Raw genomic sequence first — 72089 nt, forward strand, 5'->3', positions numbered from 1 at the left:
TAAACTAGCATTTTCCCAGGCAACCACCATTCCCACAGCGCCTAGATTCGCTATGCGAATCACCAAACAGAGAGCAACCATCTCTAGCCATTCACACAGTGCACCAATTCGCTGTGCGAATGCCTTGACAGAGAGCATCTTGCCAGGGTGACTCGCTGTGCGAAACAATTCGCTCAGCGAGTCTGCATAATCTGTAGAACGCAAATTCTGCAGAATTATGCAACTCACACACTCTTTACCATTTCTAGTCATATTCCCCAACTTCTAACACCCCTAATTCGTGTTTTATACTTAATTAAACTTATCTAGATGATCCCAACCCTCCTTACTACAAATCTAGAGTGATTAAGACTCAAATTAAACTCTAAAACACCAATTTCCAAAACTTAGGGACCTAATTCCAATTCTACTACTTTGCACCTATTTTTGACCAGTTTGATGACTCTAACAAGTCACAAATAACCTCCCTATATTGTCCCAACAGACTACAAGAGCCCTAGACTCCTAACTCTCAAATTCACTATCTCACTTCCTCCAAAATAACTTAAAACACTACCAATTCACCATGCTTTCTATCTAAACAATGTTGTAACAGATTTCACACCCCAAATCACTCCCAACCTAATCAATTACAGTAAATTAAACTCATCCACTCAGTTCATAACATCACAGCACAGTTCACAGATTTCACATTTCAACACATACCACACAATATACTCAAAAACGTAAAATACAACTCCAAATAATACACCAATTTAGAATTCAGTATACATACACCTCATGCAACCAATTTAAAGAAATATTCTATCTCCCCTTACCTCAAAGGTCACACAGCACAGCTCACCGAAATGCCCCAACAGTACCTCATACAACAATGAACTCAACCAAATCCTAAAAACCACCAAATTGGTGATAGAAATAGCTCTTAGAGATAGAGTTTGACAGAAAGTATAGGAATAACGCTACTAGTTACATGCAACCAGTAGAAATCACATGATCCAGCTCAAGAACATGCAGAGAAAAGGGAAAACAGCTTACTCGACTATAACGAAGAAACTGATCGGTCAGTTATGGAGCTCTCTACGCAGTGGACGTCTAGGCACCTCCTGATCGGAAATCCAACAACTCAGTGAGGAAGAATGGAAGAGAGAAGGCAGAGAAGAGAGGACACGGAAGAGAGTGGCTTTGAAGAGCGATGCAAGTTTCTCAGATAATGAAGGAACTTTAAATCCAGCACACACACACATATATTAGCTTATTTTATTATTATACTTTCAGTCCCATTATCTGCTGCCACTTGTGCACTCTCAAGGCTAACTCTTCTCAGTCCTTACAATATTATATTTTATTTTCCTTTTTTTTTAAATTTTTACTTTATTCTAATAACTACATTTTTAAAATTATATGTAAAAACATAGAAAATTATTTTTTAGAATTAATAGTGTGTTTAAAATTGTGAGACTTAATTATTTTAATAATAAAAATTTAAAGTATAAATAATTTTTACTTTATTCTAATAACTACATTTTTAAAATTATATGTAAAAACATATGTGTTTTAGAATTGATAGTGTGTTTAAAATTGTGAGACTTAATTATTTTAATAATAAAAATTTAAAGTATAAATACAACTTTTATAAATGAGTTGCATTATTTAAAAAGACACATTCTCTTTAGAATCTTTTTTTTGAAATTCTACCTTTTTTTTCTCTAAGATTTCTTAATTTGTTCATTTTTTTATAAGATCAAAGACAATAGGATTTCTTCTTGTGATGATTTGATCAAGATCAACCAATTAGTTTCTTCAATATAATAAGTTGGTCTTTTGTCCCTTTATTAGTCTGTTTGTTCATCCTCTATATGTAACTCTTTTTAGCTTGCATTTAGATCTTGTGTTTTCTTTGCTAGTCTTTGCTGATCAACTATCTTAATGGGTGTATCTTGATAATATTTATGTTGTTCATAGGGGAAGATTGAACTTATTGTCAATATGAAGTTGTTGTATGGAGCTATTTGTCCTGTTTCAGGTAAGGGAAGTTAGTTGCTTTAGTGTGCGTGAGTTGATAAATCTAATGTTGTTGGTATGTTGATTGGATTTTGATTGGATTTTGATTGGTGTTAATGCCCGAATTGATTTGTGTGGTTTGAGGATAATAGCTAAACAATTGAGCAAATTGATATAAATTTTAAAGTATAAAAATTGTGTTGAACGAACTCTCTGAAAAAGAAAACCAATTTGAGCAATTGATTAAGTCCAAGTTCACTTGAATAAAAAACTTAAGTTTGTTGTCAATTGATATAATGTTGAGCCAAGCTTCACTTTGCAAGTCTGGAAGCAATTTTGCTTTAGATCGCTGAGCGCCCCTTTTCACTGTTTGAGGGTCAAGTTTTACAAATGCTTTGGCATTGAACAGTAACAGGGCATCACTGAGCGCTATCTTGCACTGTAGGTCCAGAGCAATTTTAGTTTTAGAATACTAAGCAACAGAAGTGTGTCACTGAGTGCGATGTTTTGCAAGACGAATGCCGCTGAGGGCCAAGACTATTATTGAGCCCCACCTTCTGCAAAAGGTTTGGCGATAGACGCCATGACTATTGTTGAGCGCTACCTCTAATCGTCAGTCTGTATGTTTACATTGTTTCTTCTTGTTAGCTGTTTGGTAATGATTTATAAAACCTTTGAGTATGCTTGTGAGTGTGATAACTGTATGTATGGAAATGAATATTTTTGTTTGGATATATGTGGTATGTTTGTTTAGAGAATTTCAAAGAGAAATTTTGTGGGTTAGTGATGTTTAGTATATGCTTTGATACATGGGAGTTCAAAAAGGAGGTATCATGATATACTACAAACCATTCAACTTGTATAGAGAGGAAGGGAGTGTGGTAGAGAATGGAAGGAGATCTTAGCCCGAAACTTTTGGTCCTAGACACGAAAGGGATTAACCTTGTGGGTAGTAGGGTGATAACTGATATCTCCTGTGTTTATGGCTCTACAAAACATAAATACTACTAAAAATACACACCTACAATGAAGCCCTATGTCAAAGGCATATATGCGGATAATTGAGTTTAGTGTAAACTATTTGTGTGTTTATATGAATTTTGATATTTTATGAATGTTTAATTGATAATTTATATGATTTAACTGTCTTATGATGTTTCTTTTGCAAACTAGCTTATCATGTTTTTTCTTTTTGTGTTTTGTTGATATTTTACTATGATCATCTCTTGGTGTGAGCAGATGATGAATTAGGTTCTGATATGTCTTTTATAAAAAGTGATGACTCAATAACATAATTGTATAGCTTTATATAGTTGTTTTGTATAAAAGTATCTTTTCTTTTTATTAATTATAGTAGCCTTGAATTGTTGTGTATATATATATATATATATATATATATATATATATATATTATGTTATTATAGTTATAAATGTGGATAACTGATATTAATATTTTATATACTTTCTAACTTTTTAGTGTGTATTATTCAACTTTATAATATTTTATTTAATAATTTTATATTATTAAACAAGATGTTACATCACAAACTTCTAAAAGTTGTATTTTTCATTTAAAAAACACACATAGTAATAGAGAGTGTTTTTTCTTGTTTTAATATTTGATAAACACAACACAATTCAATTTTTACTAAGCCACATTTCTAGGTGACGTTTTCAAAGAAAACTTTGATGTAGCATTATATAATGAGTAAAAAAGTCTCAGTCTCATCGCACCTAGAGTTGAATTTTAACTCTTTGCAAAGAGTGAATTCTGAAACAGTATTAAGGATTATAGACATTATGGCAAACACAAAAAATTCAACCACTAACGAAAAAAAGTGTATTATTTAATGGAACAAGAAATAGAACCAATTGGAAAACTATTTTATATTTATATGTACTACAGGTAATGTCTACAAAAGTGATCATTTTTGTCACAAAAGGTAGCTATAAAAACTGCCGTCAGATCATATGATTGTGTCGTATACACTATTAAAAATTTCCTAAATATGAACAATCTTATTTGTCGTCATCCCTCCAAAACACACGAACTCTCATAATTTCAAGAAAGACTAATATCCACACTGTTTTACTTTTTGCTATTTTGCACTACATGATTATGCAATAATTTAAAATGATATGTTAAAAAAACTTATAAATTATCGTCATCAATTGTTATTCCATCGTAGTTCAATTTTAAAATGATAGCCTCAGTTATTTTTGTCTTAGATAAATGAAATGAACAGCTTATTTTCTGTAAGAAGAAATCCAAATATATTATAAATAATACTATATAAAAAAAAATCTCTTTGACGTGGAATATTTAAAGAATTACTGTGTTTGATCTTAAAAAAATTTCCATATAAAATATTTTTCATTTGATTTATATTTTTTTAATGGTCATGTGATATTAAGTTTCAAAAATGGATAACTTAGAAGAAAAAAATTTATTGCTTAAACTAAAATGGTATAATTAAATGATATTAATTATAATTTTTAATTAGTGTGAGGTATTTTGTTTATTTACTTATTTGAGAGAAAAAGGCAAAATAGATTGTAAAAAAAATAATGTAGTTGTAATCTGACACATAAAAGTATTTACTCTTCTGAGGAATGAAGTAAATTAAATATAATCTATATTAAGTGCACTGAACTGAACTAGTTATGCACTCAAAACCCTCTTATTCAAATTTACATTTTTCAAGATTTTTCTTTATTTTAATAAAATAGTTGTGTACTTTATTTTATTTCAACTCTCCTGTTTCTTCATCACACTAATGTAAATTATTTAAAAATTTAAAAATAGATAAAGTAAAATAGGGAAAATATAATAAATGTTGAAGTTTTAAAAAGAAAGATAAAAAGACCATTTTTTTTCTGGAAACATATACAAAATAATGAATGGAGTATCAAAAAATAAAATTGTATATAATATTTATCAAAAAAAATAATAGAGTGTTGGAGAAGAAATTCTTCATTAAAAATTATGCTAAAGCATATTAAAAAAATATAATTTTGTTTCTATAAAACTTTCCTTTTTAATTTTGTGTCCCTAATATTTACTGTAAATATAATATATATAAATGCTTAAATTTTTCAAATTTCAAAATATACCCATATTTAAGAAAAAGTTAAATTGGAAAAATAAACGAATGGGGGTAGCTGTAACGTGACCAACTCTTGGAAAGAGCATAATCTCTCATCATCCGACGCTCCAAAATCTACTTGACCTACCATCCTTTCATCTTAACCGTTGGTGTCACCTTATATAATACGACACACTTGCTTTGTCCTTTACTTCATTCATTGTTTTGTTGACAAATCCTATGTTACCCTTTCAAAACCTCCCTCTTCCTCTTCTCTGTATCTTCCTCACTGTCTGCTAAAATAATCTCCAACCCTAAGTTATTTGCACATTATAACAATCATCCTCCACAATGGTATGATGTTCGAACATATACTCATGTTTTTTTTTGTCCACTACATATGACAGTGTTTGTGCTTGTCTTTCTCAGGAATTGATGTTGGTGCCTCCATCATGGCTGGAACAACTCTTATCCACCACATTCTTCACCGTATGCGAAACTCACATCAACACACCCAGAAACGAATGTAACATGTATTGCCTCGATTGCAAGCACCATTCATTTTGTTTTTATTGCAAACAATCTTGGCACAAAGATCATCAAGTAATTCAAGTGGGTATTGTATTTTACTTTCTGTTCTTCATTATATATACACATCTCAGTACAGTTTCACAAATGGTTGAGTCTAGCAGAAGGGATTAGTCCTCACAATATGATGAACCATGTTTTATCTGCAAAAGAGAATACCATGTGCAGCAAAAAAATGTTTATCAAGTATCAATCTTTACATATACATTCATGCATGAAGTTTGATTAGATATTAAGAGAGTTTTAATGGTGATGGAATTAACAGAATGAGAAAGATTGAATATTTTTATCGGTAAGTGTAATGCAGATAAGAAGATCTTCGTATCATGATGTTGTGAGGGTAGCAGAGATTCAGAAAGTTTTGGATATCAGTGGAGTTCAGACTTATGTGATCAACAGTGCTAAAGTTATTTTCCTGAATGAGAGGCCTCAGAATCAATCAAAAACCAGTAACATGGTTGGTGGTGGAAAAAGCAATTCTCATTTGTGTGAAATTTGCAGAAGGAATCTCTTGGATCCTTTTCGTTTCTGTTCTTTGGGATGCAAGGTTGGTTATCTCTCATTTGCTTCTTTCTTATTCTTTCCAATATCTTAATTTGTGTTCCTTTTTCAGTTGTTTAGTTTATTAAAACATATCGAACTGTGTCATTTTGTATGTTTGTGTTGATACCCAGAAGAAGAAGAAGAACAATATATATAAAGATTAGAAGTGGTTTTGATAGAATTATCTTAAGAAACTTATATGAAAAGAGTGATTTTATTTATTGTATGTATATAAATAATAATAGGTTGAAGGAACAAAGAAGAATGGGAATGTGAGCTTTGTCTTAAGCGCAAAGAAAGACGAAGAAATAGGGAGAATGCATGAAGGAATGCGAAGAAGGTTGCCATCAAAGGAAGAATTGCGTGAAGGAATCCACAAACAAGTGTACCAAAGCACGTCTTCTAATTCACATCTAAGGCCATCCCTACAACATGGTTGTTCAAATTCAAGGAGAAGAAAAGGGATACCTCATAGAGCACCTTTAGGTCCATAATTGAAGTTATAGTACAATTAAGAATAATTACAAGTTTTAGTTTTGACATTTTTATTCTTATGGTTTCATGATTAACTAATTTCAAGCTGGATTTGTGCTCTTTATCCAGCTCATTCCTCACAAACCCATGTGGGTTGGAGTGTCCTTAAACCAAAGCTGTCTTAATGGAGAGCATTAATTTTTTAAGTACCTAAAGAGAGAGCAATGTTGATGTTACTTTTCAAGATAGGCTGGCTTTGGCTGCAATAATGCTATGCTTTGCATTCATTTGAATATAATGAATGAAACATCCTAGTTGTAAATGTTCCTTTCTACACATGAATGGTTTCATTCAACAAAACCATTGCTTTGTTTTTTCTTCTCTTATCTTCTTCCAAATAATTAGTGTAAGACATGCAACAAAATGGACTTTTAAGGGAATTAAGAAAATCAACCAAAGGTTAGAACTCTTTTTGAACCTCTACACAAAACTATGTATAGAATTATAGATATTTTTTTCTTATTCTTTTTTTATGGAGTTAAGGGAATTATAGTGTTTTTTACTATCCCTACTTTATGTTTGTTCGTAGCCAAATTATTGGTTCTAATAAAGGCTACTTTAAAATGAATAGAAGGATTATTAAATCGGTTAAAGATTATTGAAATTAAAATAAGTTTGTGATGTTTTCCTTTTCTTTGTTTGGATTAGTGCTGTCAAAATGAATTGTAATATGCGAGTTTGAACCACGATTCAATCCGGCAAACTACAAATTTGAGTCGGGTTGAGTTTGAAAAAAATTGAAAAAAATGTAATTTTTTTATGCAAGTTAGTTTTCAACCTGACTCACTTAGAACCCGATTCACTTGGGTTGAACCCGTTGTGAGTCGGGTTGACTCACCAACCCACCCAATTTAATTTAATTTAATTATTTATAATTTTGTATTTCAATATTATTAGTTAGTATTTTTTTTATTATATTATAGACGAGGATAAAAAAAAAGATGTTTCAAAAGAGAAAAATATTATAGATTTATCTATTTAAGACTTTAATATTATAAATGGATAAGTGATACAAAAATTATCAATATTAAAAACTTATCTGTTCATTTTTTGTGTTTTTTTATTATGCAGTGAAATTTATTTAGATTTGAATTAAAAAAAATTATAATTTTTTTTATTTAAAAAAAAACTTATAATTAAATGAGCTAGTGAGCCAACCCATTTAACCAGTTCAAATTTTTTTCAGCTTGCTATTAAGTGAGCTGAGTTAGATTAACTCACTAAGTGACCAACCCATGGTGAACCGGGCATGATCGAGTCAGGTTACCTGTTTTAACAGTTCTAGTTTTGATTACTATTATTTAATTATTTACAAATATTATAAATATTATTTATAAAATAATTATCACAAAAATAAAGAACTTTATCTCAATGCTTGAATCGTAACATAAAAGAATACTTATATTTTTAAATTAATTTACTTATTTTTTTCTTAAAAATATTATGTTAGGTACTTAATTAATCAGTGTCAAGTGAGATATCAACAATATAAGTATTCAATAACTACACATTCCATTATTTAGGCCATTATTCATAAATTTGAATAATTTGGCAGGGGTTTATGGTTTCTCTGTTTAATATAACATAGGAAAAATATTGGTAACTTATTGGAGAATAAAACCTTATCATAACAATAAGATTTTAAAAGTTTAACCAAGACAAAGATGTTTGTTAAATTTTGTTTTTAAAATTTTATTCAATAGAATTATATAAACATGTGTCAGACTAACTCAGTCTAATTTATATAATGGATAATTGGAACTTAAATTTGATTTATTTTAATTTGTTAACGTTGACTAGAGTCATCGTTAGAATATAAAATATATGATATATTATTGTTGCACTGAAATTTGATTCAGTTTAAATTTGAAGTGTGGATGAGAGTCAACTATATCAAACATACAATTTTCAAGATGATATGTTAACAAAAAAAATTAGTGGTTGAAATAAAATTACCGTGTTCCAAAAATGTCATAGTACTACTATTAGTTTTAATTAAGTTATGTTGATATTTCAAAATTCATTAATTTAATTGTATAAAAAATTATTCATAAAAAAATAAAATAAAATATAAAACACACCAAATCCATAATAAAATTTATAATTCATAAAACCTAAAAAGTTATAATAATTAAGATTGTTTTTTTTTATTTGAAAAGATTTATGTTTACTAATTATTTAATATATTTAATTTATTTAAAAGATATGTAAAATAACTATTATTACATAAACAATATGAAGGTTAAATCCATAAACAAATTTATTAAAAATATATCATATTATTATATGTGATTTTTGTTATATATAAGAGATTTTTTAAGAAATATAAATAAAAAAGTATGAAAAGATATATATAATATTTTATGATTATTAGAATAGTTTTTAAATTTTTTTTAAAGACTATTTAAGGTTTTAAGTGATGAGAGCGAAGTCCATAAATATACATATTAAAGAATAAGTATTGTTACACTTGGATAAAAAAGAACACGACTAAGTACATTTAAAGGAAAAAAGTGAACAGAAAGAGGTAAAAGGAGCTTACATTTTTGTTTTCTTATCTTTTTTTTTCTTGTATTCTTGCTTGTATACGTGCATGATAAGTAGGGTTAAGCTATTGTTATTTTTGTTTATCTTTTGTGATTTAAAAGACTATTTAAAATATGTTGAGATTTGGAGAAATTGATAATTGATTTGGGTATAGGGTTTCAAAGGTTTTTTTTGTTAGAGATGATATTTTGATGCAAAAAATACTTTTCATGATTTTGAGTTTCATGGGATAGGGGTGTGTGAGTATCTTAGGTTGTGAGGAATGCTAACTTTGTTGCTTTGACTTTGTTTGTTGTCATCTTGATTGTGTATGTATAAATATGATTACTAGTGTTAAATTGTTGTTTGAGGGACATTTTTAAGGTGTCAAAAAGTGAGAAGGTTGATTGGGCAAAGAACTTTATAAACTATGCTTTGGTGTGCTTGTTTGTTGATGGTCCTTGGAGTGTTGATGTCTTTAGACAAAAAAACTCTATAAACTATGTTTGTGTGTTCTTGTTTGTGGATGGTTTTTGGAGTATCAAAGCCAAATGACTTATATCTCTAGGCACAGAACTCTATTAACTGGTGTTTAATATTTGGTTCTTGAGTGTAGAAGTCAGAAACCTGATGTCTCTAGACCAAGAACTTTATGACTCAAGGTTTTGTTGTATTTTAAAAATTATTGGTAGATTATTTTCAATTATCTAAATTTTTAAATGATTATTCATATGTTTTGGGATTTTAAACACTTTTGGAGTTTATTTTTAAAATTAAGGTTTTTATAATGTTTTGTTACCTTATTATTGCCTTTATGTTTGTGGTTTCCACTTACGATAACTGTTTTATAAGGAAACATATGATAGTATAGGTATTTGAGAAAGATGCACATAAATGTCAATATTAAGAGACTATTGGGATAATGTTTTAGTCTTAAGTTTTCCTCTTCAATAAAGTATGCTTTTAATTGAGATTTTCAATAAAATAGGAATGAAGTTTTATTTTAAATTATGTAATTTTGTGTTAATTATAGATTTTAATAAGCCAAAAATTGGAATTTGGGTGTTACATTTTGACCTAACTACTGTGATACCAAAATTTAGTTTGTAATATAAGCAAACACACACAAACATAGTTCACATACAAACAATCACAAACAAGCACATACAATCATAGTTAATAGAGTTACTTGCCCAAATACAACATCACTCTAGCTTCCAAACTCCAAGGATTATCCATATAAACAATTACACCCAAGCATAGTTCATAAAGTTCTTTGTCCAAAGACATTAACCTTTTGGCTTCAACACTTTAAGAACTTCAACAAACAATCATAATTAACACTAGTAATCATATCTACATACAGAATCAAGATAACAACAAAGTCAACAAGCAACAAAGTTAACTTTCCTTACAACCAAAGATGCTCACATACCCCTATGCTCGTGAAACTCATAAAATCATGAAAAATATTTTTTTCATCAAAATATCATCTTTCTAAAAAAAAATCCCTTGAAACCCTATACCTAAATCAATTATCAATATCTTCAAATCTCAACATATTTTAAATAAAAACTCTTTTTAACCTCATAAGATAACAAAAAATAATCATACTTTAACCCAACTTATCATGCACACATTGCAAGAAGACAAGAAAAGAAAACAAGAAAACAAAAATCTAATCTCCCATTTTTGTTTCCTTCTTTCCTAAAATATATTCACTTGTTTAGTATATTTATTATGTATATTTATGGACTTCACTCTCATTCTTAAGATCCTAAATATTCTTAAGATACTTTTAGGTGATTCTTTTAGTAACCTTAAAATATAATTTATATATATATATATATATATATATATATATATATATATATATATATATTTATATATTTATATATTTGCATTTTATAAAGAAGAAGAAAATAAAAATGATGCTTGTAAAAAGTAACATCTTCATAACATATCTAAAAGTATCAAAATTATCTTATAAATTATAAAAATTTAAAAATGTTAAATATATAAAATTTAATACTCAAGTACAAAATTACTTTATATATGAGAAAGAAAAAAAATTGCAAGATCCCCTCAAAATCTAATCTATATCTAGATTCCTCACTTTTAATTTTTCTCTCTTAAATTTAATTTGAATTAGGCCAAGTTTTGGGCTATATATTATCAACTTGTGTAATACATTTTTTTTATTAAATATAAACTGTTTGAATAACTTGTGAAAGTTTGGTCTCTTGAAAGAAAGATTCTTGTACCGCCCAGGTCCAGAAATTTTGCTGGACATTGGTATGCCGCTTCGGCCTCCCTCACTCAATCATCACAGACAACGGCCGACAGTATATCGACAAAAAACTCGCCGAATTCTTCAAAGGGTTGGGGATTAGGCACACCACCAGCTCAGTAGAGCACCCCCAGATGAACGGTCAAGCTGAAGCCATGAATAAGACCGTGGTCGCTGAGCTAAAGCGGCGGTTGGGAGAAAGGAAGGGGGCATGGGTTGACGAGCTACCCGAAGTCCTATGGGCGTATTGGTGCACGCCTCACGGGACCATCGGAGAAACCCCCTTTAACCTAACCTATGGTACTGATGCCATGCTGCCGGTCGAACTGGGAGAACCATCGTTGAGGCGACAGGTTGAAGACCTGCAGATAAACAACCAAGAGCTGAGAATCGAACTAGATTCCCTAAATGAACGGCGAGACCGAGCGGCTCTGCGGGCCGAAGCATGCAAGCGCATGGTGGAGAGGAAGTACAACTCCAAGGTCTGACCGAGGAGTTTCCAGGAAGGAGACCTGGTATGGAGAAAAGCTGGGGAAGCCCGCCGAAACCCGGCCCATGGGAAACTCGCTGCCAAATGGGAGGGGCCGTTCTGAATAGCCGAAGCGTTAGGAAATGGGGCCTACCGGTTGCAACGATCGGACGGACGTCCAATTCCTAATACTTGGAATGCCACACATCTAAAATTTTATTTCAGTTGACTGTTATGATGATCCATGTATTGTTGCTTTCAATAAATAAATGACAGGATGTCCATCTTCCATACACAACCTCACTCTCCATAAAGACCAAGTTGGCGAAAGAGTGTTCCACCGAGAGCAACTCTCAACTTGGTCGGGCTATGAACGAAGAGGCGTCCGCCCCATAAAGACCGAGTTGGCGAAAAAGAGTGTTCCACCGAGAGCAACTCTCAACTTGGTCGGGCTACGAACGAAGAGGCGTCCGCCCCATAAAGACCAAGTTGGCGAAAAAGAGTGTTCCACCGAGAGCAACTCTCAACTTGGTCGGGTTACGAACGAAGAGGCGTTCGTCCCATAAAGACCAAGTTGACGAGAAAGAGGGTTCCACCGAGAACCACTCTCAACTTGGTCGGGCAATAAACGAAGAGTTCTTCAAAGAACCATAGCCGTCTGCCCCATAAAGACCAAGCCGATGAAAAGAGGTTCCACCGAAAACCACTCTCAACTTGGTCGGGCAATAAACGAACTTGTACAAAGAACCTTGGCCGTTCGCTCCAAAAGGGACCATTGTCGTTCGCCCGATAAAAACAATACAAAAAAGAAACAAAAAATCCTAATTGCCCCCCCCCCCCCCCCCCCCCCCCCCCGGCCTCGGCTTCAGCAGTAGGCTCATCCCCTTTGGCTGAATTAAGGTCCACTAGGACGCCATCAAAAATGTCCTTCTCAATGTCGAAGCCAAGAGTGAACGGATCTTGTACACCCGCTAGAAGGGACGCCTGCCGAAGGGCTTTGTTGAAGCCTTCCTCGTGTTCGAACACGATTGTCGCCTCCAGCTCGGCGATCTTCTCGTTGGCCTTGGTGACATCAAGGGATAAGGCCTGGTTCGCCTTGATATGCTCGGCCTCCGCATCCCTTAGGCGAGCAACCTCTGCCTTAAGCTGGCGGCCCTCTTCTGCCAGTCGTTCTTGTTCGCCTCGGGCGGCTACCAAACCTTTAGCGTTCTCCTTCTTAGACCTCTCAAGATCGGCCTCCAGCTGCTCGATCTTCTTGTCATAATCATCTTGGGTTAAGAGCATCAACTCCATTGTTAGTTGAAGGGAGGCCGAGTTCTTCTTCTCCGCATCAAGTTCAGCGCGGATCTTCGCCACCCCTGGGCGGTCAACAAACTCCTTCAGATACCATGCCAGGGCGGACACCCGTGTCGACATCTCCAGCATGGCGTTGGTCAGCTCCAACTCAGAAAGGGGTTCAATAAGCGCCCGTTGGGAGGAGCTCATATGGAACTTTGTCCGCTCGCTCATATTGAACGCCGGACTGAAGATGCCGCCCGGTAAGGGCACAACAGGGACCCTCTCCCGGTCCTTCTCTTTGTCTTTGCCTTTGCGGGCCTTCTTTGACGTCGATCGAGACGATGAACCCTCCTTGTCCTTGCGCCCTTCAGTAAAGGGATCCTTCCTCTTACGGATCAAAGGAGCGCCGGCGGTGGTGGCTGCCTCGGACGACAGATCCACTTGAACGGCCGCAAGGTCAAGGTGGGGATCGGAACCTGCCGCCTTGCCACTAGAACCCACGGCCTGTGCGGCTTGGGGGTCTTTGGGCTTCTGTGTTATGCGCATGGGAGGTAGGCGACCGCCCGACGACGAACGTCCTGTCAGAGGAGGACGGGGCACGGTAGGAGCGTTCGGCCGAGCCGAGGATGAGCTGGCTCCAGTCCTCTTCCGGGCGGCCATAAAGTTGGATTGACGGGGGGCAGGAGTCGTCATAAGCTCTGAAAGAAACAAAACAATTCAGAAAAATTAATGTCAGTATACTAAAGACAAACAGACCCAATATAACAATACCATACCGAACGCCTTTTGTCCACAATCCTCAAAACTAAGGCATTCGACCAGGTGACGGGCGGAAATCCGACGGGGGAGGGCATTGATGGTACGCACGACCTCTAAGTCGGATGAAGTCAGTGCTCCCCCAGAAGTCGCCTTTATTCGCCGGGGATTTCTGGTCCAGTAAAACGGGAACAATGGCTTCCCATCACCGTCATAGAATTCATGGCGGCCGGCTTCGTCAATGATTATCTTAAAATAATGTTGTTTGAAGTTCTTGAAGGAATCAGAGAACGGGCGGAACAGGGCCCTATCTCGAACCGATGTGAAGGATACCCAACCGCCGGTGGGAGAAGGACGAACCTCAAAATAATAAAAGAAGACGGGAATAGTAGGAGTGACGCCCACGGCCAAACACATAGCCAGAAACGCTTGCACGGCCGCCCAAGAGTTGGGGTGCAGTTGCGCGGGAGCCACGTTAACCTCCCGAAGGACAGTCGTTTGAAACTTGATGAAAGGGACCCGGATAAAGAGATGGGTGAAGAAGTTCACGTACATGTAGAAGAAATCGTCCGGGCTCGACCTCTTCCCGTAAAAGACCCTTTCGTTTCTCAAACTGACTCCAGCCCGGATCAACCTGGAATCTTCTATATCCCGGACAATATGGGTACGGCTGACCCTCCATTCCAAATCCTTGTGAGTGGCGTATGAGGAAGCATACAGGCTAGGAACATAAGGAGCCCACTCATTCACCACTACTCCCTGGCCGTCCGGCTCGAAAGGAGACCCGTCCACACGGATACCGCCTTGGAGCAAGAACATAGGCACGCCATGAAATACACGGTCGCCTGTCGAGACCGACACCTCAGGATCCGCCTCAGAGGACCCAACCGCCTCATCCAAACAACGTTCTCACCCACTATTTATAGAAAAATTTAGTAACCGTTGGGTGCATGCGTGTCGTTCAAATCTCGCACGATCAACGCTCCAGATTTGGAGACGCTTCGCCTTCAGCCAGTAGCGACGTACCACGTGTTTTCCCGCCCAAAATCCAAAGATCAAAAGCCCACTAGAGGCGGCCCAATTGCAGATTCCTGGCCCAAGCCGCGTCGTACTCAAAATCCTACGTCTACTACGTGCACTAGGACTTGGGGGGCTTGTGTACCAGCGAGGACCGAGCGCCGTACGGAAGGACGCCCACGTCATCAGAACAAGTAGAGGACCGTCCACCCATTTCGATGCCCACGTCATCAGAACAAGTAAAGGACCGTCCGCCCATTTCGATGCCCACGTCATCAGAACAAGTAAAGGACCGTCCGCCCATTTCGATGCCCACGTCATCTGAATGACAGAGGACCGTCCGCCCGCTTCAGCACCACTGACATCAGACCAGTAAATGAACCGTCTGCCCTCCCCGATATTGGAGACCTGGAAAATTACCTCTATTGGATAAATGTGGAGGATCGAACAGGATAAGGCGGACACCCATATCACATGGGCGGGCGCCCATTTCTCAAGGCCGGCCACGCCACTAATCATCTTAGCTTAAGACAAATCAACATGGTTTAAGGTAAGTAGAGATTAGAAGCTATTGGGCTGTTTTGGGCCGTGATTAATTTTCACTAATCCCAAGCCCATAACGAAAATTATAAATACAAGTCCACGGTGAGTGGTGAGAGGGAACATTCATTGCACATTTATTACTGTCTGAGAAAAACGCCTTAGCTCTCAACTGACTTTGGCATCGGAGAATCTTTTGCAGGTCTCCCACCGGCGAACTGAGAAGTGAACACAGAAGATCCGACATACAGAAAACGAGAAGCGACTGACGTGGAAACGTGGGACCCACACGGTCCCTCACATCCGAAACAATTCTATTTCTTTTAAATATGATCCTAAAATTTTCAAGAATTCAAGTAGTATTTTTTTTATCTTACTTACCTTGAGCCGACTTCAAGTGATGCATTCTCTATTTTGTTTTTGTACTCCGTTTCTATTTTTCTTTGACTTCAAGTGATGTATTTCCTATTTTCTTTTTCTGCTCATTTTCTATTTTTCTTTAGCTATATTTTCCGTTCCAACTTGTTTACTTTTTTTATATTATTTGTTTTAATAGTTCTTAATTTCATTTAATGTTATTTGAATATATGAATTCGTGAATACAAGCACAAGATGATGTAATTTATGTCAAAAGTAAATATGAAATTCAATTGTAAAGATAATAAAACTAATTGAATATTTTCAATGCAATTTTTATCAATAATTGAGCTTCAATGTCACTTCTTATTTGAGATTTAAAATTCTCAATGATAAAACCCAAAAAAGAAAACAATAAAATAGTAACTTTATCTTGTTGGTAGCATTATCTCCTAAAATACACAAGAAAACATACAACTAGCACACAAACTTTATCATATTCATTGACACATTTCAAGCACAAACACTCCATTTATGCAAGATGGTGCATTTTAAGTTCTCAACTTTAAGAACGCAGTTCCCAATAAATGCATATAATGTTGGTTAGTTCAAAAGTAGTATGTAGAAAAATATGTTTATATCATTTAACATGTTTATCTTTATATTTTGGTACATATTGCATGTAATACTTCTTTCTTTGACTACTATTAAGATTTTAGAGTATTTAATGTTCTTTTGCTTCATGTTACTCTGCTACTTATAATATATTAATAATTAGAAAGAAAAAAAAAATATATATATATATATATATTATATTTTAGTGAAACAATGCATCTACATATATAATTATCTATATAAATAAAATATTTTAATTATATACATAACTTTTACATAGAATTTCATTTATCTAAAGTAAGAAAAGTATATATCAAAGGATAAAGTACACAAGTATTAATTAGAAAATACAGAGCTAAGTTTTTATTTAATTTTGGATTCTTTATATGTGTATTTGGTTTTGCTTTTACCACAATTCTTAATTTTGATATTCTAATTGGAGTGTGTTTAATTCTTTTACGTTCACTTAAGAGGAGAGAAATGTTCTTCTTTTTATTAGTGTAATGTCACATCGATAACATACATAAACTCAACATCGATAATAACAAATAACTTTTATTAGACCAGAACTGATATCAACAAAGTAACTATGAGGAATAATGGATGAACATTTTAAAATAGTTTTATGGTTCTTGTATGGACAAATGTTGGTTTTTGTTTCTATATATATAAAGTTTTTTCTTCTAAATTTGTACATGCATATCTTAATAATAGAAAAAGACTTAAATATATTTTTGTTCCTAATTTATTGTAAAAAAACGTTTTTTATCCTTAATTAAATTATAATTTTTTTTATAGTTTATAAATGTATTGTAAATAATCTCTTAATAAATGATAAATAAAAGTTATATTATAACTTCAAAACTCTATTTGTCACATAAAAATATACTTCGTATATTATGTTTATAAAAATATTTTACATAAATTTACAAAATAGAAAGAATAAATTCTTATTTGAAGATGATAAATCTATTTAACTTATAAAAAAGCAAAAAATTATTTTGTTGACATTAGATACACTACTTGACAATTTATTTTTAAGAGTATTTTTATCATTAAAAAAGCTAAATTTTGTATTTGTAAAGAAAGAGAAAGATTGAAGAGTAAAATAATGGAAGTAGATTGTGTGTAAAAATTTGTTTGGTATCAAAATAATACTACCTTAGAGAAATACTTAAGAATCCTAATATAAAGTTGTGAGATTTATTTTTTAGGAGTATTTTTGTCATTAAAAGGGATAAATTTTGTATGTGTAAACAAAGAAAAAGATTGAAGAATAAAATAATAGAAGTAGAGCTATGAGAAAAAAATATCACCTTGAAAAAAATACTTAAGAATCCCAATAAAAAGCTATGAGAGAGCGGTAAAAGTTTATTCTCAAGAGTATTATTGTCATTAAAAAACTAAATTTTGTATTTATAAAAAAATTGAAAAGGAAAGTAGAATGTATGAAAAAAATGTATTAAATGTAAAAAAAAAAAAATAATACTACTTAAAAAAAATCCGAATAAAAAGTTATTAGACAGGTAAGAAATGACATGTATAAGGTAAGGGTAGTTAGGAAGGTACTGGAATGAATGGAACACATCTTAACACAAACAGGATCCGAGGAGTGCCTTTCTTGCCAACTTAGACTTTGTTCTCACATGCACATGTCCTTTGCAAGCACCATAATCTGACATCATCTTTCAATTCTCCACCTTCAACCCAAAAGCTTCCACATCAAATCTTTCAACTACACAGCCAAAAGGGTACACAAATCATACACCAAAAAGCTTCCACCTTCCAAGTACTCTCTCATCTTTCACTTTTCATTTTCTAACGTATTCTCCATTTCTTCCATTGCTTACACACTAACACTTTTTTCTTATGATTAGCGAATCTCCATGTCTTCAGACTCAACAGCACAAGCAGGACCAGAAGCTATGATCTTAAGGGTTGTTGCAGCAAAAGATGCAAGTCTTCAAGACTTGCAAGAGTTGCAAGAGTTTGAAGAATGCAAAACTCCAACTTCATCGAGCAACAAGATTCCCACAATTGAAACATGCCCACCTGCACCAAGAAAGAGAAGAAGACTACAAATGCAACAGTTTTCTTCAAGCATCAAAAGATCATCGTCAAATGCGTTGAACTATGTAGTGAGGCATGATCAAGAGGTAGAGTCTTTCTTCCAATCCACGTTTGAGCTTTCTAGAGTAAACAAGAGATGCAGAAGTGTATGAAACTCAACTCAACTTAACTCTTAGTCAATAATTGTGAGTGATTGTTCGTCTATATTTGCATTTCAATGGATAAAATCATGGTGGAGTGTTCAATATATCACATATATCACATTCGATTCCCCACTCAGTTGTTGTAAGTTCCATGCCAATGTCTCGTGTCCGAAGTTCATGTGACTGCCATATGCAAGCTCTGTGTTTATTTGTTTTTTTTAAAATAGATATTGCACAAACGAGGGTTTAAATTATTATAATATGGATAAAAATAGATATATATGGTAATTATACAATGACCTATCATGTCACACGAAAGAATTCTCTTACACGTTCCCATAAACAATGTGTTGTGTATGGGAAGCAGTAACTGCATTATCTGATACTTCAGAGTTACAGTAGCCTCTGCTTCGTACAGATAATATAAGAGACAACCCCACTCAAAGAAGAAACTATTATGTCATCGTTATCGCTATTAATTCACAACAAAACAGACATTTTTGTGAGTTTTATCAATTTTTTTTAAGAAAAACTAAAATTTCCAGTAAAAAAAATACTTAAAAGTCTATTTCATAATATTTTATCAACTTTTTAAATAATTTTTTAACAATAAATTACATGTCCCTATTTTATTGGTACGAAACGGATTAATTACAAACTATCACATGTTATTAGAATGTTGTAAAAAAAAATAGTTAAAAATCATTTTCCTTCTTACATACTAAAAAAATAAAATTAATTTATAATATATATAAATATAAATCTTATCATATAAATTAATTTTATAAAATTAAATTAGACTTAAAATTTATTTTTTAATACATATATTTCAAACCATTACTTCTAAAATATATTTACACTCGTAAACATATACATATATTTTGATTATAAAACTAAACATGAGTAAACGATGTCAATCAATAAACTTAAAAAACATTAAATTTTATTAGAATAAATTTTAATTTATCGTTATGATACCTTGTTAAAAGATATAATTTAATTTCACAAAATTAATTTATATAATAAAATGTTCATTATTTACATGTTAAAAAAATATAATTTAATTTTACAAAATTAATTTATATAATAAAATTTTCATTTTTACATACTGTAATTCTAACATTATGTAAAAATGGATGATGTTGATTCATAAAAAGGTGATATTTGAGAGTATGTAATTAGAGTGAGATTATTGAAAAGAGAAAGAGACAGATAAACCTGCTGCAGAATTGATTAGCTTTATTTGCCGAAAAGCCATGGATGGGGACCAAGACACATCCACGAGCACCACGAGAACATAAATTGTACTTCCTTACTTTCTAACCATTCATTTTTGCCCTTTATAATTCAACACATCATCATTTCTTCACGCACCTTTTGATATTCAAAAGATATTTTTTATATTATATAATTTTAAATTTTTTCAAGTATGAATTTATAAGTTTTCCAATTATTTAATTTAAAAATGTATTTTAAATTGTGTAACTCGTGATATAATTTTTCATTTTCAAATTATGTTTTTCTGAATTATACAATCTAAAATGTATTTGGAAATATAAAATTATGTTTTAGATAATCCAAAATACATTTTTGAGTTACAAATAGTATGCTTCAAAATAAATTTTCAGATAAATGTTTCTGACGGATAGATGATTTGGATTTTCTTACACCTATATGGGAGGTGGAAGAAGAAAATATGGAGGTGGTAAAAGAAATATCTCACTCTACCCTTCTGGCCCTTTTACGTGGCCTCCTTTTTGGGTTACACATTTTCAAAACTTTTTTTTTATAGACCAATAAGTGACAGAGGATAGGTTTGATCTCCACAACTACAGAAATGACTAAAACCAAAAGTCATATGAAAAACTCTCACCTAAATTTTATATCTTTTATATTAAATCATTAATATATTATTAAAATAAAGTTATCAACATAAGTTTTCAATAAAGAATTAGTAGTTGGTGATAACATGTATTCACTTTCAAACCATCTCAATATGACTCCATTTGATTTTGATTTTTCTTTTTATGTTATGAACACTCTGTTTACTTTCATTATTTTTCTTGCCAATATACAGAAAAATAAATTGCATAACTGCTGCATTTTGTCATTGACATGTTTGAGTTCTTATTTGGTATTGGGTGATGTCTAATTCTTTTTACCATAATAAATACAAGATATTAATGATAATAGTATTATTCATGTTCTGGTTTAGTTTTTTAGACCGTATGGACCGTACAGTAGTATATTATTATTGAAGACATTTTGATACTTAAATAATACAATCACGTATTTCTTCATCTTTCTTCTATATTTATAAGTTTTAATCAGAGTTAACTCTCTAAAAATTTATTTTATCTTATTATGTAGAGTTTATAAAAAATAATTTATATTGTACTATTAATTATATTTGTAGGGTTTATAAAAAGTAATTTATATTGTAGTTATCGATTGGTCATCCTTAAAATATAAATCGAGTAATTATAATATATACGGACCCTTTGAAATTTGTTTGGAAAGATATTCAGTTTAAATGTACGAGAATATATTGACCGATTATACTATACAGTATGTTTTTATATAGAGATAAAAGGAATAAGAATAAGAATAAACAACACCTCCAATTCCAGGTTAGTTTACTACAGGAGATGTGGTTGAAGATAGCCTTATCCATTCCACCGAATGCATGAAAAACTAAGGGTGGTTCAACAAATATAGAACTCCTGGAAATCATGTTCATTGCCTTGTTCTTTTCTTAAACCACACCACATTTCTTGAATCAATTTTAAAGGATGGTTCTTGAAAAATGGATACACAACCAAGTTCTTCTAAAATCTGACATATACCATGTCTTTTTCTTGTGTATTATAATACTACAAAAACATGTCAAAGGTAGTATAGTACTATAAATTTGAAGGGACAGAATCGCAGTGGGACACATATCCTCTGAACTCTCCTGAACTTGTTACTTACCTTTAACCACACGTATTCACTTTGGTTCCCATGCATATGACACTTGGAGTCCACGTGTCAAGCTCTAGAACCCCTTCAGGTTTCGATAGTTCTTCCTTCAATAAGGATGCCATCCATCAGTAACTTACTCTTGTCGTTTCTAGAAAAGCTTGAAGTAGTTAATGGCTCCAAAACGTGGTGAGAAGTTGGTGGTGAGATCCACCAAGAAAGTTGTGGAATCAAGCGTGCAAGTATCGGTTGTAAGCACCGGCAGCAGAAGACAAACACGGGGAAACAAAGAAACAGAAGAGGCAGAAGGTGGAAAAGAGCATGTGATGGTCATTCCCGTTGAAGAAGTGAATCCTGAAGCCCGGAAGGATTCGTCTACCTCTGCCATTACTGAGGGAAACAAAGGTGAGAAAAACAACACTGGGGAAGATGGTGGAGTGCAGATTGAAGAGAAAGAGAATAAGGTAGAGAACGAGGGAGAGAAGGATGAGAAGGAGAAGGAGAAGGCAAAGATACCGTCTAATGGAAAAGAGAGAAAAAAGGGGAAAAAGAAGGGAAGGAAAAGTGTAGAAGGGTATCAGAGGTATGTGTATAGGGTGTTGAAGCAGGTGCACCCTGAGATGGGAATATCTGCCAAATGCATGACTGTTCTGAACAATTTGATGAATGACATGTTTGAGAGATTGGCTGGTGAAGCTGCTAAGCTGAAGGACTACACTGGACACATGACATTGTCTTCAAGGGAGATTCAAGGAGCAGTGAAGCTGGTTTTACCAGGAGAGCTTGGGAAGCATGCCATTGCAGAAGGTGTCAAAGCTGTGAATAAATTCACCTCCTATGATACCGATGAATAGTCTAGACAGTATAGTTATATGTTTAGTATGTAAAAACATGTACTTGATTAGTTATAAGGTGACTAGGTTAAGGTTTTTCTTGTTTTAGGTGACTAGGTATTTAGCATTGTGTTGTTAAGTAGGTGTTTTTGTATTTTGCAATTTGGAGAATGGTGTATGTTTGGTTGGTTGGTTGGTTCTTCTGATAGGGTCAGAAATGTAGATCACTTACTGTTATTAGTGTGCTTGTTTATCTGTAATGCAATTAGTAGTTATTGCCAGTTTCATTGATATTTCTGGGGGTTGAGGAAAGTTTGGTTTCATAATAGTTTCACAATGTTCTACTCGGTGGAGGATATGATTGTATTTTAACACCTTTTATATAGCATAATATTCAAAAAAGACAAGGAATAAATTGTTAATGGAAACACTTGCAATGAAGTACATATGGTTTTGTCCCATGTTGTTTCTGAGGAACAGGGTGGGAACATTATACACAAACCTGCTGATATTAAGTTATACACAAACCTAATGATTGCTCAGTTAATTTAAGGAAAATATTATTTTAACAAACTTTTTTTACAACTTTTTTACAATAAAGTCAAGGTGGAAGGAAGATAAATTTAGTAATAGTACTGTTATTATATACCTTTCTGGCCCATTTCTTGGAAGAATATATAATGTATCCTTAGTAGGTGATAAATGGCATTTAAAACTCATGTAATATAATTACTAACTAAGAAATAATCCTTAACTTTTCACATTCAAATGATACGGTGAATCCAATTTTTTAAAATATTTATTAAGCTAATTTTGAAAGAAAAAAGGTAAAGTTTTTTGGAAAGCACCAATGTACCGGTGCTCTTTTGTTTTTATCCGGCTCATATTTTTTAACAATCTAATCTCACCCTACTTAATTATACATTAGAATGTTGACTTGAGTCTTAATAAAATAATTGATTCCATGAAAACCCAAAAAAATTAAAAAATAAGTTCATGAGAAACCAAAAGAAAGGGTCACAGCATGTTTTGGTCCAAACATCCAAAATAAGATAAGGTTACATATAATCCATTAGAATTGGTTATGGTAATATTTTTTATTGGCGATACCTAAACATGATACATAAACATTCTATTATTTATAATTTAATAAACATGTATATATGTGTGAATTATAATATATTTTTAATTTACTAATAATCATATATATATATATATATATAAAGTGAAACAGATCTTATTTAAATTGAGTTGGTTTAATAAAATTAAATTAAGTTTAAGTTCTGCTACTTTAGTATAGTATTAGAATCGGTTAAAGTTTATTATAACCAAGATTTAAATCATATATATTATATTTGATTTTGATATTCGAATGAATGATATTTTAGTGTGAATTGGTGTATTAAAAATCTTATATCAATTCAATTTATTTAGATTTATTCTTTAAGTCCATTTTGAATCCATAAAATTATGTGAAAAAGTAAAGTAGGTATGTAAGTTGAAAAAGTAATAAGAAAAGTGAAAATCTACCAATTTAAAAAAAAATAATGACTTTTCTTTTTCTTTGCTAAAATAAAATATATTAAATCAAAATCTACCAAATTAAAATCTACCAAATTAAAATCTACAAAAACTAAAACCTACCGAATTACTATTTTTTTAATGATCTTGTTAATTATGTGACTTTTCTATCTAAAATGTTGCTGTGTGAAGTACGTGAAGTAGTCCGCAAAGCTTGGAGTTTAACAAACTAGCTTGTAAATTGATTGCAATTTAAAAAAAAAAAAAAAGGAAGGGTATGTTATATGTGAGATCCGTAATCTTAATGAACTCAACTTAGATTTATACATTTACTCGAATTCTCAAACGTATAAACTATTATGTTTCTTTTATTTACAACTCTTAGAAAAGTACTTAGCAAAAGTTACGCACAAAGCATCTCAAATTTAATCAAGATTGACCAACGTGTCCAATTTAAAGTGATGTCCAACAAGTTGTAACGATAACATTAAAAGATTTTGACACAGTAAATTTGATATTATTTCGATCAAGAAATTGCTTATAAACATGCTATAAATTCAAACATTATGTTACGAATTGTTGATTGATATATTTGCACTTATTCATCGTATATTTGTTAAAACACAGCTAGCATATCAATTAAATATAAGAAATGAACACACGAAAGCTTTCAAGTGATAATAAAAGGTAAATTAAACAAAAATCTCTAATACATCTTGTGCATCCAGTAGCTTGAATGGAAACATTTAATTTATGTTCTTATTTTTTACATAAGAAAAAGTTAACAAGATTGTGTTTAATTGTTTATCCTCGCATTGGTTGTAATCACATTTAATTACATATTGAAAGTTGTAGTAGCTTAACCTTAAATAATAGTTAAAATTTTCAATCCAAGTTAGAAATTGTGGATTATAAAAAATGTTGTAGATAACACTTATGTGTAATCAATTTTTTTAAAAATCTTATAAAATTAAATAAGAATGGGATAAACTCGAGCTGAATAAATTATATAAAAGCAAATTAATTATTCGTACTTATTTGTATTAATTTGAATCACTTCGAGTTTAGTGAACATATAATCTTTTTAAACTTTTTGAAGATATGTTTTAAATTTTCATTTATACATAATCACATTATTTAACTCTATTTATTTTTCATACTCGCCGGTCATTGTAAAAATTCAAAATATACATTATAATCCTAGTGACTGGTTTCAGGCTTAATAACACCCGTTAAACACGATGGGGTCACTATAAATTTATTGGATGCTTTTCGGTTGTATTCTATAATTTCCAACTGCATCCCATAACTTTTAAAATAACAACTTTAAACTTCATAGAACAAAATTTTCAGATATTTTGAAAACAATTTCCATAACAGAATGTCCAAAATAAAATTTTCACAACAAAATTTTGAAAACACACTCCAGATCCAGCTTTTCAAAACTTTCTAGAACATAAAAAATTTCTTTAAAACGAGCTTTCTGGATCGAGCTTTTTTCTAAAACAAGCTCCCTCTCTTGTTCTTCCTCACTCAAATAGTGGAGTGGAAAAGACAGGTCCATGATACAGCATTAATGATGATAGTAACAACAGCCATAACATAGTTCAATGAAGGATATTTTAGTCCCTTTATATTGAATAAAATCTTTTATACTTACATAACCTTACATGTATGTACAATACCATTTGAGTACACTGAGTACAGAAACAGAGGAGTACCTCCATAGATTATTCCCACCGAATATAGCTAAGCTGCTACTCCAGTAGCTAACAGTACTTTTTTAGAGACAGATCATGTTTATAAACATTTCAGTATGGTTCCCAAAAACTTATGGCTAAAATAGAATACAGCAAACCGTCGGTGGTGGAACAAAAGAATATTGCATCTCTTACCCTATAGTCACGTCACTCTGCTTAAATTGTCATTCCACAACTTATTCATTCTATTCCAAAATAAAAAATTCAAACTCGCTTTTTCCCAAAATTAACAGCAGTAGCAACAACCATAGCAAATTAATAATATTGTGATAATCCTAGTGGATTTAGAAGGATCATGCAACATTCCCGCATACTCCAGAGTCACGGATTAAATGCTGTGGCTCCCATTCTCAGTCCCTGTCATATCACTCACTCTCTAATTTATTTATTTCACCAAAATATATATCTATTATTAATTTACTATCCACTGTATATTATGCATTTTATAGCTAAAATTGTAAAATATAAAAGCTCCTAACGCAACACTGCACTGCGCTATGCAACACCTTTTGTTATTCTCACAAGCAAGAAGAACATTGGACAGTGTTTGGTTGCTGAGAAATTTAAAACAAAAAATGGAATTCTCTTACCGCAGATTGCTGCTGCAGAACGAGGACGTTCCAATCTCCACGTCCATGCCTCCTCTTCCTCACGCCAAACACGCCACAAACGCTTCCTCGCCGCAAGTGTCCTTAGGAAGCCCTCTGGAAGTGTCCATTCGTCCGGTGTTCACTTCGAGCGTTGCCTACGTCTTCCTCATCCTCTTCACCACCTTCTTCTTCATCGGATTCGTGTTTCTCTACTTCCAACAGCACGCCTCCTCGTCGGACTCCGAGTCCGGCGCCATCCGCCGGCGAGCACAGTCGGAGTCCGTGGCGGAGAAGTCTCTGGCGGTGGTGGCGGATGCGGCGAGGCAGGGGGATTGCGCGATATGTCTGGAGGAGGTGGGAGAGGGAGAGGCGGTGAAGATGATTGCGTACTGTAAACACGTGTTCCACGCGGATTGCATTGACAGGTGGCTGGAGAAGCAGGTGACATGCCCCGTGTGCCGGTGCTGCTGCGAGAGGTGTGGAGAGGTGGAGTCGGTGACGGTGAGAGGAGACGAAGGAGGAGATGGAGAAGTGGTTTCCGTAAGAAGCTTGGATTAGGCGTGTTGCGCGTTGCGTGTGTTAGAGGGCATTGGGTTATTCATATTAACTATGCTTCAACCACTTTCCCTTTCTCTCATTCTCATCATTCCCACTATTTTCTCTCTGTTCAACAACTTAATAACATTTCCTTCTTCTTTTTTCAATTTTTTTAATTTTCTATTTTTGGTTCAAGGTGTGATTTTATGTATGTAATTCAATCTCCAGGAACTAATTTTTTTAAAGAAAAAAAAACTGTATATTAAATTATTTTTTCTCAATGTATTATTTACCGTATTTACTTTAGTATACTGTAATTTAAGGTTTCGATAAATGATAAGTTTATCTTCTGAATAGGTTGTAATTTAATTAGAATGTCTGTTTTATTTGTTACTTTAATTGTATCTTTTAGTATACTATATTTATTCTATTATTTTCAACCTGTGCTTCTAGATATTTGAATCATTATATTAATTAACATAACAAAATATGATGTCTATATAAATAATATTTTATATTTTGAACTTGATTAAAAAAATATAAGATTAATAACAGAGTAGACAGGGTGAAAATATGTAATAATCAAAGCTTAAAATCAAGAGCTTAAAATTAATTTAAAACTTATATGATAAATACTTGCATAAGCTTTCATTAATAAATTTAAATTAAAATTTTATACAAAATATATCGTATAACACGTACACAATAGTTTCATATTTACCAAATACTTTTATAGATAAATTTCTCAAAATATTATAATTGAGCAAGTTTAACAATTTTCTATCAACTATCAATTATTATTTTAGGTGTTTTTTTTCTTATGTTCTAACTGACTTACATTTATCAAACATAAACAAAAAATAGTAGGTCAATAATTTAATGGTTAAACGCATAAAACAATTGCATTATCTATAAAGTTTTTTAAGACGATAATAGTAAAAGCCAGTTTTTTTGTTGTACATGATAATTTGTGGTTGAATCACGTTATAAAATATATTCACACTAGAATGTCATTTAGAATACAAATATATAAATATCAAAAAATAAAATATACACAAATTAAAAATCTCAATTAGTAATATTTAATTGCACTAATTCCATTTTAAGATAATTTTTTTATAAACTACCCTTTCTAAGATTTTTATATGTTTTTTTAAAGGTTTAAGTATCTAAGTATTTTTTATTTATTTATTAGTCTTCATTGCAGATAAAAAAATTAAAAAATTATGCTAAAAATAAAATATAAATTAAATAAGAAAATAATTTATATATTATCTTACTGAATAAAAAAGCAAGTGAAATGGAGTTAAAATGTCTTAAATTTACAATTAACACTCAATATTTTTTATAATCTAGATAAGAAAAAATAATACATTTTCTATATTATGTTTTTATGATTTTTTTAGTACTTATCAGTTAGAGTACTTCACCGATCCATCGGTTTAAAATCGATTGTTGTGGAAACCAATCGATGGCTAAGATTATCAGGATGATTAAGGTATTTATCATAATAAACAAAATTAGAGCATTTTAAAAAATAAAAGTTTATTAAAAGTGTTTCAGCAGGATTTTATGGGGCTGAGAGACTAATCTTTTCTGACGTGTCTTTCTTCCTTCCGAAAGCTGAGATCGTCTGAGTTGCTTGTCTTTCTTCAGTCTGAGCTGTTCGATTGACTTTCGTCTGGGCCGTTCGGTCACGTCAGTCTTGACCGTTCGATTGCCTTCTTGCTCCAAGGGGGAGGTACCTACAAAAGATACTACGACGCTCAAGTTAGGCGTGAATTTGAAGAACCTTGGTTCTTAGTTGAGTATTTAGTGAAGGGTTATCACTATTGAATGTTTGGGTGTCATGAAGTGTGAGTTGAACGTAAGTGAAACGTACCTGGCTTTTAGTCCTGGCTTTGTATTTATAATTTACCTCACGGATCCTGAGCTGATACAAGCCCAATAAAATATAAACATACTTACCTAAAAATCTGGCATGTTGCTCATAAATCACTTATCAGTATCTTAACCGCTTATCAATATCTTTAATCAGATATTCTTCATTATTTTATTCTCCTTTGATTATTTTATCATCTGCTGGACTATTGGCCCAATAACTTAAACGCTGGCCCAATTGCGGCCCAATCTTTGACCTAGTTGACTGTATCGGATGAACCGAACGGTCTTGAGTGGATGGACCGAACAGTGCCAAATGTTAACTGTTTGGTCTCCACTAGGTATGATACATTATGCCCCCAAGTCCAAGTTAAGCGTTCGGCTTTAGGTGTGGTTAACTATAGGACTTATGAGTTTGAGGGAGACTGCTTTTAGTTGTTGCCCGCTGCTGCCGAAATGGTGGACTTTATAACTTCTCTTTTGAACTTTTTAATAGGCCGAGCGGCTTATGATGGGAGTTCTTTTTAGAACTTATTTTTCTTTTCTGAAGAAAAATAACGATCGAATTTGAAGTGTCAAAAGAATGTAAATAATTAGACTAGCCCATTTTATAAGGTTGAATGGCCAAGCAAGCAAGAGAGCTTTATTGAAGACGCTCGGTTGAGAATGACTGTTCCTCAGCTCTTGGTGTTCGACCTAGGAGTTCCTGGAGAACTTCCCAGTAAAAAGGCTTTACCTCTTGGCTTTGTGACTTTGACCTAGGAGTTCTTCCTAGGGGACTGTCTTCACCGTTCGGTTTATAGTCCATGGGGGACTGTCCTTACCGCTCGGTTTATAACTTTAGTTTGTTGGCGAGAGGGATTTACCTCTCGGCCGAGAGGAATTTACCTCTCGGTCTTTAAATTCAACTTTCTAGCGAGAGGGATTTACCTCTCGGTCTTTAACTTCATATTTTTGGCGAGAGGGATTTACCTCTCGGCCAAGAAGGATTTACCTCTCGGTCTTTGACTTTAACTTTCTGGCGAGAGGGATTTACCTCTCGCTCTTCGGCATCAACTTTTTAGTTGACGAGAGGGATTTACCTCTCGGTCTTTATCTTCAGCCTTCTGGTTGACGAGAGGGATTTACCTCTCGGTCTTTGTCATCAGCTTTTTGGTGGATGAGAGGGATTTACCTCTCGGTCTTCAACATCATCGAGAGGGATTTACCTCTCGGTCTTTGAGCTAGGAGTTCTTCCTAGTGAACGAGCTTTACCGTTCGACTTAGTACTAGGAGTTCCTAGAGAACTTCCTAGTGAGAGGGTTTTACCTCTCGGCGTTATGACTTTGACCTAGGAGTTCTTCCTAGGGAACGGGCTTTACCGTTCGGCTTTTCAGCGTAGGAGTTCATTTTGGAACTTCCTAGTGGACGAGAGTGTCAGTCCTCGGGGACGTCCAACACCGCTCGGTTTAGGACCAGGGGTTCTCGGAGAACGCTCCCTGGGTTTTGTTGACGCTAGTGATGGCTTACTTCTGAGAGGGATTTACCTCTTCGGTCTTCTGGTTGACGAAAGGGATTTATCTCTCGGGCGATAGGAATTTACCTCTCGGTCTTTTCTTCAACGAGAGGGTTTTACCTCTCGGTCTTCGACCTAGGAATTCTTGGAGAATTTCCTAATGGACGTGAGGGATTTACCTCTCGGTTCTTGCACTCCTCTTGGCCGAGTGGTCTGCATGATCCTGTCACCTGCGCTGTGAAGCCGAACGACTGAATACCAGTGAGGCCGAATGGCCGAACTGTTGCACGGTTGAACACTTGATGCCAAATTTGGTTAAGTGGTGAGTGCATTACTGGACTCTTAATAAATCTTGAACAATATTATAATATTGAATTAAGATATTTAAATTAAATTAAATAATAAAATGAATCTATATCAAAATAATTATCTGTAAAGCCATAAAAGCTTGTTGACGTTGATGGTGAGACTGTATTATTGTCTAATTCCTTGTGGTTATAAGGGATGTCCCTCAGGCTTACGGTGAAAGCCAAAATATTTCGAAAGAAAGAAAAACACGTCAAAAAAGAAAAGGTTAATCTCTCGAACCCATAAAATCCGAAAAAAAAGCACTCTAAATAAGATATTTAATGAAATATTTAATAGTTTAGCGATGAAACATATTTTTTGACGATATGGTTATTAAGAAAGATTTTGAAATTTAGAAAAGATGGTGATGAATTAAAAGTTAGATAAGCTAGAAATGGACGTGGGTCCTATGTAAGTGGTGATCTCAAGAATCCCATATACAGTAGTACAGACCATAATAATAGGCATGGGTCCCATTAAGTTGGTCTTCGGTTCATGATGTTCTTAACTTTCAACCAGGCTAATCATTTTTAAGTTTTTTTTTTCTATTATTCCCAAATTATATATTTTTATTTTATCCTTTTTTTTCATTCGTTTTATCTATCTTTTTCTCATCTATCTTATTTTTCTTTTATTTCTATTTAATCACTTTAACTTGTATTTGAAATCAACATGTTATAATTTTTTAAAATTTAAATATATGAGCAGTAGAATTGTTTTTAGTTTTAAAAAACGTTAGTAGATGATATTTCTGAATGAAGATTTGTTATCCTAAGATTTTTTTTAGCTTAAATTAGTAAAAGAAATTTCTTATTAAGAATTAGACATGGTATGTTCACAAAACACAAATTTTGTTAGAATATATCCTAAATTGGTTCTGATATCATATTAAGAAATAAACTTTAAGCTTAACTCAACTCCATAAAACTAGCTTATTCACTCAAATATAAAACAAAAACTTAGTCCGTTTCTCTACTCAAATGACACCAAATTGTTAATGATTTGCGACGTTGACATATAAGACGAAATATCAATTCAGAATATTCTTTCTGAACAATAAATCTAGGAGGAAGCTCCTTATAAATCTCTTCTTGCAAATTTTCGTTGAAAAATGCATTGTTAATACCCAGAAGATAAAGTGGTCATTGTTGAAAAGTTACTACGGCTATAAATAAATTAACAAAAGTCATTTTTGTCATGAGAGAAAAAATATATATAGACAGGTCAAACACAATGATGACAAAAAAAAGATTAATCTTATACATAATTGTTGGTGGCGGCGTCATTGTTGTCTATTACTGTCATTGTCAAAATTCCACAAATCTCGCTATGATAGGGTTCTAACATGTCTCTGATATCATGTTAAGAAGTGGATTTTAAGTGTATCTCAATCTCACAAAACCGACTTTCAAGATGAGATTTACACTCACCTATATACTCTGAATTAGTATTATCTCTAATTGATGTGAGACTTCTAACAATATCAACTATAAGGTAATTTTCTTAAATATTTGATCAAGAATAGACTGATGGAAACAGAAAACAGAATAGCAGCATATGGTATATAGGAGTATATGAAAACAGAGAGATAGGAAACATGCAGTAGTATTATGAGAAAGAAAGAATAGTGTTATATACAAGAGAGACTAACTGTAAATGAGTAACAGAAAAAAAACTAACTGACTAACAACTTGAATTATATACCCAATACACCTCCTTAATTCAAGTCACTTAGAGCTAATACACCTATTCCAGATCTGAGATACTCAAATCTGTCATGTTTGAGTGCTTTAGTAAATAGATCAGCCAGTTGTGATTCAGTTTTGCAGTAAACCAACTCCACTTTGCCTTTATTCACCATATCACGTAAAAAATGAAACTTCACATCAATGTGTTTGCTTCTTCCGTGGCTCACAGGATTCTTGGCCAAACTCATAGCAGATGTGTTGTCCATCTGTAGCATAAATGGTTTCTCACTTTGCACCTTTAAATCTTTTAGAACTTCATTCAACCACACACCTTGACATACTGCATGACAGCCAGCAACATATTCTGCTTCACAACTTGATAGAGCAACAATGGTTTGCTTCTTAGAACTCCATGAGATAGGTGCTGTGTTCATGAAAAATATATTCCCTGACGTGCTTTTTCTCTCAATTTGATCTCCACCAAAATCTGAGTCAGTGTAACCAACTAGATCCAACTCATCCTTCTTCACTCCGTATGGAAATAAAATACCAGACCTAGCTGTACCTTTAACATACCTTAGAACACGCTTAGCAGCAATCAAATGGTTCTTCTTTGGATTGCTCATGAATCGACTCAACAGACCAACCCCATACATCAGATCTGGCCTGCTATTACATAGATACCGCAAAGAACCAATGAGTTGCTTATAAGCTGTCTCATCCACGCTTTCTTCGTTTATATCAGATTTTAGCTTGACATTAACCTCAATTGGATTCCTGGAAATGTTACACTCAGTCATCTTAAATCTTTCCAACAAATCCTTCACGTATTTTGTTTGGTGCATAACTAAGCCTCCAGCTGTGTTCGTAAATTCCATTCCCAGAAAATAGCTAAGCCTCCCAAGATCTGTCATCTCGAATTCTGCTTCCATCCTTTGCTTGAATTCTTCAATCCAATGTAGACTGGAACCCGTCACCAGCAGGTCATCAACGTACAAACATACGATCATTATATCATCACCACTCTTCTTCACATACAGGCTATGTTCAACAACACATCTCTCAAGTCCATAGCTGATAAAAAAATCATCAATCCTTCTGTTCCATGCCCTAGGCGCTTGCTTCAATCCGTAGAGCGCTTTGAATAGCTTATACACTTGATGCTTCTTCTCTTTGATAAATCCTGGAGGCTGCTGTACATATACTTCCTCCTCCAACAAGCCATGCAAAAATGCAGACTTAACATCAAGAGCAAACAAAGACCAATTCTTAGCACATGCAATAGCAACAACTAAACGAATAGTTTCTAACCTTGCAACAGGTGCGTAGACTTCCTTGAAATCGACTCCTTGTTGCTGTAGAAATCCTCTTGCCACAAGCCTAGCCTTGTATTTTGAGACTGTACCATCTGGATTAAGCTTAGTTTTAAAAACCCACTTAACTCCAATGCATTTCTTCTCGGGTGGCAAATCGACCAGCTTCCATGTTTTATTCTTCTCGATCGATCTAATTTCCTCCAACATAGCTTCCTTCCAGAGTGGTTGAGATAAGGCATCATCAACATTCAAAGGTTCACTTCCGGCCATTAATGCTAGGTGAATTAGATCACCTTCTTCATCCACTCCAGCATCAGAATACATTTCATATTCTGTAAACCGAGAAGGTCTTACCACTTGTCTTCTCGGTCTCGTTGAAACCTCTGCATTATTGTTGTTGCTCCCAGTATTGCTATTGGCTATCGAAGTATCCACCTTTTCTTCAATTTGCATAGGTATTTTCAACGCTGCTCTTGATTTCTTCATGCTGGTTTGATTGCATTCCCAGTCCCAATTTTCATCTTCGAGAATCAATACATCTCTGCTGATGATCACCTTCTTCTTGATAGGATCAAACAGTTTGTACGCTCCAGTAGAATGATAACCCACGAACACCATTGCCTCTCCTTTGTCATCCAGCTTCGTTCTCTTCTGCTCTGCAACATGACAGAAAGCCAAAGAACCAAAAATCTTAAAATGCTTAACAGAGGGTACAGTACCTGACCAAATTGCATGTGGGACGTTCTCTGTCAACTTCTTTGTAGGACATCTGTTCAGAACATACACAGAAGTTGCCACCGCTTCTCCCCACAATTCACGCGGAACGCCCTTCTCTCTAAGCAAGCACCTGGCCATATTCATTATTGTTCGATTTCGTCTTTCGGCCAAACCATTATGTTGTGGTGTATAGGGGGCTATAATCTCGTGTGCTATTCCCTGTGCCTGACAAAATTCATCAAATTCACGCGATGTATACTCACCTCCACCATCTGTCCTAATCAGCTTTATCTGCTTATCAATTTCTTTTTCAACACGATTCTTGAACCGCTTGAAAACTTCTAGAACCTCACTTTTCAGCCTTACGAAGTATACCCATACCATACGACTATATTCATCTACAAATGTAACAAAGTATCGATTACCAGCTATGGTTGATGTCTCAAGTGGACCACACACATCTGAATGAATTACTTCCAGACGTTCTTTAGACCTCATCTTCAAGTGCGTTTTGAAAGGTTTTCTCGTTTGCTTTCCTATGATGCAAGATTCACAAGCTCTCTTAGGTATAGATATATCTGGTAAACCAGAAACTATAGTCTTTTTGCTTAACATTTGCAGATCTCTGAAATTCAGATGTCCGAATCTCAGATGCCATTTCCAGTTTTCATCCACTTCTATGGTAGATAAACACTGCAGATTCTCAATTATATCCATATGAACCTTGAAGGTACGATTCTTAGAAATCTTGCTTTCCAGGACTAACCTTTTATTTTTATCAAACACTTCCACTCTTCCTTGATTGCCCATCATCACGGTGAAACCTTTCTCAACCAGTTGACCCAGACTAAGCAAATTGCATTTCATCTCTGGGACAAAAAGAACATTTTCTATCGTAGCCTTCAGTCCATTCTTCTGTTTTATGATAATATTTCCTATCCCTTCAACCTTCAATGTACTATCATCAGCAACTCTGACCTTGCTTTTCTTTCCTTCGTTGAAATTGATAAGCCACTCTCTATTGTATGTCATGTGGTTTGAACATCCTGAATCTAGATACCATAATTTGTTTGTTTGATTTGTCATAGCAACACTTTCTGAAGAAGTAGTGACCATAAGAATTAATGGCTCTGAATCAGACTCGTCTTTTACAAAATGAGCTTGCTTACTTTGATCTTTCTTAAACTGTCTACCTTTGTTGAAATAGCACTCATAGGAGAAATGTCCCAACTTATGGCACGTAAAACACTCTATATTTCTTTTGTCTTTCTTCTTGTAATATTTGTTTCTTCCTATGCTTTCTGCAGAATCACCTCTTTCCTCTTGTTCTTCAACTCCATCATTCTTCCACTTTTGTTGTACAGAATTATCATTCTTCCATCTACTTTGTGCAAAGTTATCATTCTTCCACTTACCTGGAACATTGGATTTACCTTTCCAAGTCTTGAACTTCTTCTTCCCATCACCTCCAACATGTTGCACCTTTAAAGCCTGATCATCAGCTCTGACAGGATCTCTATCAAGAAGCCGCATTTCGTGAGCTTCCAAAGAACTCTGAAGCTCTTCGATTTTCATCTTTTCTAGATCTTTAGATTCTTCAATAGCAACAACTATGAAATCAAATTTCCGAGGTAATGATCTCATTATTTTCTCCATAATCAACACATCACTAAGCTCTTCCCCACAGCTCTTCATTTGGTTTGTAATTGTTAAGACTTTGTTGAAGTAGTCACTGACCTTATCGCCATCTTCCATTTGCAATAATTCATACTGCCTCCGCAAAGTTTGTAGCCGTACTTTCTTGATCTTCTTTCCGCCGGCATGACAACGTACCAAAATATTCCAAGCCTCCCTCGCCGTTTTCGCGTTTTGGATCTTCTCGAAGTGTGTATCATCTACACACTGATGAATGATCAACAGAGCCTTATCGTCCTTCTGACTAATCTCCACCTTCTGATCTTCTGTGCCACAGAACTCAGTTGCAGACTCCACCTCTTCTATCACGCTGCTAACTCCTTGTACCCGGAACAGCACCCACATTTGCGTGCTCCATCGACTCCAATTCTTTTCGGTTAGAATAGGAAGATTTGTCGTGGAAAAATCTGCCATCAACGCTTACTTTCTGCTTCAAAAAAAAACTTCTTCTTTTCTCACTTCTTGGTCAGCCGCACTGAGCCAAGTACTCAAAACACCTTACGTCTTTATTTCAAGAACCTAGGCTAACTGATACCACTGATGGAAACAGAAAACAGAATAGCAGCATATGGTATATAGGAGTATATGAAAACAGAGAGATAGGAAACATGCAGTAGTATTATGAGAAAGAAAGAATAGTGTTATATACAAGAGAGACTAACTGTAAATGAGTAACAGAAAAAAAACTAACTGACTAACAACTTGAATTATATACCCAATATAGACTTCCTAAAAAAATTGGATGACATCCATTAAAAAATAATTTCACCAACATTAATCGAGAATATCCTAACTAATATTAATCAAAAACACAACTTTGTTTTGCATAAATGGATAAATAAGTAAATTAAAAATAACATATCAACTAAAAAACTCTCACTTAAATTGAGTGTCAAATATCTTTATTAATGTGGATGAAATTTTTTGACTTACATTGATAAAAAAAATAATCCTCCCACCATAGTTAAGAGGACTTTTATTAGTGTTGATTGAAAATTAACCTAACCTACATTTATATTGGCATTGAGCAAATAACAAACCCAACTTAAATTAACTGAGAATAACATCAACACAAATGATATTATCTTCGACACCACCTAAAATATTTTGTTGATGTTAATTAAGATACAACTTACTAACACCAACAGAAGAAAATACTACATTCTTTTCAAAAAAAAATAATATTTTTAACCATGGCAATAAAAAAAATAGTCTTGATAAACTTCAATCAGAAACAAAATTTTATTAACTTTAACTGAAACATAATGTCCAGTTGATGACCTCAATTGAGTCAAAGTGCGTTTCAATTTAGTGTGAGTTAATAATAGAATATAAAAAATTGAGATTGAGGATAATATAAATATTATCTTCTTCCTACAATTTAAAATTATCTAATTTTATGTAATTAGATCGCTTTTATAAACTTTGATTTTTTTTAAATTTTCTATCTACATAACATATATGGTCATAATTCAAATTCTTCATAAAAATAATTATCTTATAAAAAAAATTCTATAAAAAGCATTATTAACATGTGTTTGATGTAATATAAGTATAGAAATAGAAGAAAGATGGAGAAAATGGTAGAAAATAATTACACTAGGTGTCAAAATTGAATTTCTTAAGAACATTGAATTTGTTGTCTAGTCTTCATTTGATTTGTGTTTAACTTCAATCAAGGAGGTGATTCTTGCACGTATGTATATTTCAATTTTTGGGTTTGATAAAGTCCTAATTCGAATTCTGTTTCTAGTGTTTCGTAGCACAAGAGTTTTTGCTTGAAATGGTTCAGCTTTTCTTGCAATAAATGTAGTTATTATCAGTTTTTATTAGGTTTACTTATAGTCAATATTATCTCTAACAAGTAGTTAAATATTGATTGAAACTGTTAAACGGAAACGGTGTTTAATTTATTTTTTTTATTTTTGCTTTTTGACACTTTTCATTACTTTCGCATTTAAGTCAATTTGGCTTAATACATTGCATTGCATTCTATTAATGTAATTGTCTTCTCTTATTTATACTTTCGATGCCCGTCTAAAACTATAGACAAGTTCTTCCTCCACCTCCATTTTATTTTCTATTTTGTTCTTTCTATATTATACTACTCAAAAGTTATTTTTTAATAATAAAATTCAGAAGTCATTTTTCCCTTAAAAAAAATTGTTTCAGGATTACATAATTCAAAAATAAAAAATAATTTTGAATTGTGTATTTTTTTTTCAATAAAATAAGTAGAGTTGAAAAGTGACTTTCGAATGGGATAATTTAAAAATGGTAAAATGAGAAAATAAATTATGAAAGATGATGGGAAAATGAGAGTTGCAGGAAAAAAGTTATGAAGGTCCAGGAAGAAACTTCCAATCTGTAAATATGATATGCATATTATTTTTGGCGCGTTAAAGATATGGTTAGTTTTCTCTGTATACGATGCGCATTAGAAACCTGTCCAGACAAACCTCTCATTCTGTTAAGGATGCTTCATTATCCAAAGTGCTATTCTTCAACCCTAACGCTTATAACAATATACCACAAGACGTACTTTAAAAACATGCCAAAAGCATACGAAAATACCAAGAAAAAGATTCACCAATAATTAGCTTTTTGTTTGAAATAGTTTAATTATGTTTTACTTAATAGTGTTTCAGAAATGAAAACACAATATATCAGCATTTCATGTATGAGAAATTGAATAATTAAGCACCAGTCAGTACTGATACTTTTTTCATCCATACAATTAGACTACTTAACCGTATACCAAGAAAAACCAAAATCAGAAAATTTTGCCAGCCATTAATTTATATGAAGAAAACTACATTATAGTGGATTAACAAAATTAACCTAGTTCATCTAAAACCACTCTCAAAATTGTCACTATCCTGCCTGGAAATTAAGTTAATAATACTATATTTGTGCAACTGTATTTTTAATCCATAACCTATTTTCCTTTTTAACTTTTTAATTTACGACAAAATAAACCCTTCTATCAGCAACTGTATTTTTAATCCATAACCTATTTTCCTTTTTAATTTTTTTATTTACGACAAAATAAAAAACCACCTTAAACAATTCATTTTTGAACAACAGTCATGTTATCCCATTTATTTAGTATGTTGATGACAGTTTGTTATATGATTGGTTCATTTTCTACATTTTTTGTTTTTTACTTTTATGGAAGTTATATGTCGATTCACTTTCTATATTTTATTTATTATTTTGATTGACAGTTATATTAATATTTTTTACATATTTCATCTTTACCCAAAAGTCAAATGTTAGATGTTAGGGGGTCATACTCCAAAAACCTACAGATAAAGCAAAAGTAACTACGCAATTAATTACGTGGATTATTAAAATGAAATATTGCGTAAAAGGGGATGTCAATATATTATCTTACCAAACCACCAATCAAGCAGAAGTTAAGAAATTAAAAAACAACAAAAAGAACATCGGAAAATAGTATTTGATCCACGAAATCTTTCTAGTTGTGATATGCTGTCATTGGTCAAGAAACTTCTACCAACCATCATAGCACCACTTAAAAAAAAAACTGCACAACCTAGAAACAGAAGACGCAGGTTTGATGACAAATCAAAGCATTGGTACGGTCCATCGTAACAGCCACACAAGCACAAACCATAACCCACTTCAGATCAAAATCAATCTGATTTCGATACAATTTAACCCAAACGAGTAAAACTTCATATAACGACATTATAATCACATAAATAATACAGAAACAGGTTTGATCAACAAGAGTAACTCTATCCCGCAATCACAAAAAAGGTGCAAGATGAAACTTAAAAAAACGACGTACAATTTTTATTCATGAGAATCATGGCCCCAAAAAAAATGCCATCTTGTGTCCCATTGGTTCACTCCACATAAATACAATAATCACAGTAAGAAACCAAAAAAAAACGAAAAAAGAGTACCCGGAAACGTCCAGGAGATAAAACTTGTTAGAATCCTGTATTTTGTTAAAAGTGTGACCTTTTATATTTATGTCATATTATTGTATAGAGTAAGCCCTTATCACCTCCACCACAGGTGCTTGACACATAGGGCATTTCTTCCTGCTTTGGAGCAACTCATTGGCACATTTTGAACATGTACACAAATGACCACATCTGCAACAGAAGCCCAACGATAATTTTTAGATACAATCAGATTTAGGTGAAAACTGGGCTATAAATGTGTCCAGCTTGGTTATGGAATACTACCTGTACAACAAAGAATCGATATTGCTTTCGCAGCATACACAGCAAAGACCTTTTCTCACACATTCCCATTTAGATTTATCTTCTGGTGACTCGCAATAATCATGTACTTCTGAAATAAATTTAACCTAGACTTATCAGTAAGCAGGAGGACAAAAGCTGTTTCTCTTTAAAAATATATCACACAAGTTGAATGGAAAAATGGAAGACCCTGAAAATTGGGATGTGAAATGATAAGACAAATAGCACAAACCAGACGAACCAGCAGAGCGATTTAGGGCTGCAGATACTTCTTGTCTTATAGAGCGCTGCAACTCAAGCTGCATATCCATACAGGCCTCCAGCATTCTCTGCATGTTATTCATCCTTTGTTGCAATCGAGCCATGTCAATTCTCAAGTCATTAACAATCTCCCAATCCTGCCAAAAAGACAAATCAGAAAATTATTCAAACGATCAAGCAGATGAGTAAACTTATATTACATTAACTAATAAAATTCATTTACAGAACTAATAAAAATCATTTTCACTTTATTAGAACATAGTGAACAAGAGCACCAAAGAAAATTTACGCACAATTCCTAGACGCTGATTATTTATGTCATTCTGTGACCAGTTGTCACGATGGTGGTGGTGCTGGTCCCATAGAGGCAGAGGAGGCGGTATAGGTAAAGAGGGCAGATCAAGTGGACTATTAACAGGACCCTCCTGATCAACAATTTGATCTCTACTTTGCTGTTCAAGGTCCTGCTCTACCGAGTCAGATGATGGGGTTGTTTCTTGCAATTCCCAGTCAATGTTTGCATTACCTTGCCTTTCAACATATGATTGTATTAACTGATCCAGACTGTCCCGGAAACTGCTGTGAAGGAGGTTCGAGACACTTCTCCTGCAAGATAAACAGAAAGTTATTCTAGATTACTCTAGCATACAAGTTTTATTTTCAAAAATTAAGTCCAGAAGCTATACAAAACACACCTATTAAGAAGTTCTCTGAGTTCAACACTGTACACATTGTCATCTTCAGGAAAATAAAATCCTCGAATTCTACCAACTGGAGCATTTTCATGATCTGAAGGTCCTCCCAACCAATTTTCCACAGCCTCTTGGAAGCCACCATCTTCTTGCCATGCCTCATGAGATTCTTGCAGATGAGAGTTTTCTCCACCCGCATTTCCCAAAGTGTTTTCTGGCCACTCATTTCCTGTGTTACTGATCTGATTACCATCCGCATTTTCCTCAGCACTATTTCTCCATTCGATGTTATTCTGATACCAGTCACTTCCTTCATTTTCAAAAGCTTCTTCTGGCTGTTCTACTTCCAGAGCACTAGATTCATTCCAATTTACATCGTCGACATTACCATCCATATGAATGTCATGATTTGAAGAATTGTTTTCGTTACTATTTATATCACACAGCTCAGAATGCTCAATATGCACCTCGCTGAGTTCCTGGTTATTACTATGCTGCGAATCTTCAATTCGCAAGCTTTGTTGGGTAATTTCATTAGCACCATAATCAATAGGCAACACATCAACATTTTGCTCTGTGTTGTTCACTCTTTCAACACTAGCACTGAATGATGATTGGCAATCTAGTGATTCAATAGGCAAATGTTGCATTCGATCTCCTACTTGAGCATTAGATTCTTGGCAATTTAGGTTCTCAGATGTGGTACCTTGTACACAGCTCTGGCTGTCTGATACCCTGAGACCATCGCTTCCTCTGTCATTAGGGTCAGACTGTTCAGAATGTACAATTGGGACTAAATGTGAACTGTTTGATCCCATTTGTTCATTAGTGCTAAAATCAATATTATCAACATTTGACGAGGTATCAGATACATTGCTGGTTGCTTGACTGCAACCACAATTCTCCTTTCTAGCGATAAACCCCTCCCTGTTCAGAAGACAAGTTAATGTCACTGGCATTTAACAAAAGTATAAAATAATTAAACTGAAGATCATGATAAAATAATTAACGTGCTCCAATTAGATTAAGGAACAAATGAGATTTTTCAACCATCTTTAGAAAGACAAAAGCAGAGGAATTTTTTTTAAATGTCATTAATTACACACATATATCCCTATTTTTTATTCTCTGTTTTTCAACTAAAACAAATTAGTATTTCACATTTCTTTTAAAAAAACAGGGGAAAAAATGAACATGTGAATCCAATATACACAAAAAATAGTAAAATTTAAATTCCAAAAATATCAGTTTAACATTCAAAGGATATGCATATACCAATTTTTCAATACAAGCCAAGCTATACGTTGCCGTAGTGAAAGAAAGTTATGTATATTAACACACGTGCACAAGATTATCATGCATTTTTATCGGGTAAAAACATGCATAAAGCTAAAAAAAGTATGCAAAAAAAAAGTATTTGAAAGCATCAACTGAATGTCATAAATAAACTCATACCTTAGACCTGATACAGTTTGTTTACGCCTCAAGAAGCCCAATTCACTTTCTGCAACAGATAGGGGCCTGTTATTATCGACAGGTCTATCATTTCTCAAGAATCTGCCTCTAAGCAATGCCTGCAAACATTTCAACAAACATTCATTCGGAGGACAAAGCTTAGGATTTAAATTATTTCTGCATTCGGAATACTGGAATACTTTACATTTTCCCCACGCCTCATTATTATACTATGGATTTTAAACATAAGTTTACTATACCTACAGTGGTATTATGTTATTGTAATATTTCCTTGAAACTCGATGTATAATCAAGAGCTCACTCACAAGTTCTGTCTAGCTCAACTAATGAGAATAACTTACAATGTTCACAGTAACAAACTCCAAAACAAAACTTGAAAGCTAATAACTGCATGATGCAGGAAAATTGTATTAAAAAGTAATAATTTAAAAGGAAAACATAAACCAGTTGTTGAACAAACCTGAATTCGATTACGATAGGGGAATTGAGATACAGCCCGATGTACTGACAAATCCTCAATTTCTCTTTGCCTCTCTCTTTCAGCCTTCTTAAGCATATCAAGCATAGCCTGTCGGCCGCATAATTTCCGTATGCCCCTCCGTGTATGCTCATTTTGGCCCCCATTCTGGTTAACAATGAGTCCATCACGAACACGTTCAATTTGTGTACCAATTTCAGCAGATGGTTCTTCCCTGTTTTCCCCAGATGAAACACTTCTCTGCTGGCTACTCATTTGTACCCACTCCCTAATAATTCTCACCCTTTCCTGTTCAGTTTCCCCAAGCCATTCTCTCCTTGAACCACTACTTCGTCGGGATCCACTTGATACATGATCCCTGGCACCACTATTCATCCATTCCCTGAAAATTTGCCTAACTCTTTCCCTTTCAACTTCTCCTAAATCAGAAGAGTTTTCACAGCTAGAATTATTTAAATCCTCGTGATCTTCATGGGACTCATTATGACTTGGTGACTGTGACCATGTTTCAGATTCATTCTCAACCAAAACTGCATCTTCTAAAACATGCCCCTGCCCTCTCTCTTGGATATCCAGTCTATCTTCCTGAGAGAGCTCAGCAATCAACCCATTCCTCCTTTGATCAAGAGGTACATCACCAGGCCTTCCTTGAACTTGATTCACCACATGTTCATCTTCAATCTCTCGCCACATTTGCAAGAGTGAAGATGACCGGGTGCTTCCCCGTCTTCCCTCTCCCCCTCTCCTAGACGACTGGGAATGGGAATCCCTGAGGAAAGGAGAGTCGAGCACAGACACACTGTGTAGACCAGCAATAGCCATTTCTACTTTACTTTTGTGGCAAGCACACAGATCTCTTCAACCCATCTCATTCAAACGCACTAAAATTAGCATTCGATAACAAGGAAGAAAATAACAATTTCATTCAAGGCACGGATCTTTTTATATTTTCATGGATTCAATCATCAAATTAGGTAAAATCATTACTCTCCTTGCCAATGATATTACCAGCATTAGCCCCATCAAGGAAACAAAATCCAAGCTTCGGAGTTTTCCAATTGAAGGTATCACCGCTACCTTCACTTAATCCTGCGCAAAAAAAAAAATATCAGTTGATGTTCCCTTTTCATAGCGACAGCACGTAAAACAAAATACATACACAGATATACATAACAGAAACAGAACTACTGAAATAAATAAATAAACTATGCATAGCCATGGTGAAATTTCTGAGATTCCAGAATCTCGGCGAACCTCGGCAAAACAAATTCATTCTGCTCACGGCGTCGGAGTTCGTCATTTCGACTCCGGAAAAGGAAATTCGAAAATCCATTTGTCACCATTTCGTATAGAAACAGAAAAACGCGCCACCGAGGAAACAAAATTAAAATGAACTCCACACGGAAATCAAATCTACATTGCGAGACAGACAAATTTCCGACCAAGAAAAAAGAAAAACTGAAGGAATTAAAATTGAATCCATAGGAGATTCAACAATGGAACACATAAAAGAAGAGGCATCATTAAGCGATTGTGATTTAACTGTAACGTTGAAGCGTGAAAAGGAACGTACCGGTGAAGCAGAGCTTTTGATTTTGAAGTAAAGGAAACGAAACCCTAACAGCGAAGAGAAAGAATTTCAGAGAGAGAATAATGACAACGAAAATGGAAGCACAGAGATAGAGAGAGAAAGAAAGAGAGAAGATGAAGAAAAGAGCGGCGATTTAGAATTAATAAATGTTGACACGTTTGCATGGAAACTGCCGTAACGTAGAATAAAAAATTAAACAATTAATTTTATTTTTAAGCGATTCTTACCCTTCCGTGACACGTGGCAATCTGCCCCCTTTTCCGCGCAAATGACGAAATGCTTCCTCTCACAATCTTAAATTGAAGGTGAAGCTTTTTAGACCGCAGAAGACCGAACCCACTCAAACGTGGTCGTTTTGCAAATATGGATATTTTAAAAAAGAGGGGGAAGGAGTGATTTCTTTTTCTTTTTCTTTTTTATATCTTTCTGCTTTTCTATTTGAATTGATAATTACTAATTAACTCACTTAATAAAGATTGATTTGGAGGGATTTATTTGAATTCATAAAAGATATATATATATATATATATATATATATATATATATATATATATATACTTGTACTATAATTTTTTAGAGTAAGACTTTCTATACAAACTGATCAAAACTTTAATTTCAACCATTTAAAACAAAATGCATAGAATCAAATAAAAAGTTGACTCATATTTATTTGGTCAAAAGTCTAATTTATTTCTCAAAATACTTATATTTATTTATAGTATTGACTTCTTTCAATGAATTGCCTTTTTATATTCAGATTTAAAGATCAAATTGTTAATTATATATTTAAAAAACATTAATACCTGTTACTTATATTAGACAATATTAATTGGGATAAAAAAAAGTTCTCTGTATGATAATTTTAAGTCAGTCTTTCAACAGAATAAAATCTTTGAAAATAGTTTTCTTTTTCATTTAAGATAAACCTTATTTAAAATGCAATTCAGTCTTTGTAAAATGTACTTTTATGAGGACTTGCCTTAATTTTTTGAAATAAATGATAAATGTTAATAAGAACTTGTTTCCATTTTTTAGCTTGTGAATATTTAGAGTAACTTAATCATCTTAGTCAATATAAACTAGACCATTTTCTTTTCGGATTGAAAACATGTTAGAAATTTTTGTTCTAGCATTATAACAGATCAAAACTATATTTTTCTGAAAACCTTTTAGTCAGAATAATAATTAAAACAATAGTCTAGTAATTATTGTATGCATATCGGATAATCATTATTACTATGCTGTAAATCATATGGTAATGATTATTCATTATATTCTTATATCTGAACAAATGTGCCTGAGGGAGAATAATGTGAGAAGAATAATTAAATAAATAAAATTCTTGCTATTCTTGTAATGAATTTGTAACATAAGGTCCTATATCATCCTACTTAAATATAAAATTTAAATACAATTGAAAATAAATATTTTTTCTTCTAATTCAAGTTAATTATTCGTGTAAGTTCTTGGAGAAAAATAAATATTATATTAATAAAAAAAATCAAAATAAATAGAGGAAATTTTTTATAACATATTTTCTTCTCATATTAGTGTTCTCACACACATGTATATAATAGTATTTATTTTATAATAACATTTGTTAAATCGTACTTAAACTTATTATTTCTTTAGTTTTTCTATTTTATTTTATGTATAGTTATCTCAATAATGCTTACCCCCTCTATTTTTTTTTAGGAAAATATTTTTTAATAACTATTTTTGACAACTTTTTTACAAGAGCTTATGTGGTAACTTGTGATTGATTCATTTCAAATATACTAACCAATAAAATAGTGACACATATTGTCAAAAGGGTTTTAAAAAAAATTGTTAACATAGTCCATTTTTTAAGCCATTTTCTTTAATTTTTTTATTCTAATATTTTGAAGTTAATTCTCATTTTTTTTTCAAAAAGATTCACACAATTAGAAGATTGTTAAGTATAAGTCATTTCTAACTTGGAAGAATGTTATTCATTATTTTTAAAAATTGTTACCATATTTTTTTATGTTATGGATAATCAATTTGAGTGAATTGTTGAAAAGAGTAAACTTACATTTAAAACATTGTAAAATGGATAAAAGTGTTGAAATTTTATTTCAACACGTTTTGTGAATATATTGTTCTCATGATTCAATGTATATAAGTTACATATAAGTTGAGTATTGAATTATTATTTGAGTGACACTTGAGTGAAGATTATTAACTTGCATGCATAATATTATCGCTTAAACATTTAGTCGTTCGAGCAATTATATTTTTAATTAAATTGTGATTTAAAGTTTCGAAGATAAAGTTGCTCAAACAATGAATAATTGATGTTATGATTAGTTTTTGAAATATTTTAGAAGACTTTGTATTACTCAAGTTGTAATATTGTCACCTAAATATGACATAAAATATCATTAAAGTGACATATCTATAGTTTAAGGAAGAATTATGATGAAACAATTATCTATTCTTTAAAGACATATTACTTAGGTGATGGTGTAACATTCAAAATTGATGGGAATCCAAGTGTGAGTCTAAGTCTCACATTGGATAGAAATGAGAAAGTGGAGCAGTATATAAAGGTGAAAGACTTATTAACTCATTACTTTTAAGGTTTTTGGTAGAGAGTGGTGTTGATTCTTTATATAGTTGGCTAAGATGTTATTGGTATTTGTGTAACCCACATGAAACCTCCTCCTCAAACCCAAGCATGTTTTTGCTCAATTAACCTATTGAATAAATATTCAATGATATAACTCTTTGATTATAAAGAACTAAGTATGTTATGCATGACACTTGAAACAAGTTAAATAATAAAAATGTTATGTTGAGCAAGGAACAATAAGAAATTTAATATAGTTAAATACATTTTTTGTTTAAAGTATCAAATAATTTATATGCATAATTATTTAGGCTTTTAGTGTATCTAAACCCATGCATACCTATAAAGCAAAATCCGAAGTTGAAAGAATGAGTTCACTTTTAGAGTTTAGTACGTCTAATTGCGTGTATAATAATTTTATGGAAGTAAATAGAGTTAATCCTCGAATCGAATTAATAATATAGATCAAATTTACTATTTCACTACTTTTTTATATTTAAATATTCAAACTTATTTTTGGGTGGGTGAATTTTGTCACAAACAAATAATAATTGTAATAAAAAAATTAATGTATTATTCTTTTATATTGTATATGTGACCTTAAGTATAATAAATTTACATTTTATTCGTGATTTTGTCAATTTGTATAATATAAATATAAAAATGTTTTGAATGTTTCCCTCTTATTAAATGTGTAAAGTCATTGAAAAGTGATTAATGGACATTAGAAAAGAGTTATTTTAAAATTGATTTTGAAGATGTAATTGATAGAAGAATTGAATTTAATTTTAAAAATGAAGAAATTATAAATGTCTTTTAGGACGATGCATTAGTTACATTATGATTTCATTGGAGTCCAAAGCAACGCGCTTTTTGTCACCTATTGTTGTATAGCAATCCAATAATAGTAGAAGGGAGTGGTTGTGATTCAAGCTAAATAAATGATTCTTATCGCGTCCTTTGCTAATCTTTAAGAATCAAACAATCCACCTTTTTCTTAATATATTTAAATCAATATCATTTTTATATAATTAAGATGTTTCCTTTTTATAAACGAGACATAAATATTTTTTTTTCTCGTTGATAGTTATCCCGTTTAAGTTGCTTGAATCAACAAATAATGTTTGAAAAGACAATTTTTTTTTTCTAATCAAGTTAGTTTATTCATATATACTTTTATTTGACCCAACACATTTAAAAACTCTAATTATTATAAATAATATACTTTTATATTAATATAGTAATGGTGAAGTTTTTTTGGATGAAAATTATCGACTAGATTTAACACTAATGGAATATATATCCCTTAATTTATTTTTAAAATAATAAATTTACGAACTTTTTTATATTATTTATTTTACTTAATTGTATAATCCACACTTAAATTTAACATTACTAAATTATAAATATTAATTATAACAAATCGAAATATCACTTTTAATACAATCTTAAAGTAATAAATTTATGATTTTTTTTATATATTGTTCATTTTACTCATTTTTAATTACCTTACAAAACTTATAAGATTTAGGTTACTATGATAACGGTAAGATATAGACTTTAAATCTAATTCAATCTCACAAAGTCAGATGAAGTTTACACCCATACTTATATATTATATATAAATTAATTTTATCTCTAGTCGATGTGAGACTTCAAACCGTGATTAAAAAGTATATAAATGTTTCATATAATTTGCTCACGTATAAGTGAAAGGTGATGCAAGTAAAAGAAACTCACATCACTCTACCTTTGAATGGATAGAAAATGTATTGTGATAATTTTTCATAGAGATTATACATTCAAACTATAATTAGTCTAAATATATTAGTTTATCTTCAATATTATTGGTTAAGATTCATTATTACTAACAATTTAATGAGAAATGAATAAATTACAAAAAAATTAAATTGTTTATTTAAGTATGAGTTATTTAAAGTAAAATTAAAGTATAAATGTGTGAAAGTAAAAGCATGAATTTTGGTGGTTAAATTGTAGAATGAAAAGGGTAAGAAGAGTAAGGTGGTGAGGGAGAAAGAGGCAGGAAGATGAAAACAGGCATATTGAGATAGAAAGGTAGGTGTGTTTGGTTAGCTGTCTTTGATTTGCACCCTTTTGTTTTGTTATGTTATGATATCTATGAAAACTGGTGAATGGCATGCCCTATGTTAAGGTACTATCCTTCAAACCCAAGAGGGGTAGACCTAGGAAGCAAGGATATATTATAAGTCAGTGATCAAATCAATGAGCACCTTTATTCTAAAAAAACATCAACAACATGCCAAAATTCACACAATTTAACGTGAAACCTTGCAATGCCATGGACCAACGATGTTTGCTTAAAGCTAATGCCTACTGTACACTCTTTGCCTAACTCTTTTCATCACACGTAGACCCTCCTTTCAAGCATAAGATCACACCCCTCCTATTTCTGTCACAATAAGATACACCTTTTTTTCTCAAACTCAAAACCTCCGTTTTATAGGTACACATTTTCCTCATAAATAATGCCATTTAAGATATTACACCCACATGTAACACGTTCAAATGTTCATGTTTTTGATAACAAGATAATTAAAGAGATATTTCACTAAGTGTACTAATTGTCCTAATTAAAAATAATATCCACAAATAGTGACTATCAAATCAAAAATTAAAAGAAAATGTATTTATTGGCTAATTCTTACTTACATTCCTTTTAGTTTTAAAATATAAACTCCCATACCTTCTTTAGTTTTTAAAAATAAAAATACAAATATGTTTGAGTTTAAGTTTGATATCAAATAAAAATAAAAAAATTAAATTTTATATAATAAAAATTCATAAATCCATTTTCTTAATATTTTAAAATAATATATCTTATATAAGTTCAACTCATGTCTTATTAATGTTATATCTCTTCAGACTCATAGACTTATTAGTATTAATTAAGTACGATTTTTTGTATTAACTTCGAAAAAATTAATCAATATAATATTTTTCTTAACAATTTTGATTTTGACATATGATATATCTTAATTATAAATGAAATGATTCGTACAATATAAAATAAAAGTTAAAGTTTTAAAATAAAAATTGAATGGTTTATTTTTTAAAAGGAATTGAAGTTTCTCTTATAAATATAAAATAGTATATATGTTTGAAACATTGTTTTCATTCAACAGGAAAGACACGCGGTTTGATAACTTTTAATAGTTCATTTAGAATCACATAAACCGAGCACTAGAGATTGTGATTTTAAGATGATAATTATCAAGCACATAACTTTACGTAATTGTTCAATAAAAGATATTCACAAGCTTAAAGCCGTAAACTATGTGATTGCAAGAATCTGCATTGCATTGGATATGCATCGGTTGTTGGGGGTGTTTGTAAATTTTAAATGTAGGGTATGGAGCTTGTACTCACATATTCAACTACAAAAACATAATTTTTCTTTCACAAAACAATAAACTTTAATATATTTATGACAAAACTTTAATAAAATTATATTTTCATCTTATAACAATTACAAAATAGTATTAAAAATTTTACAATGAAAAGAGCAGGTGGAGATGACACTGAATTGTGGTTGGAGTGAGAAAAATCGAACAGAAAATGGTGGTTTTGGCTTTAGTTTGTGGTAGATGTCAAAGTGATGTTATTTTGTTAGTTAAAAGGGAGGTGTCAAAGGAGATTTGTTACATTTTCATTTTGAATTGTAACAACAAAAGTGGTGAGTGGCATATAAAATAAAACTTTGCTAGGAAATGCCAGAGAGTCATTTTCCTTCAATTAATTAGTCTTGCCTTAATTTTGAGGCCATTTTCTCTCTCACTGTTACATGAAAGCTAGTAAAATTGAAATGGGTGGGTGCAATGCCAACTACCAACCAACTAAACAAACTCAGCAATAAATTCAAGCCACCGAAAAATAAATACGGATATCTGCTTTTTTTCTTTAATTCATTACAATTTTTTTTAGGTCAAATAGACACTTACCATCTCATCTTGTGCCCTTGGACCATATTTTTTAGAATTAAAGCTCAAATATATAAATGAAAAACACTTGCTTATTGTATCTCATGATTTCTTTCCTATCCATGTATTTATTATGTTCAATAGTTATACATAGTTTACATGTCGAGTTAAATACAGTTTAAATATATTTTTTTATTTTATTTTTAAAGACATTTTTTAAAAATAAAATTGTGATAAAATTTTACATCTCAAAACGAAAAATGAATATATATATATATATATATATATATATATATATATATATATTTTTTTTTGAGTTTGTATAATTCAAAAGGCCTCCAAAACATCCAATTTAAAAGTTAACCAAATATCAGGGAAACCAAAAACTCACTTGTGCAATATTGCCACCTCTCACCACCACTACTAACAAACTATTATCATAGGGGTAAGTTTGGTATTTTAAACTTATGGAGGTGCATGTAAGAAACGAGGGGTGGAGGAAGCAATTGTCATGGATCATATGTTTTTTCAAGTAGAACCATTCATAATCTTGTAATGTAGCAATAACAACTCTATATTTTGCTTCCAAAGAATATTTAAAAGTTAATGCGAGGGAGTGTTTAGTTTATACATAAATTAATTGGATTTATGAAAAAAAATATTATTTCTTAAATCTTAAAGATAATTAAGTTTATTGAAATAAAATCTTGATAGACCAAAGATAAAACGAAAGTATAAAACCCAACACAATTTGTTAAAAGATTAATATTATAAGGACATGGAGTTATCCATCATATCAATAATCTATCAAACACCTTGACAAAGGCAAATCATTGTTCGTTATTTAGTGTTTTACATTACATAAGGTGGTTCCAAACCCTTGGAACTAGAGAAGAAAAAACATGAAAAGGTAACAACTAAAATTTCCACAGCACAACCTTGAACTTTCTATTCTTGCCTTCATCGACTCATGTCCCATGAAGATCATTCATGTTACTTCACTTTCAAAGGTCATATAGACAAATCTAATATATTGAAGAAAAAAACATAAATCTTACCTTCATTAAAAATAAATATTGAAATATATACGCATATAAAGAAGATTTTGTACCAATTATATTTCTCTGATTATCATGAAATCTCTACTGAAATACATCGTATCGTATTCCAAGGACTATTAGGAGAGTGTTGAAAACCTTTATGGTAGATTTACAACCCATGCTGCAATAGAAACTCAGCTAGGAATGTTAGATTCAAGAAACAAATATATTGCTATGAGCCTGTATTAAATTATTCCATTAAAATAAAACTTAGCATTTCTTGTAGGAAAATCAAATGAAGATGCCAAGCATGATGTTCTTTACTTGATTTGTGATTCAAGCTTAAATTAATACTAATATATGCAAAAAAAATTCATTTTCAGAAATCAAAACTCACTCAAGGGAAAACATCTAAATTTAAAAAGTGAAGGTATTGATTCTTGCCTCTCCTCTTGCTTGATTACCATTTTATTATATTAAAGCAGTTAATAGCTTTTATTTGAACATTATGAAGCAGAAGTTATGGCATTAAGGATCTAGCTTGCTAGGAATTCAAGGTTTGTACATTGTAAGTAAGCATATTTACAATACTAAGTTTGTAAAAAAAAAAAATTGAACACGAACTGCTTAATTTTAATCATTGTTTGAACACAACTATTTCTAATGATAAATTTTAAAATTTTATTCAACTTTACATATTTGATTATATACGAATGTACTTTTTAGTTTATAAATTTGTGTAATATAAAAAACATATTATATTTGTATTATAAATATACACACACTAAAATAGAAAAACAATATTTTTCAAAATGAAATAAATAATATATAAGAATATTAAAAAGGAAATAAATGTTTATACCTCATACATATGTTAGTCACACATTACATTCTTATTAAAGATAACATTATAGACAATTACACGGGAATCATCAACTATATCTTAATTAATGATTTAGATTAATTTGTCATACTCAAATCCTTAAAAAAAACCTTATATTAAACATGTTTCATCAAACTTATTCATAGAAAACTTATTAAACAAATTATCTTCATCTTCCTATGTTAGAATGATTTATTGTACTGGTTTTGTAATAGTTTAATACACAATTTTGTATTCACTTATCACCTCATATTTTAATTTATATTTGAACTAAGTCATTACTCTCCTTTTTATATTAGGTTATGTAATATTATCCCACACACTTGTAAAGAGTCAAAACACCATACTAAACATACACAATATATTAGACCATAACATCATACATATATTCAAACAAAGTACAAGCTTATAAGTATATTAATAATAACAGTGTATTTATTTCATCAATATCATCATTATATGTTGAATATAATGAAAATTATATGAGATTAATTTCCCTTATATTGAATATACACATAACACTAGTGTAAAATATATTTTTTAAGTCGCACATTTGACATCAGTTTGTTTGCAACCGAAGCATAAAATGGCACGGTGAAGTTTTTGTAATTAGCGCAAACATATATGCCTTGGTTCACAAAAAACCAAAACCTAATTGTGTCTATGACCTTAGTTGTTTAAAGAACCGATGCCATATATTACTTATGTCTCGGTTATGTCGCGAACCAAGGCATAAAATAACTTCAATTTTGTTTTAGATGCTTTAGGCAGTGGTTCTTAATAGAACCAAGGCCATACACCCCTTATTACTTCGGTTAATAAAATAACCGAGATAATAACGTTTATTTCTAGGGTTAAATTTTGTGAACAGACATAAACTCTTTCACATTTTCGTTTTCTCCTTGTTGTTGTGTCGCTCTCCTCGTTGATCTCCTTCCTTCCTCGCCTCTTTCCCCTCTTCAACTCCCATTTTCACAACCATCATCAACATTCCTTCCATTTTTTACGTTGATTATGTACTTAGTTATGATTTTCTTTCGTTTTGACCAATTGGTTTTGTGTATAGATATACTCTTTGGATGAGTAGTTTGTGACATTCGTTTTCTTTCTTGAAGGTTAGTTTCGTTTTAGGTTTTTCATGTTTTCATTTGGTTGGTACAACTTGGAGTATGCGTAAATAGAAAACAGCGTTTTAGGTTTTTCATTTTTTCATGTTTTAATTTTGCAAAGTTTGAAAAAAAAACAAAATTAATTTTCGAAAAATAGAAAATAGCGTTTTTTTGGGAGATCTGGAAGGAGTAGCTGGCTATGCTAGCTACCACGGTATCAAAAAAAATTTTCTACCCCAAATACATATATAATAATAGGAAAACGGTTAATCGGTTGGAACCAGAACCGAAGTAATAAAACCTTTTTTTCTGGGTTTACTACTTCGGGTTTTCTGAACCGAGGCAAAATAACCACCTTTTTGCTTCAGTTTTTGAACCGAGGTCAAAAGTCCAGATTTTTTACCTCGTCTGAATATACCTCAGTTCTACAACCGTTGTCATAAATTCAAAACAACCGCTGTTATATCCCTTAATTGCATCAGTGTAAGGTACTCTATTTATAATAAAAGACATATGAACTAAGTTCAAAGTACAAATAAAAAATAATAACAAACAAACTAAAAATAAAAGATAACGATAATATATCTAACACTCCCCTCAAGCTAGTGTATACAAATCGTATGTACCAAACTTGTTACTAATATAATTCATAAAGACTTGGTAAAAATATCTGCTTTTGCACTTAAGTGACACCAAATTGTTAATGATTTGCGAGGAGGAAATACCAACTCAGAATACTCCCCTAAGCAACAAATCTGGGAGGTTGTTTCATATAAATCTCTTCTTACAAATCATCGTTAAGGAATGCATTGTTGACATCGTAGATAAAGAGGTAATTGTTGAAGGGTCACCACGACTATAAATAAATTAACAAAAATCATCTTTACCATAGGATTAAAAATCATATATGGACGAGTCAAACGTAATAGTGATAGAAGGGAGGTTAGAAAAGACTGCAATGGAAGAAGCCATTTATGAACGAGAGAGAAAAACCTTAAAAATCCAAGATTATGCAATCAAGGCACTTGAAAAAGGAAAAAGAGCAACATCGATGTTCTGAATAGCTACCTGAGATGAGACATGACATATGACCATGCACAATAAACCTAAAAGAGAAAAAAGAGCGACATCACACTCTAAATCGTTATCTAAGAGGATATGAGACATGCCACCACACATGACGAAAAATGGAACAGATCCACAACTTCAAAAGACACTGAATGTGCATAGGAGCTCCGATGAAAGCGTCATTGACAACATCGTGATTGCTAGCAACGACGAGTGCAATGGTAGAAACAACAAAATTCTTTTTCCTCAAAATAACTAGACTTTAAATACTATGTTGAATATTTTGAAAATTATAGTTTTTTTAAATACTTACAAAATCATCAATGATGGAACAACAGTTACTCCATAAGATATAATAATATATATGTAATATTTTTTAATAATATTATCAAAATTAAATTTATTAAATGTAGCTTATTTATTAAATGCATTAAATTCTTTAAATATGGTATAATGAATGCATTGATAGTATATTTAATGTATATATTAAAGTTATTTAATGATAATTTACTATTTTTATGTTATATATGGTTTACTTTTTTTCTTCATTAATTACACATTAATTAATATTATGCATCATATTTTATTTTATTATAATAATAACTATTTTTTTACACCTTTAAATAAATATATAATATTTTATATATATTATGTTTATTATTATTTATATTATTATCTATACATTTATACACATATCTGTACTATATATAAATATTTTAACTTATTTGTTAAAGGTAATTGTATAAAATTGTCATCCGTTTCAATATTACTATATCTTTACCATTTATTCAACTGATTTTTCCTTTTTTAATTTGGATTAAAAATTTTACTAAAAATTATTTATATTTTATTTGACAATACTTTGGGATTTGTTGTATTTTCGATTTCGATTTAATTTTTTTACTAAAAATTATTTATATTTTATTTAATAAAACTTTGTTATTTATTGTAATCTCAAATTTGGATTAACATTTTCACTAAAAGTTATTTTTATTTTATTAATACTATTTAACAAAAATAATAAATTTTCATATAATTTTTCTCGCAAAAACTATAAACTATAATTTTTGTAGACAAAATTATAAACAAATTTGCAGATAAAATTGCAAATCCTTCTCAAATAATATTATTTTTGACAAATTTGTAAATTCTTTTCATACAATTTGACAAAATTACAAATCTTCACCCAAGAGATATTCCAGTACAAACCTTTTCATACAACTTTTTTTCACAAAATTACAAATAATCACTAGAGAGATATTGAATTATGGTGACAATTTTAAAAGTAACTATGTGACTATACTCTTCAAATCCACTGGAAAACCAACAAAAAAGACAACTTGCTTGTAATAATGACAATAGAAAAGTAAGAAGTGAAGGATCTTCAACAAATATTTTGTGATATAAAGTTTTATATAAATGTGTAAACAATGTTATGCAAAACACATAAAGTATGTTCAAAATAAAAAAAGTATATATATATTTTAAATTATATACTAATTTTTATATATAAAATTTGGGGATAAAGTCCACCTCTACTCTTCTCGAATGCATATATAACATGATTGTTTGTGTTTACAATAAATAGATAAATAATATATATATATATATGGATTTTCCAAACATACTAATAAGATAATTTTTCATTATATCTTAGTTGGAAAATGAGTTCTATTTTTTTTCATTTTTTATTTATCTTTTACTCTATTCTTATTATTTTATCTCATCTCATCATATTTTTTTAAATATCAAAACATTATAATTTAACAAAATTGGTGTTGTATAACATGTTAGAAGCTTATATGTACTTTAATAATAATAAAAATAAAACGACATCTAAAAGTGATTTTACTTTATTAATGTATGCATAAATTTTTAAAACTGATACATAAAAGTTAAAGTTCAAAAAAATCATGGATATAAATGTTGTTTAAAAGATATATAGTTATTAATTTATTTTTAAATTTCTATCGTTTGATATCATATAATTGATATATTTTGTTATATTATATATATATATTAATAAGTTAAATTTTAAAGTAATGAATGAAAAATAATTTACACAAAATATAGAGATGAGAAAATATAAAAAAGACGAGAAGACGAACTAATGAAAGAAAGAGAAAGAGATACAAAATTTTGGGGTGGTACGATTGTTTTGCGATTTAGATAAATCAGACATATTTTCTTCGTCTTCTTTTCAGGTATGCAACATTTCTTTGTCTCAGTCTTTGTCTTTGTTTATTCTTCTTATTTTTATCAATCCCAATTCTCAAATCTCTTAATTCCTCTTGAAACCCTACTTTTTTTTTCTTTTACACTTTTCAATTGCGTATATGTATACATCTCATTGCAATCTTATATTATTTTTAGTCACTTTAATTCACATCACTTCAAATTTCAGAGCTTTGTTGATTGATTTTGTATCACACATGCATGGCGAACAATACAAATTCAGAACACTTTGTGGAGTTGTATGAAGTTCGTAGAGGTTTGAAAAGGGAATTTGCCTTTGCTATGAAGGCACAATCTCAAATATGTGATTCTCTAGGCCGCACTCGATCAAAAAAGGCTCAAACTTTGGTTGAGGTATCAACTAATTCATCCAACAAGCGATGCAAAAACTCTAGGTTACCAAAGATTAAAAATCTAACAAATTTGGTAAAAACCAATGAAGATAATGGTGTTGCTCAAAGTGAAAAGAAAGTAAAGAGTGATGTGATGGATGCAAAAAAACTTAAAAGTCAAGTGAGTGACGAAGCAACAATAGCCAATAGTGATGAACCTAAAACACAAGTGGAGGATGGAGGTGTAAGGATTGTTATTTGTGATGAAGTGCATAAAAATGATGAATCTAAGACTGAGATTTTGCAAAAACAACCTACTTGTGATAATGACATAATCAAAGAGAAAGGTGACAATGATGAGATTGTTTCAACTTTGGGTTACAAGTTAAAAATTTCAGGAAAGTCTACACAATCAACATTAAACAAATTAGAAAATTGTGATAGCCAGGTTAAGAGCACTGGTGTTGATAAAGAAAGAAAAAATGTTTCTATGATTATTGCTTCAACTCCAATGACATCTTATATGGCTTTTATGGGAAAAAAGTTTCCTTCCAAGCTAAAAGACCTTTTATCTTCTGGAATTCTTGAAGGACTACTTGTGAAATATGTTCGCAGCATCAAGGTATTATTTTTTAAAAATTTATATAAGTTTTTAGTTTTTTCTTTTAATGTACGCATTGATGAAAGAGGTACATGATTTTTTGTAGGCAAAATCTATAGGACTTATGGGAGTTATTTCCGGCATTGGAATATTGTGTTATTGTGAAGTTTGTAACAAAGTTGAAGTAAGTGAATGAATACAAATTTATGTTTTAGTTGTAAACAATATTTTAAATTTCAATTTTTTTGTGTGCATTTTTTGGAAATTATGAAAAAAAAAATGCAACTACATTACAAGTTATTATAAAATTATGGTATTCAATACATGGTTAAATGTCACGAACTATTTTTTTTTTTGTGGAAGTAGGTTGTGTCACCCACAATTTTTGAGTTGCATGCTGGTAGCACAAACAAGCGTCCTTCGGAATATATTTTCCTTGAGAATGGAAGTACTCTTCGTGATATCATGAACACATTTTTGAATATTCCATTAAACACTTTGGAGGAAGTTGTGCAAAATGTTTTGGGAGACTTTACAATGAGAAAATCTAAGTTTTGCATAAATTGTAGAGGTTTGAAATTTATTGTTTTTTACCATTTTTATGTGCCTATCTACTTATTCCAAATATAGTTTAAGAAAATAATATTTGATTACATTATGTAATTTTGAAGATGTCAATGTTGTATCCAAATTATTCTGTAATTCATGCGTGGAGTTACTAAAGGATTGTCAAGCTGATCTCATTTCAACAAACGACAATAATAATACCTTTGAGGTTCAATCCAGGTATTTAAATACAACTTACTTTTTAAGATAACTTTTGTTGATACTTATACATTAACATTAGTATCAATAATGATTATATGATTAATACAAATGTTTTGTATCTATAACATGATTTATCAACAAAACATAACTACTTCTTCAAAGGATGTCATAAAGTAATACTATAGAGCTCGTTAATAATTAATAATTAGTTTTAATATTGATACACAAATACTTTTTATTTATGATAACATCTGAAAAACATACCACCCTCGTCACAAGATTCAATTTATTTTGTATTTACAATTTGACTTCTCATTTGATTTTTTTTGGAATAAAAAACTATTTTTCCCACATGAAATTTTCATGAGTAGCAAATTACATATGTACATGATACAACATTTGTATATAATATATTATGCATTACTTGTTATGTAATACTCTCTTGATGTTAAATAATACTTTTCATTAATCATGTTGATATAATATCCATTAATTAACTATTACAGATCCTCAGAGTTAGTTATGTTTCAAAAGTCATTAAATCGTGGAATGAAACATAACACATCTCGTGGAAAGAGCAGAGAAAAACTAACTAGGAAGTAAGTATTTTTGTCAAACATATTACATTATCTTATTGATTTAGAAATATGATTTTATTCATATAGTAACATTTTACATTATAGTTATCAAACATATAATCTTGTTTTATGTTGTCAAAATTTGGAAGGGATTTACGCTTGCATAAACTAGTATTTGAGGAAGATGGGTTACCAGATGGAACTAAAGTTGGATACTACATTCATGGAAAGGTTGTCTTGATAATGTCTTACTCTTATACTTATATATTTTTTTCTTTTTACTTTTAATTTTTTTAAATGTATTTTATGTTATGTGGACAGAACCTATTATCTGGTTATAAGAAGGGATCTGGAATTGTCTGTTATTGTTGCAATCGTGAGGTAAATATTTATTATATAATACATATGATGTCTCAATAACTTCAATTGTAATCATACATTATATGTATGTAAAACATGAGCAGATTAGTCCTTCTCAATTTGAAGCACATGCTGGTTGGGCATCGCGACGACAACCGTGAGTTTTTGTTTAATTTTGTGTATGGTTGTAATTTCATTATATTTACTTTTATTTTCATGAATATGACAATTAAGAGTTGTACTATGGTATTTTTTTTAAGAGGTCTAATACTTTTTCTTATTCCCTTAATAATTTGTTTTTTTGTAATTTTTTTGTAGTTATGTGCACATATGTGTATCTAATGGACTATCACTCCATGATTTGTCTATCTCCCTATCACAAGGTCGCAAATTTTCTACCAATGATAATGATGACCTATGTAGTATATGCAGAGATGGAGGAAATCTTCTATGTTGTGATGGATGCCCAAGAGCTTTTCACATAGGTGAAGTTTTACCTTTTCATTTAAGTATTTTGTTGATAATTTAATAATATGTATTTACTTATTAAAACTATTTTTAGTTTATCTCATTATCTATTTTGTCATATGGTTTTGTATGTATAAAATATATCTGTCTTTGTGTTGGGTATAAACAAAGTCCCACATCAGATAAAATACAAAATAAACATGAGTTTATATACACATAAGATACCTCCCTTGGTAAGAGGCTTTTTAGAGTGATACCAAAAGTAAATCTATGAGGGCTTGGCCCAAAGCGGACAATATCCGTGAGGGTTTAGCCTAATGTGGACAATACCTTACTGGTGCGTATATTGAAGCTACACAACATCACTTTGTATGTAAATTAACTTGAGATTTATTTTTGCAGATTGTGTTTCTCTTCCATGTATTCCAAGTGGTACTTGGTATTGTAGGTATTGTCAGAATTTGTTTCAAAATAACAAATATATTGAGCATAATGAGAGTACCAAGGTTGTAGAGAGAGTTGAAGGCATTGATCCCTTCGAACAGATAAACCAGAGATGCATCCGTATTGTCAAAGAATTTGAACTTGGTGGATGTGCTTTGTGTAGGTAATATGTTCTTCTTCTATCTTTTAGTGAGGTTATTGTTAATACATGCATAAATAATGTTTGATTTTTCTTTTTCCTTATGAATATTTTGCACTAGATTAACATCAACAAAAAATGTACAATATAACAAATACTTGGTTTTATAGTGTAATATTACTATATATACATACATATATATATATACATATATATATATATACATATATATATATATATATATATATATACCAAACTAATATAAGTGTTACCAATACATTGTACTTAAATTATTACAACCTTTTGCTAGTTTGTTCTATGAAGTCTATCGGCTTCCTTCTACTTCATTACCATTATATTTATCTACTCCTATGTAAAAAACATGATTATAGCATAACAACATACATCAAACATAGCTTTAAAGGGTGAACTAATATTTCACTTGTCTATCAAAAGTCACATTTCGCATTTACATTTAAAATGTAATAAAGATTGATTATTTTCATAACACTATAATATTAAGTTCAAACAACCTTAGAAAGTAACACCTATCAACAACTTGATATGTTTGGCCATCTGCCTTGTTCTAATATAGACATGATGTGACAACCTCAAATAACAAGGTTAATTATACACTTTCTCAAATAACAAGGTTAATTATACACTTTTAATTAAGTATTAGTGAGTCTTATTATCAACTTAGTGTATGAAATTTTCATTGAATTTTTACCATATGATATTTTTGTATGTGATTCAATTTATTTTTACAATTTAGATGTCCCATCAAACTTTCTAACTTAATACTCAACATATTTTAACAGGCTCTGCCACTGTCTCACAGATGTTATTTGATTTGAAAAAATGAGGAGAATCAATCCCTGAATCTTATAGAAAAGCCATAAAATATTCAGAAGAGATAGTTTATAAATATATAAAGATATAGAGATGAATAACTAAATAGTTAAGTCTCTAGTTTATATACATAATATAAAAAATAAAATTTTACATTTTATTCTCTTTTAACTTAAATATCTCTAATAAACTAAAATGTTGGGTCCAGCTGATTAGTATTTTATCTGTTTTACGGTAAATTCTTTTGTATTATCTCATATATTTCATTTCATATACTTCAGAAGCCAAGATTTCAGCAAAAGCTTTGGACCTCGAACAGTGATTATTTGTGATCAGGTGTTGTTTAATTCGAAATGCTAATTATGATGCCTTAATAAAATAGATATCATTTACTATATTATCTATCTGTTTAAATAAACGTGTGTTTGCAGTGCGAAAAAGAGTATCATATTGGGTGCTTGAAGGATCATAACATGCATAACATAGAGGTGTTGTATACTTGTTGTTCTTCTCTGATTTATTTATCTCTTTGTTTTAATTAATATATGTAATTGTTGACTAGTGTTTTTTTTTCAGGAATTGCCTGAAGGGAATTGGTTTTGCTGTTCGGAATGTGAGAACATTAATGTTACTTTGGTGAATTTGGTGGCTCGTGGAGAAGAGAATCTTCCAAATCCCCTCTTGAATTTGATCAAAAAGAAATACAATAACAAAGGCTTAGAATTTGGGTCTGATATTCATATAAAATGGAGGCTTCTGAACTGGAAAGTGGGTGAATCTGAGGAGACAAGACAATTGCTTTCAAAAGTTGTTGCTATTTTTCATGTGAGTGTATTACTATCTCCATTTTTAGTTAACATTGTTTTCAAATTAAGTACTTAGAATTATAACTATGTTTTGTAGGAGCAATTTGATCCAATAGTTCATACTACAACTGGGACTGATTACATTCCAGCAATGGTTTTTGGGTTAGCAGAATCAACTTTAATTGTTCTATTACCTTTGTTTTCTGATATGCATGAACACATGATAAAATCAGTTTTTGTTATTTGAATTCCACAGAAGGAACATTATAGGTGAAGATTTTAGTGGAATGTACTGTATGTTACTCACTGTTAAGTAAGTGAAGTGTGTTCTTGTTCAATATTTTTCCTATTCGATTTGCTTGAAAGAAACTATGAATGTTGAATGTGTTGAATGTTTTTGCAGTGAAATGGTTGTATCTGCTGGAGTTTTTCGTGTGTTTGGGACAGAAATTGCAGAACTTCCTTTAGTAGCTACTGTTACTGATTTTCAAGGACAGGTTGGTTGTTTAATGTACTTGAGAGAAAGTAAAATGAGATTGTGGGAGATGTTTTTTTTCTGAAAATGATGTGATTTTCTTTCAGGGATACTTTCAATCTCTGTTTTCGTGCATTGAGGGTTTGCTTGGATCATTGAAAGTGAAACGATTTATTCTACCTGCTGCTGGTGAAGCTGAATCAATATGGATTAATAAATTTGGGTTTACAAAGCTAGTTCAAGATCAGGTTTGTAACACATGTTTTCTTCTTGAGTTTCATTAGTTATCTGTTTCAGAAATGATTCTAGAACATCTTAAATTTTTTTGTAATATGTGTCAAATGAATATAAATATGTGTTATTCTGTCACTATTTTTATTCCTTCTTATGCTAACTTTTATTCTGGTTATTGCAGATCAACGATTATTGGAAATATTATCACATGATGATCTTTCAAGGGACCTCTTTACTACATAAGCAAATTCCTCATCTTTGAGTATGTTAATTTAGAGACCTAATTTTGCAAATGTGTTTTCTGGATTTTGGTGGGTGTGTGACAGAACACATCTTTGAACATGTACTATGGATCGAAACAAGATCAAACGTTTGATGGTACTGTGGTAAACTTATATTTGAAAACTGTGGACATCGAAACATAGAATGAACTTTTAAGACACAAAAAGTTCTATGTTAAGTTTGGTTATTTCTAGTACTGGTTTTCATTATATTGAATTGAATAAGTGTGTTTGTTTTAGGAATATTTGCAAAGATCACTTTTGAAAAATAAAATTATTTCGTTTTAAATTAAGTTTTAATAATATGACGTTTAAGTATTTTGTTTTAATCTTAAGTATGTCGATTATCATAATTAAGATCAATTACATGCATTCGATATGGTTTGTTTTAAAGTCAAAAAATTTTATTTTTAAAAGTATTTTAGAGAGTGAAATGAAGAAATAATGTTTAAACTATTTTAAATTTTAATTTTTAAATTATATGAGACTATTAGATGTGATAAAAATACATTTCAAAACAAAAATCAGTTCAACTAAGCTGATTTAATTAAAAGTATACACATTGAAAATAAAAAGAATTTGAATATTTTTATTGGAGCGTATTGGATTTGTTTTTTATCATTCTTTCTTATGAAGCGTTTAATTTCTTTCCGAGTTTATTTATGATCGAGAAACGGTAAGTGTTTAAAAACACTATAACCTATTTTTATAAGTTAAATTTAATTGAAATATATGTAACATTTTTTCTCTTCTACTATTATTTAACCAGTACGTTATTGTATATTTATGAAAGTTTATCAAGCTTTTATATTAATACAATAATATTCAAAATGATTTTTATTTACTGATGTATAATTTTTATGAAAAAACTTAAAAATAATAACCAGATTATTCAAAAAATTATATAATTATTAATTTTGTATCATTAATATGCTTTGGTAATCAATAAATTCTCATTAAATATAAAGTTAGATAATATAAATTAAATTTTAAAATAATGCATAAAAATTAATGTGTATAAGATATGGAGGAGAGGATTACGGAAAGAGAATAAAAAGTAAGATTTTGTTGTTGAATTATTATTTTGAGTTTTGGGCTTTTGATTATTTGGATTTTGGACAAGCCTAACATCTTTTCTTTATCATAGTTTAGATTAAGTTAAAATATGTTTAATTTCTCTTCTAGAAATTGAATTCTTAAATCTCTTTCTCCTTTAAATCCTAATTATTTTTTCTTTTACTTTTCTCAATTGCATGCTTGTACACACTAATGCAATCTTAAGACTTTTACAATCATTTTTATTCAAATCACTTTAATTTCTAAACTTTTGTCGATTAATTTTGTACCAACACTTGTGTAGTGGGAAATAAATCTAAAAAGTCAGGTGTTTGTTAGCTTATTTCATAAGCAATGAAAATAAATTATTTATCTAAACCAAAAATTATAAACGTTCTAAGTTTGACAAAAAAAAAAAGAGAGGATATTAGTGATGCTCTAAGTGAGAAAGAAATAAAAAGTGATGTGATGAATGAAAAGGAACTTAAGAGTCACGTGAGTAATGATGTAATAAATTTTGTGGAAAAAAAACACAAGTGTAGTGAATCTAAATGCAATTGGAAAATAAAAATATAATGATTATTGTTTATGAGATGAAACACATAATGATAAATATAAACTTAAGTATTTTTTTAGTTCATCAAATTAAAAATTATTAATTTGAGTTCCTTAATTTAAATAATATATTTTTAATTTCACAACAAATTATTTACTAATGATTTTTATTTACAAATGTATATTTTTTATGGAAAAGCTTAAAAATAATAATTATACAAATATTATTGAAAAAGTATATAATTATTAATTTTTTTATTTTTTATTCATTAATATTACTTATAATCAACAAATTTTCATTGAATAGAAATAGATAATATAAATTAAATTTGAAAAAAAGCATAAAAATGAATGTATATAAGATAAAGAGGATAATTAATTAAATTAGTTTTTTAATAAATACATCATATAAATTAAATTTTAAATAATATATAAAAATTAATGTACCCAATAAGAAGTAGATGACAAAGGAAGAAGAGAGAAAAGGGGGTAAAAATGCAAGAATATATAGTGATAAGATTACTTTGGATTTTAGATATCAAACATGCTTCTTTCATTTTATTAAACTATCCTTCTTTACTTTAATAACAAATTATTTTCGTGCATGTAGATATGTTTTATGTGAGCAAACTATGTATGTACGTGATATAAAATTTGTATTAATTATATGCGTATATTACTTATTATATGATACATTATTGATGTTGACGAGGCCTTTTCATTGTGTTATTATAATATTAATTAATAGGTTATTATAGGTTCACAAAATTAGTTGTGCTTTAAAGTTATTAAATCCTGAAATGAAGTATTATACTCTCGTGGAAAGAGTTGAGAAAAACTAATTAAGAAGTAATTATTTTTGTTTCACATATTAAATTATCTGATTCATATATAAATATGATTTTGTTTATGTAATAGAATTTTAAGTCTTATCGAATATATAGTATATTCTTTTGTGTTTTAAAAATTTAAAAGGGATCTATTTGTATAAGTTTATCTTTGAGGAAGATTGTTTATCGATCTTAAAGTAAGATATTGTATTATATGAAAATGTTGTCTTAATATATTGTGTTTTGTTTTTATACCTGTATGTCTACTTTTTTAATTTTAACTTTTTTCTAATATATTTTTTTGTTACATAGGCATAACCTTGCTTGATTAAAAGAAAATATTAAAAATTATTTGTAGTTGTTAAATCCTGAGGTAAATGTTTTTTTTAACTCAATCATTTACTTAAAATGATATATTTGACACCTTTTATATACAAAACAAGGCATCAACATGTTAATACTTCTCAATTCAAAGCATAATTGATATTATGACTAAGATTTTGAGTTTTCTTTATTGTACTTGTATGATGTATTGTTAAAATTTTGTTATAGTTATGTTTTCAACAAATTATGTTTTAAAAAAATTAATATTTATTGGACTTAATCTTTCATTAAGAGTTATATTTAACACTTTTTCTACAACTTTCCCACATTCTACTTAAACATTTCTTACATATTTTTTACACAAATATTACATCATTCTTACACTTTGCTAACACTTTTTTACACTTTTTCTACATTAGTTTTACACTCATCCTAGAACCTTTCGACACCATTCCAGCAGCCTTTTAACAGTCTTCCTACAATTTACACCCTACAATAATCTTATACCCTTTCTACACATTTTCTTACACCTTTTCTACACCCTTTTTACACATTTCTTACACCTTTTTTACATCATTTCTGCACCTTTCTTTCTTACATCCTTTCTAAACCATTCTTACACCCTTCATACACCGTGCTTACACTCTTCCTTCATGTTTCCTACACAATTTCTACTAGTTTCATACTTCCTACATCCTTGCTACATCATTCTTATACCTTTTATAGATCTTTCTCACACCCTTTGTACACCCTTCCTTCACATTTGCTACACATTTCATATACCCTTCCTACATCATTCTTACATCCTTCTTAGATTCTTCCTACACTTTCTACACCCTTCTCACAGCCTTCTTACACCCTTTATACATCCTTCCCACAAGCTTCATAAATTTTTCTTACATCTTTTTTACACTGTATACCGTACACCCTTCTTACACTCATCCTATACCCTTTTTATACTCTTCACACACCTTTTTTACCCTCTTCCTGTACTTTTTTCCTATAACCTTCTTTTTCACAATTGTTTACACCATATCTACACCTTTCTTACAACCTACACCCTACACCTCTCCACCACCTTTCTTGCACCTTTCTTATACTTTTCCTACACCTTTTCTAAATGTTTTATACACCATTTCTACATCTTCCAACACACATCTTACACCCTTCTTACACCCTACACCCTCACCCTACTTACATTCTTCATCCTTCCTATACCTTTTTTACATTATTCGAACAAGATTCCTACACTTTTCGTACATTATTTATATACCCTACACACTACTTACACCTTTCCAACATACGTTTTACATCCTTCCTACACGCTTTCCTACTTCATACGCCACACCTATACCCTTCCTACATCATTCTTACACCTTTTCTACACGCTACACCCTACTTACACCCTTCTTACATATTTTCTACATCATTCCTACACGCTTTCACCCTTCCCACACCACACCTACACTCTTTCTACATCCTTCCTACACTCTTCTTGTACCCTAAACTGTACACACTGCACACTCACCGTTCTTACACCTTACACCCTTTTTGGTTGAGAAGATGAAGATGAAAATGTGATGATGTGACCGTCTGTGATTAGTTCAAATGAGTTTGATAGGATCACCATGCCCCAAGTCTATCACATCATTCAATATAAGTCACTTCAGTAGAGATTTAGGGACCTAGTTGCATCAATTTTTCATAGTTAGGGACCTAATTGAAACAAAAATAAAACGAGGAACCAATTTGATAAAAGTCACCAAAAATAAGGACCTGCCGAATAATTAAACCATATAATTTTCACCATTTTAAAATAGGCTTAATTACTTATTTTATTCTTAGTTTCACTCAAGTGTGTATTTAACGGAAGAGACTTCCTTGAGGCAAATTTTATCAAGTTGGGACGCAATTGACACCTTTTCAAAATGATAAACTAACTTGACACACTTGAACGAAATTGGGAATAAAAATTTTGGAATAAATTTTTTATTTTATATTCTAATATATATATATTTTAAAATATATATATATATATTTTAAAATATAAATTTATATTTCATTATATATTTTAAATATTTGCAGATTAAACAATCTAATACTAAAATAAAAATCCTAAATTAGAAAGTATTTTTTTGAAATTTTTATGTTCATGTAGGTTGATGTTGTGATTATGAAAGCGTAGTAAGAAAGTATCTTAAATTGCAATGAGCCGAAAACATAAGGGTTTTTGTTTCCTGCACCCCTCAATTTTTCAAATGATCATTCTCCTTTATGAGCTTTATTCCTATGATGTAGTTTTTTTTTTTACTTTTACTCCATCACTACGATGTTATGAATTTCTTCAAGGTTTGGTAGTGGTTTAGAGTTGGTTAATCTTTGATGGGTTGAGAATTGAACTCTTTAGAACAACAACAAATTTATATTCATAAAAACTAAAACAAAATTAATTATTTGAGATTGGATACCGAAAGTGTTAGCGTTTTTATAGGGCTAAATATATTTTATGGAAACTCCAAAAATACTCTAAATACTTCAAGTCCAAAGGTACTTGTCTTTCTTAAGCTAAATAAGGGTTATGCCTAAGTCAGCCAAATGTGTTAGTATCACAATTGAAATCATGGCGGGACGATGAACAAGAAAAACTTTTGTAAAAAAAAACAAAAATATTATAAAAGGAGTCGTCACCATAATTTATTGAGAAAAACTATGGAAAATCCAAAAGGAGTGATTTAGATAACCAAATTTGTTTCGTGAGTTATTTATGTGAGGGGTAGGTGTTAACACACCACAACATCCATTTGAAGACGATTGTGTGTGATAATTGGGATTAAATCTATCATGTTTATTAAAGGTTGTTGTGCTATGTATTATGTATGCATATGTTTCTTGTTTTTCAGTTAGCTTACCCTTTTATTCTCATTTGTTGTTTGTCTTAATTTTGTAATAATCAACTTAATTGGTTAAACATACAATAAAATACAGGTGTTAATTTATCTCATGATGGAAAGGAAACAATAATCTAATGTAAATTCTTATTATGTTGATTTGTTTTGAAAGACTGTATAATTTTGTAATAGAATAATATTATAGTAATTTCTAATATATTAATGTTACGTTATTTTTGGGATAATTGTATTATTATACTATATACTATTAGTTATTTGCTTGACTACTAATTATGAAATGTTTAATTTCAGTAATATTGTATTATTAAAAATAGAATATTACAATTATTTTTCTTATATATATTTTTTAAAATACTAAAAATAATTTATATATTTAAAATAATAATTAATTTTACTTTACTCAATATATATTTTTTTCTAAAATATAATATACTGTTACAAAAGATAATAAATTATAATTTTTTTAAAATAATATATATATATATATATATATATATATATATATATATATATATATATATATATATATATATATAAACATTTGTTTGTTATATTATTATAATGTTGAGAACCTTTACTTAATTTTTAATAATGAAATAAATTTCTTTGCTTTTATTTATTAAAACAAGGTAGTCCTGGAATTAATTAAATTCTTTTAATTTTTTTTTAATGTGCTTTAAGTCTTAAAAAGTAGCTCTCTACTTATTTTAGAATCCAATCAAATTTTAAAATGGTAGTTTGTAAAAATTAACAATTTTAAAAATATTTTTAGTTTAAATTTAAATAAATTTTTTACCTGTATCAAAATATTCTTTTTAATGAGATTTCTACTTATAAGCGTCAGGAAAAGTTCAAAATTGGGAATGAGGAGGAGCGGGAAAATCTAAAATTTGAAATGTTAGAAACATAGCCGTTATTATTACTTTACTTATTAGCCGTTATTTTTTTAAGTGTTATTAAAATAAATTTAAAAGAATAAAAATACACCTGTACAAAATAGGAGTATAAGACTGAATTTACCATTCCATCCTTGATTTCATTGAACAATATATTCCTAGTCGTTCTCCTTTTCTTCTTCTCTCACTCTCAATCTTCACCACGCTTCAGGTGGGAAATTTTTTTCTCTCTATACTAACTTTTTCTTCTCTGTCAATTTTGATATCTGATTATTTGATTATTCTATTTTAGTTAAGAATTTTTGTGTCGCCTTGTAGCAGATTTAATCGAGCAAAGTTACGAACCCTAATTTTTGAGGATGGGTCAGATCCAGTATTCTGAGAAGTACTTCGACGACACTTATGAATACAGGTATACGCGCTTGAATCCATTTTCTTTAGCTTTCGAATATTATTTTGATTTCAATTATTTTTATACTGATGTTAATTTTGTTGTTCAGACATGTGGTTCTGCCTCCTGAAGTGGCCAAAATGCTTCCTAAGAATCGGCTTCTTTCTGAAGTAAGTTGATTTTCTTTTTTTCAATTTTTTGTTTCTATTTGATTTTGTGTGTTTGATAGGCATTTATGTTTATTATTATTTTTAATTTAAAGTCAGTTTACGGGTTAGCTATCCTTGAAAATTGAAGAAAATTCTTACAGTAATCTCCTTTCCTGTAATCTCTTGCGAAAGGCCTTTAATGATTGGATTTTTTTTACTGTGCTGGTTGAAGATAAGTGAATATTACTCAATCAAGGATTCGACGTGCTTAAGTTTTCTTTAAACTTTGTTAACTATTGAAGGTTGTGGTTGTGGTGCCGTTTGTTTTATTTTGTATTTTACTATAGAAGGGTTTATAATCACTGTTGTAAAAAAATCATAATTTTGCAAGTTTGTTCGGATGGTGTGGTTCATGTAAGACATTTGTTCTGTGACCTGTTATCTGATTGAAAGTTGATTACGTGATTTTCATGTATTATGGTTTTCTTATGCAACTTTTGTGGTGCAAGGGCCATTTCTGTTTTGTTTTTATCTTGGGTTGTCTAAGTTTTTTGGTTTAATGTTATTAGAGAATGAGTGGCGAGCAATTGGATATTGTGGTTTTCTTATGCAACTTTTGTGGTGCAAGGGCCATTTCTGTTTTGTTTATCTTAGGTTGTCTAAGTTTTTTTGTTTAATGTAATTACAGAATGAGTGGCGTGCAATTGGGGTTCAGCAGAGCCGTGGTTGGGTTCATTACGCCATTCATCGCCCTGAGCCACACATAATGCTTTTCAGGAGGCCTTTGAATTATCAGCAGCAGCAGGAGAACCAGGCTCAGCAAAGCATGCTTGTCAAATGAACACTTCCTTTGCAAA

The 72089-nt window shown here is 31.1% G+C and overlaps 7 protein-coding genes and 1 long non-coding RNA gene across 11 annotated transcripts in view; 6 read left to right on the top strand and 2 right to left on the bottom strand.

The window, feature by feature from the left end:
- Positions 1–5323: 5323 nt before the first annotated feature.
- LOC108340053 (protein RGF1 INDUCIBLE TRANSCRIPTION FACTOR 1) lies at positions 5324–7025 on the top strand. The gene is made up of 4 exons (XM_017577283.2): positions 5324–5444; positions 5520–5702; positions 5986–6225; positions 6467–7025. The coding sequence occupies exons 1-4, from the start codon at positions 5442–5444 to the stop codon at positions 6713–6715; spliced, it is 675 nt and encodes a 224-aa protein (XP_017432772.1). The 5' UTR covers positions 5324–5441; the 3' UTR covers positions 6716–7025.
- Positions 7026–18489: 11464 nt separating this feature from the next.
- On the top strand, positions 18490–18825 carry LOC108339424 (cyclin-dependent protein kinase inhibitor SMR2). The gene has a single exon (XM_017576557.1). The coding sequence runs from the start codon at positions 18490–18492 to the stop codon at positions 18823–18825; it is 336 nt and encodes a 111-aa protein (XP_017432046.1).
- Positions 18826–21776: 2951 nt separating this feature from the next.
- LOC108339936 (histone H2B.6) lies at positions 21777–22897 on the top strand. Its single transcript, XM_017577163.2, has one exon. It carries the CDS (start codon positions 21951–21953, stop codon positions 22629–22631), a length of 681 nt encoding a protein of 226 aa, XP_017432652.1. The 5' UTR covers positions 21777–21950; the 3' UTR covers positions 22632–22897.
- A 2869-nt stretch (positions 22898–25766) lies between these two features.
- LOC108339852 (E3 ubiquitin-protein ligase ATL6) lies at positions 25767–27324 on the top strand. The gene has a single exon (XM_017577070.2). It carries the CDS (start codon positions 26389–26391, stop codon positions 27037–27039), a length of 651 nt encoding a protein of 216 aa, XP_017432559.1. The 5' UTR covers positions 25767–26388; the 3' UTR covers positions 27040–27324.
- A 12634-nt stretch (positions 27325–39958) lies between these two features.
- On the bottom strand, positions 39959–45030 carry LOC108340601 (uncharacterized). Of its 3 annotated transcripts, XM_052877796.1 has the most exons (9): positions 44880–45030; positions 44315–44395; positions 43289–44162; positions 42808–42926; positions 41356–42279; positions 40954–41266; positions 40632–40797; positions 40382–40490; positions 39959–40288 (listed from the first exon to the last, which is right to left on the bottom strand). In XM_052877796.1, the coding sequence occupies exons 3-9, from the start codon at positions 44126–44128 to the stop codon at positions 40171–40173; spliced, it is 2589 nt and encodes an 862-aa protein (XP_052733756.1). In that variant the 5' UTR covers positions 44129–44162; positions 44315–44395; positions 44880–45030; the 3' UTR covers positions 39959–40170. The 3 variants fall into 3 exon arrangements, with proteins under 3 accessions (XP_052733756.1, XP_052733757.1, XP_052733755.1); XM_052877797.1 differs by having other exon boundaries at positions 40641–40797; positions 43289–44395; XM_052877795.1 differs by having other exon boundaries at positions 43289–44395.
- Positions 45031–52254: 7224 nt separating this feature from the next.
- On the bottom strand, positions 52255–52672 carry LOC108340184 (uncharacterized). The gene is made up of 2 exons (XR_001833176.2): positions 52561–52672; positions 52255–52474 (listed from the first exon to the last, which is right to left on the bottom strand). It is a non-coding gene; the product is annotated as an uncharacterized LOC108340184 (long non-coding RNA).
- A 4997-nt stretch (positions 52673–57669) lies between these two features.
- On the top strand, positions 57670–64361 carry LOC108339878 (uncharacterized). Its single transcript, XM_017577100.2, has 19 exons — positions 57670–57753; positions 57954–58738; positions 58824–58901; positions 59084–59288; positions 59389–59503; positions 59992–60084; positions 60213–60294; positions 60385–60444; positions 60528–60580; positions 60742–60908; positions 61294–61498; positions 62608–62662; positions 62758–62814; positions 62903–63151; positions 63230–63294; positions 63389–63445; positions 63536–63629; positions 63715–63855; positions 64023–64361. Exons 2-19 carry the CDS (start codon positions 57986–57988, stop codon positions 64101–64103), a joined length of 2610 nt encoding a protein of 869 aa, XP_017432589.1. The 5' UTR covers positions 57670–57753; positions 57954–57985; the 3' UTR covers positions 64104–64361.
- Positions 64362–70805: 6444 nt separating this feature from the next.
- The window catches only part of LOC108339745 (cyclin-dependent kinases regulatory subunit 1), a 1516-nt gene continuing 232 nt past the window's right edge, over positions 70806–72089 (top strand). The window contains exons 1-4 of one of the 2 annotated variants that reach the window (XM_052877554.1): positions 70806–70903; positions 71014–71104; positions 71193–71253; positions 71921–72089. The exon at positions 71921–72089 is cut by the window's right edge and continues 232 nt beyond it. In XM_052877554.1, the coding sequence (XP_052733514.1) occupies positions 71052–71104; positions 71193–71253; positions 71921–72073 (267 nt within the window). In that variant the 5' untranslated portion in view covers positions 70806–70903; positions 71014–71051 and the 3' untranslated portion in view covers positions 72074–72089. Of the gene's footprint in view, positions 70904–71010; positions 71105–71192; positions 71254–71920 lie in introns of both variants that reach the window. The other variant, XM_052877555.1, reaches the window with a different exon arrangement.

The sequence above is a fragment of the Vigna angularis genome, chromosome 5 (genome assembly GCF_016808095.1).
Source record: "Vigna angularis cultivar LongXiaoDou No.4 chromosome 5, ASM1680809v1, whole genome shotgun sequence".
Classification (NCBI taxonomy): domain Eukaryota; kingdom Viridiplantae; phylum Streptophyta; class Magnoliopsida; order Fabales; family Fabaceae; genus Vigna; species Vigna angularis.

Bases quoted from the DNA above. Each gene is read 5' to 3' on its own strand.
- LOC108340053 (XM_017577283.2), top strand. The intron at 5,703-5,985 runs GTGGGTATTGTA...AGTGTAATGCAG, and splicing joins AAGATCATCAAGTAATTCAA to ATAAGAAGATCTTCGTATCA. The intron at 6,226-6,466 runs GTTGGTTATCTC...AAATAATAATAG, and splicing joins TCTGTTCTTTGGGATGCAAG to GTTGAAGGAACAAAGAAGAA.
- LOC108339424 (XM_017576557.1), top strand. From the start codon at position 18,490: ATGTCTTCAGACTCAACAGCACAAGCAGGACCAGAAGCTATGATCTTA.
- LOC108339936 (XM_017577163.2), top strand. From the start codon at position 21,951: ATGGCTCCAAAACGTGGTGAGAAGTTGGTGGTGAGATCCACCAAGAAA.
- LOC108339852 (XM_017577070.2), top strand. From the start codon at position 26,389: ATGCAACACCTTTTGTTATTCTCACAAGCAAGAAGAACATTGGACAGT.
- LOC108340601 (XM_052877796.1), bottom strand. From the start codon at position 44,128: ATGGCTATTGCTGGTCTACACAGTGTGTCTGTGCTCGACTCTCCTTTC. The intron at 42,927-43,288 runs GTTTGTTCAACA...AAATGTTTGCAG, and splicing joins CCTATCGTAATCGAATTCAG to GCATTGCTTAGAGGCAGATT. The intron at 40,289-40,381 runs GTAGTATTCCAT...CTTCTGTTGCAG, and splicing joins ATCGATTCTTTGTTGTACAG to ATGTGGTCATTTGTGTACAT.
- LOC108339878 (XM_017577100.2), top strand. From the start codon at position 57,986: ATGGCGAACAATACAAATTCAGAACACTTTGTGGAGTTGTATGAAGTT. The intron at 62,815-62,902 runs GTGTTGTATACT...TTTTTTTTTCAG, and splicing joins ATAACATGCATAACATAGAG to GAATTGCCTGAAGGGAATTG. The intron at 63,446-63,535 runs GTAAGTGAAGTG...ATGTTTTTGCAG, and splicing joins TGTATGTTACTCACTGTTAA to TGAAATGGTTGTATCTGCTG.